The sequence below is a fragment of the Gopherus evgoodei genome, chromosome 8 (assembly GCF_007399415.2).
Source record: "Gopherus evgoodei ecotype Sinaloan lineage chromosome 8, rGopEvg1_v1.p, whole genome shotgun sequence".
Classification (NCBI taxonomy): Eukaryota; Metazoa; Chordata; order Testudines; family Testudinidae; genus Gopherus; species Gopherus evgoodei.
The window spans coordinates 64,166,147-64,238,235 of NC_044329.1; the positions used below are offsets into that span (position 1 = coordinate 64,166,147).

General features: G+C 40.7%; 1 protein-coding gene across 1 annotated transcript; it reads left to right on the forward strand.

The window, feature by feature from the left end:
* The first annotated feature begins 40,638 nt into the window (after positions 1–40,638).
* Positions 40,639–56,696, forward strand: RGS21 (regulator of G protein signaling 21). Its single transcript, XM_030573913.1, has 4 exons — positions 40,639–40,651; positions 40,758–40,838; positions 47,864–48,030; positions 56,493–56,696. The coding sequence occupies exons 1-4, from the start codon at positions 40,639–40,641 to the stop codon at positions 56,694–56,696; spliced, it is 465 nt and encodes a 154-aa protein (XP_030429773.1).
* Positions 56,697–72,089: the final 15,393 nt, after the last annotated feature.

Genomic DNA, 72,089 nt, shown 5'->3' on the forward strand with positions numbered 1-72,089 from the left:
GGAGACTGTAAATATCAATTAATGATATTCTGGGCAGGGATTTAAACACCAGTTAAAGAAGCTGATCCCATTCCCACCAAAATGGAGGCATTAGTCCCAAATTCTCCTGCTTGCTTTCACCAGCTATGATTGGCACAATGGAGCTCCTCCGGCACTCAGACTCTTGGTAAGTGAAACCAGCTGTATATTATCCAGAAAGACAATGCATTTTTCCCAGTTGGTATGAATTTGCGCTCATACAAGCAGGCAGTCCATTATTAATGCAATCTGTTATCTGAGGAAATATAAAATTCTCTGCAGGCCAAAAGAGTTGATCATTTCTGAGAGGAAACATCTCCAATTCCCCAAGTTGCCCACCACTTAGAGTAACCCGTTAGTCTAGGTTTCATGCATACTAAGAGTTGAAGAATGCTTTCTTAGAATCCACCATACTTTTGTCACCGACTGCAAGCACTCTCTGTGCTGCAGTCACTGAAAAACTCTGAGCTGAACAACAGCCAACAACATTAACCTACTCCTCATATAACAGATCATCTGTAAAGCAATGTGACCTATAAAGACAGGGTGATGAAGGAGGATATGTAGGAACCACTGCATCAATGTCTAAGGACAAATGATCTTCTGACTCTCTGACTAGACCATTAGTACAGTGCTTCAATGGCCATACTGTATTTTCTTTCAGAATTCTATAACCCAACAGGGGCCATCAGTCTTCTCAGAAAGATCTCAGCTGAAAGGCCATAAGCAAATAGATTCCTCCTCACTATTGTCATAAATATTCTTCATCTATGCAAATTTACTTTTCATTCACAGGTACTGTATTCAAAGGTTGTTCATGGAGAGTGAATAATTAATAGATTCCTCTTCCAAATGCTTTGGCTCACTTTAATGGTTGGCTAAAAGTGCTTTATTATAAAATTGACAAAACATATTGACTCATTCCAACACACATACTTTCCACTTAAGAATATGCTCTGTTTCTTACAAGCCACTTAAGGCAACTCTACTGTGCAATCAATATGTTACTACAATGAGGATTTAATCTGATGCCAGTTTGAGTAACTTGGGCAGATCAAGGACATTCATTATATGGCTCTACATTTGTTCCTGTTTCATAGAACAAAAGAGTAAACAACCATATAAAGTTAACTTCATTGAGACTATTTTAGTCCCTGAACTCCTGAACTCAGGGATTACTCCCAGGTGGCACCAAGAAGTGTTAGCCCCCATGCATAGGAGCCAAGGAAAAGTGGTGATGTTAGCTGGCCCCCTCTCCACAATGGAAAATAGAACTGTCTGGACATGCAGCGTGGGCAATGCTGCACTCTCTTATGGAATAAAGCAGCAAAAACATACACCCCTCTTCTCTTTGGAGGGACTGTATTTTGAGACGCAATCCTCCTGAGCCAAAGAGCTTCCTCCAGCACTCACTTACACCTGCCAATGCTTTTCTGGCATAAACTAGCCTTTACCATGTAAACAGTGCTCCAGTGGTAGTATATCTTCTTTGGTTTGAGACACTTCAGTCTGGATCCTCAACTTGTTTACATTGTCATAGCTCAGCTGAAGACAATGGAGCTTGGACAATTCAAACCAGCTGAAGACACGGAATTTTATATTTAAGAAATAAATGACATATAATAATTTCACTTTTACAATATGAGACCTTACATGATTTATTTTGAAGTCTTGTTTGAACATATTTATCGTAAGTACTCTCAGTGTGCAGAAGGGAGAGAGATAGACACATATTTTGGTGCTCCTGGAAAGTCCCTGATTGACAGATGTGAGAGTAGTGAAGTTTTCTATTTATGTGCAGGACAGGTCCGCACAGGCAGTGCCCTGCCCCATGCCTCAGCCTCTGAACTAAAATAAATTACTTTTTTATAGCCATTCTGTCCTTGGCTTTGCTTCTAAAACTGCCAACAAGAGTGCAAGTTGTGCTGGTGGGTTTTGTGATATAAATGCCTGTTAACCAGACTGACCCTATCTGACTCTTTTTACATAGTTTGCTCAACATCCATCAAAAGGTAGCAATTTTCAATCATTACTAACCTAGGCAGAATTCAGACAGGCAACCTAAGATGAAAGGCTCTTCCCCCCAACCTCGCATACAAATCCCCTGAGAGGTCCAGTTTTCTTATCATAAGGTTTTTTGCCAGACTGCATAAACATAAATACTAATTATGAATTGCTTGCAGTGCTCTACAAGGTATGTCCATGTTGCAAAGATGAAAAAGAACTTTACCCCCCAAAAAATACACATGCTGAAGTGTCCATGTTATAATGGAATGTGTATATGATAAATATCCCAAGGGCTTTATTTTATAAGTAATCCCTAAATCCATGGGGCATGTGCATTTTAAAACAAAATTACATCTTTAAAGCATGGAATCATCAATATATTTCTGATCCAGTCAGTAAAATTGCACATGCATCCTGTAACAGGTGAAGAATGAGATCAATTCAGTGTACATTTTAGGTTCTTCAGCTAAGTTTTAACCCTATTAAAACTGTAATATTGCACAAGATCGTATCATCATCTAGGAACCAACCTTTCCTACCCTTTTCTAAATAAAAGTCTTCACAGAAAGTGAAACTGTTATGCTCAAATGCAGATTGAAATTAGGTCATTGAACTAAGGTGATTGACTAATACCTGTTAGATGCTCTATTGATTTTCCTGATAAAGACGATCCTGGCAAGATCTAGAACAAGTAAATCGTTTACATATTCCTATTCCCAACCTGTGCTGTATGAAAAATTATCTGCAGGATACATTTAATGTAAAAGTTAACTGTAAGCATATATACATTTGGATATGTAAGCATATATACATGGTTAAGAGTTAATTATAAGCATATATACATGGTAGAAGTTACAAGCTTTCTATAATAACAATGAGCAAGAAGATCTTGAGGACTCTACTCCATGATTACTCAGTCCTCACCTGGGTGTACTCCTATTGACATCAGTGGAATTTGCCGACATAAGGAATGAGTGAAAACAAAAGGCCATTTATGATTTCCATGCTCACCCTAATTTGCACCTGAGCAAGTAACAAGAAGTCCCACTGAATTCAGTGGGTTGATGTCAGCAGAAATTCTGGCCTCACATGGTGGAGATGCTACCTACTTCTTCCTTAAAACAAACACAGGCAGAAACTAATCTTTGTAACAGGAAAAATGTCATTACATTGTTAAAAAATCCTTCATAAAGAGGTGAAATAGGAACTTTTGTTTTCTCTTTCTTTCTTCTATACCAATTCATGAGACACTAGTTTACTGTTTTTGTTATACGTGCATAACATGTCATTTATTTGCTTAGATAGCTCTTATTGATCAGCTTTTCTTAAAAAAAATCCATTTAACTCATCCAAGTAACCATAATAAATTTTCCTGGACATTTAAAGCAGTTTATAACAAACATATTAAAGGAAACTGGTCAGTTAAAATACTAAATTATGTGTCCTGTCTAATTATTGACCTTTAGAACTCATTTAGAAGAGATCATTTAGAATTCTGTATTCTTAAAAAAAGAAAAAACTTGCTTCACATTACCTCTTTCTATCTGATTTATAAAATGTTAATTAAGAGCCTAGAGAAACCACAGCAGGAGAGAGAACAACTGCTGAGTATCTTTTCCATCTAGGGTATGCTCAGAATAATGTGAATTAGGGCACTAGATACTGACGCTAATAAATTAAACACAACATGTTGTGTCTACTTTTTTGACTTGTGGTTTCATTTCAAAGACAAGTTACTTTCCCAAATGCGCATACAAAACCTGGTCCTGAGACACTAGCTGTTGAAAACTGTTTTCTTCTCCATTATTCAGTCCTTTCCCTCTCATGTAGGACTGGGATATTCTTATAACAATAGTTTACTTCTTTGTTGATTGCATATTTCTGAATATTCATTAACCTTATTTTAATAATTCATAAAAACCTGCCATTAGCATCAATTTTCATACTTATTCTGTTAGATTTAGCTGTAAATTAGGCCTCCTGATGTTGTTTGCTTTTGTATCTCTTATTAGTTTTCCAGAACATTTCTGTTTTGAAATGGTGATGAAAGACACTTCTCTAGGAAACAGCTACATACACTTACAGTTGGGATTTTCATAGGGCTATAACTACTCCATCATGCTGCAAGAGTGGGTGTCCCTAAGTAATAACATAAAAGTGAAGAAAGAAAATTTCTATACAGTCATCAAAATCAGGGCTGATATGAAGGGGAGCTAGAGGGAAATCCAATTCCCCTTGTTACATGTAATTAATTCATATAAATATCTGCTGTAAAAGTAACAGAGAAGAATAGTTACACTGCTAAAGTATTTTTAATTCAAACCATGATCTAAATGCAGCATCTTAAGCTGACTCATTGGAAAGACAGGTTCTGAAAACTTATATAAAATGTAGAGACCCTAGAAGTAACTTTCTCCCTTCCAAAAGCTTATCACAGTCATATTAATGAACAGAAGTCAGGCAGTTTAGAACTGTGGTATGCAGGTGGTCAGGTAAATAGGAGCACAGGATTCTGGATATTGGCTCAGGCTATTTCTCTATTAGTTTGTTATATTCCCAACTTCTCACTACCCCCGGCATATCCAGATATTTGATGCTTCTGGGGAAGATGACAAAAATCTGCATTTATAGCCCCAGAATGTTGTATGCTGCTGTACATACTGGAGGGAAAAAATTGTTTAGTCCTGACCCCTATGACGTCAACAACCTTATGCTTTGAAACGTGAGTTTTCATTACCCAGTTATTTTCTTTTCCACAGATTTGGGAAATGTTTTTCATTTGCAACCCTCCTCCACTATTTTGCATCTGAATTACATGTGATTCTACATTTTTCATGTGTACCTTATTTTTTGCCCATTGAGTATTGAACTCTTTTACAGAGAATATACTGTATTACTGGATTTGTTTCTCTGATGATAGCTAGCAGCAACATATTGAAATGTTATAAAAGGTGTAAAGCTGTTACTTTCCCACATCAGCTGAGATTTTTCTCTCAAAAGAGTTTCCCCAATTTTGAGTATCTAGGGCCATACTGTCTTCTCTACCGTATATGAAACATTTTAAGCCTTTCTTCCAGCCCTGTGAAAGGACCTCCATAAGGATTTCACAGAGGAGGAGGAGGCAGGGACAGCCGCTCTCCATGGCACATCCTACCACCAAACCATAAACACTTCAATGTGAAGGTTAATAATGTCCCTATCAGAATAATTCACCAGTACAACCTCTCTGCCCTGTGAATCCAATTGTTCGGAATAAATGACTGGTGGGAAAGCGCCTGGCCATACAACTGTGTAAGATTTGTATTCCCAAAGGATCAGATGGGGATGGAAGAATTTGGCATTAACTCAAGATAGAGAGACTTCTGCACAGATAGCTCAGGTTCCCACTTCTCCTCTGAGATCAGTGTAGACCTCAGGGGTGGCGTCAACAGGTCTTGGGGCAACAAAGCACACCCTTCAGTGGAAGAATGAAAAGAGAACTGAACACATGCAAACATACTGAGTTTCTTGCTCCTGTTGTGAAGGTAGATGGGACCTTTAATATTTCTGAATTCTTTAATCATGACAGCAAAGCTCTTAGAGCTTACAGAGCTGATAGATTTTGAACTAGCATAAATTACTTTGGTCCTGGTGGCTTCAGTACATTTATAAGTTTTAAGTCAGGTTGTTTTCTGAAGTACTCTTTCAGTAAGAGATCTAAAATAGAAAAGCTATTGTAGGTATCTTGATAATGTTAATTATAATCTCTCACTTACTATCATATTCAATGACATAAGATTCCACAAAAATCTTCGGAAAAGCTAATATGAGAACATTCTATTTGATTTCATATTTTAATGGATGGTGTGTCAAAATTATCTTTTATTTTAAGAGGTCACATTTTGATTACATGAATCACTTTAATGACACAACTAAATATGTCAAATGCCTCCTGCTCCACTTAGCTGAAGTAGGACCAAGGCCAAATATCTTAAGAAGAAGAGAGCTGAGCAACTAATTCACAACTAACAGCTTATTCGGCACATTTAGACTCTTTTCTTCATCATCTTTGTCATAAACAGATAGTTAAGGGTTAATGTCTCTTTTACCTGTAAAGGGTTAAGAAGCTCAGTAAACCTGGCTGACACCTGACCAGAGGACCAATAGGGGGACAAGATACTTTCAGATCTTGGTGGAGGGAAGTTTTTGTTTGTGCTCTTTGTGGTGGTGTTGTTCGCTCTCGGGACTGAGAAGGATGGGACATCGATCCAGGCTCCCCAAATCTTTCTGAATCAGTCTCTCATGTTTCAAACTTGTAAGTAATTAGCCAGGCAAGGCGTGTTAGTTTTATGTTTGTTTTCTCGACTTGTAAATGTTTCTTTTTGCTGGAAGGATTTTACCTCTGTTTGCTGTAACTTTGAACCTAAGGCAAGGGGGGTCCCTCTGGTCTATAGGAATCTGATTACCCCGTAAAGCATTTTCCATCCTGATTGTATAGAGAATTTTTACCTTTTCTTTAATTAAAAGCTTTCTTTTTAAGAACCTGATTGATTTCTCCTTGTTTTAAGATCCAAGGGGTTTGGATCTGTGTTCACCAGGGAATTGGTGAAGTCCTTCAAGGCAACCCATGGAGGGGACGAAGTTTTGGGGGAACAGAGAGTGCCCCAGACACTGGAATTCTGGGTGATGGCAGTATACCAGAACTAAGCTAGTAATTAGGCTTAGAAGTGTCCATGCGGGTCCCCACATATGTACCCTAAAGTTCAGAGTGGGGAAAGAAACCTTGACAATCTTGAAGAACATTTGGAATTTGATTTGTGTTACAAAATTGTGATTGGTAGAATAAGTCATATGATACTGTTTCTGTTTCCTGATTGTGGGTGACATCATGTCACTGATACACACACTAACTACTACTTTCACTCCACACAAGAGTGTGCTGAGACTTCTCACTGAGGAACTTTGTAGTGGAGAGGGGAGGAAGGCATGTAGGCATCTCCAGGTGAAGCCTTCAAGAAGGGAACAGTGTATTGAGGTTCTCCCAAGTTAGGAAAATGTGGACAAACAATGAGTAAAGGATCCATACTGAGCTGAGTTTATGTAGCTCCAGATACAATTATTATCTTGTAAAACAGGACAGACACTTAAGTGATAACCTAATAGAGAATTAACAAATACCGTGCCGTACAGTAATTAGATAATAAAATTTCAATAAACATCTTAATAATCATCTGGGATTTAAATACTATCAGCCACATTGTCAACCTTTTACTCCCCCTTTAAGTGCTTACTTACATAAGTAAACTATTGACTTAACCCACATATGAAAGGAGATTACAATCTGGCCCTTTATGAACACTCGGCCAAATCTTTTATAAATGAAAGAAGGTACGTGTTTGTAAAGTACAAAATAATTCATAAATTCTTCTTGTAAAACTGTAAGTGATTTTTGTTATGGTGAAATGTGCTGGACTGACAGCAGTGGACAGTGAAGTCTACGGAATCAAAAAGCATCTTTAGCATGGATAGTACAAGCTTTTCCAAAATCACCTTGCCAATACACTACTCCCCTTCTCTGGGCAGTACATTCTCTAAGCACCATCAGGTCTTGGTCACTCTGTCTCTCTCTGGTGAGGCTGCTACCAATGGTTGCAAACCATGGGATGTACAGTGGTGACCACTGTAATGCCCACACATTTACTCAAATTTAACCTCCAACTAATAGATACATGTATCTGCTTATGTGGCTAGAACCCCTTAGCTCAATATGTTTAATAATGTATCTATATTGTATCCATTCAAGGATGAAATTCTCTATTTGTGAAGGCCCATGCAGGGCCCCACATACTCCTTAAGCCTCACTTAACTCCTTAATGCAGCATATAAAGGGCAGTAGGGTCACTCATCACTGATGTGACTTCACACTAATTAAGCAACATACGTAAATATTTTTGTATTGACACTATAATTTTAGTGTTAGAATAATAAAAGCATAATATACTTTCTGGTACAGTAGCATAGAATATCTGAAGTACATTGTTTCATCAATGGCACTGAAAATGAACATCAGAACATTGTTTTATCAATTGTATTGAATATATTATTTGTCAGGTATATGATGTGTCTGGATAAAGGATTAATTGAGAAATAGAGTGGAGTGGTGGGACAAGCTGATGTACAAATGAAAGGCAAAATTAAAACTGATGGACTCCTTTGGCCATGCAGCAGATTCACATACTACACTGCTGAAGAAAGAGCGGGGGGAGGTTTGCACATGGTCAACATCTTCCTTTCTACAACACTAAAGAGATTAGTTAGGAAGTATTTAATTCGGGAAAAGCATATATCTTCTAAACTTTCCAGAATTTTTGGTCAGTGAGACTCTTTTGGACCACAATAGTCATAAATTACTGCCAGTACTTTAATAAAATGATATTGTTACAAATGCTTCTCAAGGTGACATTTGAGGGGAGGGGAATATTTCTCTGGAGCAGCAGGCGGCTTTTCTAGGAGCTATTTAACAAGATGAGCATTTGCTGCCGCAGTTTTGATTAGGTAGCCTGTCACTGACACCTATTGGCAAAATTCAAAGTCAGGAATTTTGTGTCAGGTTAAAATGAGTTAAAATAGAGCCCAACTTTTAGGCCCAGATCCTCAGATGATGTATATCAGCATAGCTCCATTTAATTAATTTACATCTGGTGAGCATCTGTCCCTCAGTCTCTTTATAAATATAAGTTATGGTCCTGCCAGTATTTACATACTTAATGAGACTTGTTACATGAGTCAAGCTCTAAATATGCATAATGTTGGGGTAACCTCAGAAACCTCTTCCACACAGTTCCCCAATAAGTCTGTTTGACTCCAGTCTTGTCACTCAGGTTCCCTTATTTGGCATACAACAAAGTTATGCTGAGTTGATCACATTGCATTCACTACACATTGCATCATGTGTTTTGGGATTGGCTTAGTTACTTTGCAGGCCAGTTTTGTTCAATATCTTCATTAATGATCTGGAGGATGGTGTGGACTGCACCCTCGGCAAGTTTTCAGATGACTCTAAACTGGGAGGAGTGATAGATACACTGGAGGGTAGGAATAGCATACAGAGGGACCTAGAAAAATTAGAGGATTGGGCCAAAAGAAATCTGATGAGGTTCAACAAGGACAAGTGCCGAGTCCTGAATTTAGGATGGAAGAATCCCATCCACTGCTACAGACTAGGGACCAAGTGGCTAGGCAGCAGTTCTGCAGGAAAGGACCTAGGGGTTACAGTGGACAAGAAGCTGGATATGAGTCAACAGTGTGCCCTTGTTGCCAAGAAAGCTAATGGCATTTTGGGCTATATAAGTAGGAGCACTGCCAGCAGATTGAGGGACATGATCATTCCCCTCTATTTGGCATTGGTGAGACCTCATCTGGAGTACTGTGTCCAGTTTTGGGCCCCACACTACAATAAAGATGTGGAAAAATTGGAAAGAGTCCAGCAGGGGGCAACAAAAATGATTAAGGGACAGGAACACTTGATTTATGAGGAGAGGCTGAGGGAACTGGGATTATTTAGTCTGCAGAAGAGAAGAATGAGGGGAGATTTGATAGCTGCTTTCAACTACCTAACTACCTGAAAGGGGTTTCCAAAGAGGATGGATCTAGACTTTTCTCAGTGGTAGGAGGGAGGTTTAGGTTGGATATTAGGAAAAACTTTTTCACTAGGAGGATGGTGAAGCACTGGAATAGGTTACCTAGGGAGGTGGTGGAATCTCCTTCCTTTGAGGTTTTGAAGGTCAGGCTTGACAAAGCCCTGAATGGGATGATTTAGTTGAGGATTGGTCCTTCTTTGAGCGGGGGTTTGAATTAGATGACCTCCTGAGGTCCCTTCAAACCCTGATATTCTGTGATTCTATGCACACAGACACACACACAATTTTCAGGCTTTGGACTCAACACTAAGCCTGAAAAACTATTTGTTCTGATTAAAATCTTTGTACATGGGCAGCTAAATTATTTTATTAACCAACAGCACAGAATGCTTGAAGATTAATGAAATCTCATCCTGTGATAACCCAAGAACAAGATAGATCTCCATCTCCCATTAATAACGAAGGACTCTGATCATTTGAAATTTCCCAAAATCTTTACTGTGTACTGCCCATATATGCCCTTTCTTCAAATGCTCATGGCTGGATCACCTCACACCCACATGGTAAATTCCACAGGGGGAGCTCAGTGGAAGAAAACTGTGTGGATGCTTTTACAAATTCTTCCTACTGGATAAGAGTGGAATATAGGACACTCCCTGGAGACTATGCCATGGAAAATGCTCACAGACCCTTCAGATTCCTGAGGATGAGTGGGAAGACAGGGCCATGTATGCAGAGACTGTGTACCACAAAGAGCAACTCCCTTTTGCCAACTTAATGGGGATTCCCTGCTGTGAAGGGGGCTCCAAATAACAGGTAACACAACCCCAGGCTGTAATAACTTTAGTCTGTGAGCAGTGCTGTGTTCAGTTTTTCAGGGGGATGGAGGGTGGACCAGACTCTCTCCCCACCAACTCTTCACTGACTCCTCTTCCTGCACTGATATTCAGATCACTACAGATCACCACAGCTCCCGTGGGATAGAAGAAGGGTAGATCAATAACATATAGGTAGCTGATTCCACACAAGAAGGAAATGATGGGGACACAGAATGTCCCTCTATTGCATGGATGTGGGGGTGGGAGGAATAGTCCCCCAAAATAAGAAGGGTAGCAAGTCTGCAGAAGCTGTGCTGTAGGAGCATGTAGAGAAGCAAGTGGCCATGTTCCTACTCCCCCATGTCTTTGAATACCACTTTCCCTCCCTCAACAAAACCAACAGGGGAGTTTCAGAGGGAGTTTCCAGGGGGAGGTTGCAGGGGAGACTAAGACAGAGGAACAGACAAGCTAGTTAAGGGATAGGGTGGTGGTCTGGTGCCTGCTGGGAGGTTGTGTTGTGTTGTGTTCCATTGACTAGCAGGCTTTAGGTGGGAAGGCTATGACTGATACAGAGGTAGCAGTGAAAGACACAATGAGGATGACCGGATGTGGAAGCTGCAGCATGTACATGATCCTGGAAGGGGTGCCTGAAAAGAGTTTTGTCTGCATGAAGTGCTGCCTGATAGAGCTGATGGAAGAAAAGATCCGAGGACTGGAGATGCAGGTGGAAAGTCTGGTTGAGTTTAGGAGGGGGTTTGAGCAGATGATGGAGCACAGACAAGAGGGGGCTGAAGGGATAAGCTCAGACATGCAGATGGAAGCAGGACCAAAGAATTCAGAGGAGAGACTGCTGGGTGAGGAAAGTGGATGGTAGAAGCATGTGACTAAGAGAACCAGGCAGAGGAAAAGACGGGCCAGTGAAGGAGAAATAGAACTCAGGAACAGGTTTGCAGAGTTGGAAAATGAAGAAGGGGCATAGCAGGTGGCCGCTGAAGGAGAAAGGGCAAGGAAAAGGAGAAAAGCTGATAGTCCTACAAGAGGAGGGGAGGATTCAATGGAGGCAACACCAAATATGAGCCCCAGGAGGATTGCAAGGGTGAATAGGAATCGAGAGGACTTGCAGCCAGTGGGTGCAGGGGATAGACCAGAGAATCACACTGTCACCAGGAAAAGGCAGGTCTACGTGATTGGAGACTCCTTACTGAGAAGAATAGACAGGCCTATAACTAGAGCTGATCCAGAGAACAGAAGGGTGTGCTGTCTGCCGGTGCTAAGATACAGGATATGGACCTGAGGCTGAAAAGGATCCTAGCAGGAGCAGGAAAGAATCCGTTGATTGTCCTTCATGTGGGAACGAATGATACGGCTAGATACTCTCTGGAATGTATCAAAGGAGACTATGCCAGACTGAGGAAGACACTTAAGGAAATCGAGGCTCAGGTGATCTTCAGTGGGATTCTGCCAGTTCCTAGAGAAGGGCAACAAAGGTGTAACAAGATTATGACGATCAACAGATGGCTCAGGTAGTGGTGCTATAAGGAGGGCTTTGGGATGTACGGCCATTGGGAAGCATTTACAGACAGAAGACTGTTCTCTTGGGATGGACTTCACCTGAGTAAGGAGGGAAATAGACTTCTAGGATGGAGGTTGGCACAATTGATTGAGAGCTTTAAACTAGGAATTTGGGGGGGATGGTTGGGAGACATCCAGAAGATCTCCACGCTGGAATTTAACCTTGAAAGGGAAGTAAACAAAGTAAGAGGGGATACAGCCATGGAAGAATTGGCATAAGGAGGAAGGGTAGTGTAGATAGCAGAAAAACAGGTGATGCTGGTGGTAGAATGTCTGTGCCTAACAGGGTAAAGAATGTCAGTGAAGCCAAACGACAAATATTAAGATGTCTGTACACTAATGTGAGGAGCCTAGGGAACAAAATGGAGGAACTAGAGCTACTGGTGCAGGAAGTGAAACCGGATATTGTAGGGATAACAGAAACATGGTGGAATAGTGGTCATGACCGGAGTACAGGTATTGAAGGCTATGTGCTGTTTAGGAACGACAGAAATAAAGGCAAAGGTGGTGGAGTAGCATTGTACATCAATGAGGAGGTTAACTGTAAAGAAATAAGAAGTGATGGAATGGACAAGACAGAGTCTGTCTGGGCAAAAATCACACTGGGAAAGAAAGCTACTAGAGCCTGCCCTGAGATAGTGCTTGGGGTGTGCTACAGGCCGCCGGGATCTGATTTGGATATGGACAGAGATGTCTTTAATGTTTTTAATGAAGTAAACACTAATGGGAAATGTGTGATCATGGGAGACTTTAACTTCCCAGATATAGACTGGAGGACAAGTGCTAGCAAGAATAATAGGGCTCAGATTTTTCTGGATGTGATAGATGGATTTCTTCACCAAGTAGTTGAAGAACCAACAAGAGGGGATGCCATTTTAGATTTGGTTTTGGTGAGTACTGAGGACCTCATAGAAGAAATGATTGTAGGGGACAACCTTGGTTCGAGTGATCATGAGCTAATTCAGTTCAAACTAGATGGAAGGATAAATAAAAATAGATCTAGGACTAGGGTTTTTTATTTCAAAAGGGCTAACTTTAAAGAATTAAGGAAATTAGTTAGGGAAGTGGATTGGATTGAAGAACTTGTGGATCTAAATGCGGAGGACGCCTGGAATTACTTTAACTCGCAGCTGCAGAAACTATCAGAAGCCTGCATCCCAAGAAAGGTGGAAAAAAACATAGGCAGGAGTTGTAGACCAAGCTGGATGAGCAAGAATCTCAGAGAGGTGATTAAGAAAAAGCAGAAAGCCTACAAGGAGTGGAAGAAGGGTGGGATTAGCAAGGAAAGCTACCTTAGTGACATCAGAACATGTAGGGATAAAGTGAGAAAGGCTAAAAGCCAAGTAGAGTTGGACCTTGCAAAGGGTATTAAAACCAATAGTAAAAGGTTCTATAGCCATATAAATAAGAAGAAAACAAAGAAAGAAGAAGTGGGACTGCTAAACACTGAGGATGGAAAGGAGGTTAAGGATAACCTAGGCATGGCCAATATCTAAATAAGTACTTTGCCTCAGTCTTTAATAAGGCTAATGAGGAGCTTAGGGGTAATGGAAGGATGACAAATGGGAATGAGGATATGGAGGTGGATATTACCACATCTGAGGTAGAAGCCAAACAGTTTAATGGGACAAAATCAAAGGGCCCAGACAATCTTCATCCAAGAATATTAAAGGAACTGGCGCATGAAATTGCAAGCCCATTAGCGAGAATTTTTAATGAATTGGTAAACTCGGGGGTTGTACCATACGACTGGAGAATTGTTAACATAGTTCCTATCTTTAAGAAAGGGAGAAAGAGTGATCCGAGTAATTATAGGCCTGTTCGTTTGACATCTGTAGTATGTAAGGTCTTGGAAAAAATTTTGAAGGAGAAAGTAGTTAAGGACATTGAGGTCAATGGTAATTGGGACAAATTACAACATGGCTTTACTAAAGGTAGATCGTGCCAAACCAACCTGATCTCCTTCTTTGAGAAGGTGACAGATTATTTAGACAAAGGAAATGCAGTAGACCTAATTTACCTCGATTTCAGTAAGGCATTTGACACGGTTCCACATGCGGAATTATTAGTCAAATTGGAAAAGATGGGGATCAATATGAAAATTGAAAGGTGGATAAGGAACTGGTTAAAGGGGAGACTCCAATGGGTCGTACCGAAGGGTGAACTGTCAGGCTGGAAGGAGGTTACTAGTGGAGTTCCTCAAGGATCGGTTTTGCAGCCAATCTTATTTAACCTTTTTATTACTGACCTTGGCACAAAAAGCGGGAATGTGCTAATAAAGTTTGTGGATGACACAAAGCTGGGGGGTATTGCTAACATGGAGAAGGACCGGAATATCATACAGGAAGATCTGGATGACCTTGTAAACTGGAGTAATAGTAATAGGATGAAATTTATAAGTGAAAAATGCAAGGTCATGCACTTAGGGATTAGTAATAAGAATTTTAGATATACATTGGGGACACATCAGTTGGAAGCAACAGAGGAGGAGAAGGACCTTGGGGTATTGGTTGATCACAGGATGACTATGAGCCGCCAATGTGATATGGCCGTTAAAAAAGCTAATGCCGTTTTAGGATGCATCAGGCGATGTATTTCCAGCAAAGATAAGGAGGTGTTATATAAGGCACTGGTGAGACCCCACCTGGAATACTGTGTGCAGTTCTGGTCTCCCATGTTTAAGAAGGATGAATTCATACTGGAACAGGTTCAGAGACGGGCTACTAAGTTGATCCGAGGAATGGAAAACCTGTCATATGAAAGGAGACTCAAAGAGCTTGGCTTGTTTAGTCTAGCCAAAAGAAGGCTGAGGGGAGATATGCTTGCTCTTTATAAATATATCAGAGGGATTAATATTAGGGAGGGAGAGGAATTATTTAAGCTTAGTACCAATGCAGACACAAGAGCAAATGGGTATAAACTGGATACTAGGAAGTTTAGACTTGAAATTAGATGAAGGATTCTAACCATTAGAGGAGTGAAGTTCTGGAACAGCCTTCCAAGGGGAGTAGTGGGGGCAAAAGACATATCTGGCTTTAAGACTAAGCTTGATAAGTTTATGGAAGGGATGGTATGATGGGATAGTTTAATTTTGGCAATTGATCTTTGATCATCAGCAGATAAGTATGCCCAGTGGTCGGTGATGGGATGCTGAATGGGATGGGATCTGAGTTACTGCAGAGAATTCTTTCCTGAGTGCTGGCTGGTGAGTCCTGCCCACATGCTCAGGGTTTAGCTGATCGCCATATTTGGGGTTGGGAAGGAATTTTCCTCCGGGGCAGATTGGCAGAGGCCCTGGAGGTTTTTTGCCTTCCTCTGCAGCGTGGGGCATGGGTCACTTGCTGGTGGATTCTCTGCAGCTTGAGGACTTCAAACCACAATTTGAAGACTTCAATAACTCAGACATAGGTTAGGGGTTTGTTATTAGAAGTGGATGGGTAGGGTTCTGTGGCCTGCTTTGTGCAGGGGGTCTGACTAGATGATCACATTGGTCCCTTCTGACCCTGGAGTCTATGAGTCTATCTCTATGGGAGAGGCAAGAAAGGTCATGAGGAGCTATGGAAAAATCCATGCTAAGTAGCAGTTTCCTTCTCTCAGCAGGTAAAGTCTATGCAAAACTAACGCTGCCTGAGGCACTTTGCACTTCATGGTTGAGACTTCTTAGAATCACAAAGCTCTTCCATTAACTCATTTCCCTCTTCATGGTTTTACACAGTAAAGGAGCTCATTGGCCTACAGCTTATATTTCTGGAGTTTTCATTTTCTTTCATTTGAGTACTAAATAGGTACTTCCATTGTATACAAAAATATAAGAGAAAAGGAATCCTCGACAGGCTAAGATTGTGCCTTTAAAACAGTTATGCTATAGATCAATTTGGACCAATGTGTCTGCTAAAAGCTGATGTAAAAAAAAAATCTGAAATCTCCCGGGCCCTCTCTCCTCCTCACCTCTCCATCAAGGTTTGTACCTTCATTATTCTCCCTGTGGCTTACAACTCAAGAATCATTTTCCTCGTATCACTCAGCCTCCAATCCCAGGCTCTCCCCACATCTCCTTCCTTTCTATCCTTCCCAACTGCTAATAGTCTGGTCCATACCTTGATTGACACTTGCCTTAGCTAGTTATCTTCTCTTTTAGATTCTTTGCTTCTCATATCACCAAACTATCCAAATGCCTTAGCTAAAATAAAGAAATCACTCATCTCATGATGGTCTGTCTTGACTTCACTCTGAAAAAAGGTGTGTTCTTAATTCAAGTTAACTAACATGAGACAAAATTCTAGGGAAGATAGCAGGTTGTAGTTTTCACTTGAGTGAGCAGGTCAACATTGGAACACACCAAAGACAAAGCCTTTGTAAGAACCCTCTCTCACCACACACACACTCTGCATAGACTACTTGGTTCTGGGCCCACAAGAGAAGTCAGGAGTTATATACTCACTGTTCCTTAGCTCTGGAGCACATGGACAGGGAGGGGCAGGGCATGGGTGAAATCTTGGCTTTGCTCTCCCATGTATTAGCTACTACAGCCTGGTCTGTATAGACCATCTGCGGTACTACTCCTGGGGCAAGAGAGAAGCAGGGAAGGAATTATGGCTCAGCAAGGTTTCTAGGGCACAAAGCTTCCCACAGCTATACCTGGGTTGATGTAGTTTTCATCTTGCTCGGCATTGTCCCTAAATGCATATTCTGGCCCTAAATATTTGTATTGTGTGGAAGTTCCTGTGCAAATTGCATATATTGTTAAATGACATCCTATATAAATAACAGTGTATATATCCTAGGCATGAGCTGTGCTAGCTTTTTGATAGTTAAACTCAATGAGAATTCTTAATGACATATTTTCCTGGGAAGTTTTTCAATTTTTTTTTTAAATGTGTTCAAAGAAAAGTAATTATTTATTTTATTTACACAGAGAGAGAATGCTGCTTTTTTTATTTATTTTACTTGAAACCAGAGTTCTTTTCATTTGGCTTTCAAAACATTTTACCTGAAGGACATGCATTACTTGAGTCCAAAATAAGAGCTCATTTTCCTATGCAAAACTACTTCATGACATACTGAAGACAGGCAAATTATGCCTATAAGAAAAAAATAGTTTTCTAAGTTGACCTTGCTCTTCTCAATCTGTGCAATGTAACTGCAATGTGGAGATTTGCATAGTGTTTTGACAAAAATGTATTTGAATGCCACATGGCAGGTGGCTCCACATTGCTAAGATGCTGTGTCCTGAGTATCTAGTGCTGCTTTACTTTTCAATGGCATAACAAAGGCAGTGAAACTCTCATGGCTCACTTGATCAGTCTAGGCAAACAGAACATTTCCTTTCATGTGAATCATAGACAAAAACAAAAATCTAAACAACCCTGGGTATGGAATAGATTCAGTTCTGGTTAAAAGTTAAACTTGAACTAGACGTTTATAAGAAGGCAAAGTTGACCTAGGCAAGAAGAGCACATTTGGACCCAAACCAAAAATACAAAGTATACAACAGCCTTATAACCAGGTAAAGAATCAAAGCAAAGAGTAGAGAAGTGCAGATCCTTCTCCAACATCTCATCTAGGTGAGTACAGAAGTATTTTTAGACATGCAATATAAATGCACTTGACTTAAAATGAAGATTTTTTTAAAGTAGTTGAATATTATACAGTAGTTAAGTGGAGCAAGTTTAGAAAATCTAAATATTTCATAAAACATAAGCCACCATGTTTTCAGAAAATAATGAATTATCAGTTGATACACTAATATCACTGTTTCTTTCCTAAAATTTTAGCTTGGGTTTTCCAAGGACTTGAGACTCAAAGCAAAGAGAATCTCAAGCACACCTAGCAATGCTATAGAAATTCTTCTAAGTCTTATTTCTCATGGATGAACGTTTTAAAATATGATTGACTTGGCATATTATAGAGGGGCCTCACCTGCAAACTACTGCACAGAACAGGGGTATTCAGAGCTGGGATTTTAATCCAATATCTCTACTATTATATATTCATATTTATTTACCGTCTTTCTCATCTGACAGGCTTCGGGGGCGGGGGGAAGGGGATGTTAAATCATGATTGATCAAGCTATTAGCAAAGATAGTCAGGGACACAACCAAATGTTCGAGTATCCCTAAAAATCTGACTGCCAGAAGCTGGAACTGGATGACAGGGAATGGATCACTCAATAATCGCCTTGTTCTGTTCATTTCCTGTGAATCATCTAGCACTGGCCACTGTTGGAAGACAGGCTACCGGGATGGATGAACAATTAGCCAGACACTGAATGGCCATTATTATGTTCTTATGAACTATTGCTTCATAAATTTAACTTTATGAAGATTCTGTATATTATAAACAGTCATTATTCTCGCACTATTCTACTAACAACAACAGTTGGGTTCTTTTTCATAAAGAATTTCAGTAAATTCCTTTTCTGAAAAGTATTCGTTAAACTCTGAATGGCGCAAATACATGATAAAGATTGTTAATGTTACTCTTTTAGGTTTTTGGATTCTAAATGTAAATACATTTCATATTACTGGTTGCTTTTTCATAGGAGAAATTGATTAGAATTAACTTTGTCACTGTACACATAAGAGTTCTACTATAATAATGTAGCCATATTATCTACTATGATATTTGTGACACATTAACTGATGCTCCATAGAGGAATCACAGGATCACCAAGAAACTGAATATATTCCACATTTCTGTTTAGCCTGAAATGCAATCTGATTTCTGCTCGTGAGTGTATTTCTAAAGCATAATCAGATACTGTACTACATTTTATAAATAATGGGAACTTCTGATGGCTGTTTGGCTGCCTATGTGAATTGAGACTAGGATCCCAGTCCCAGTGATGCTGGAACTGGGAATGCTGCTGCGCCCCCTGGGTTGAAGTAGTAATAACAAACACTACTCCTGGGGGAATTCTGCGCCACTGCACATACACAGAATCTATGGCCCCCAGAGATTTCTTTGTTTCCTCACAGAAAAATGACTGACAGGGAAGCAAAGGGAAGCCACAAAAGCAGTCATGCAACCCTCCCCATCAGTATGTTTCGGGTGCCCAGGGCAGCCAGCAGAGAGGTAAATCACTGTGAGGCACAAGTGGGACTGAGGAAGATCTGGCTGGTGGCTCCTGCCCTGTGCTGGGCTCAGTTGCTAGTCCCAGCTGGGCTGGGGAGGATGGGACTTTCTCTTCGCCTGCCTGGCAACCAGGGCTGTGATAGACCCACCCCAGATTTCTCCCCCAGCAGTAGGAAGCTCTGCAAACTCCCCCGCCCCTAGCGCTTCCTGCACCCATTGCTCTTCAGCTGCCAACCCTTGTGCATCCAGACCCCCTTATACCCAGATCCTCCAACTGAGCCTCACCTACCCCATACCCAGAACCCCTCCAACAAGCCTCACTCCCCCTGAACCTGGACCACCCCAATGAGTCACCCACACCCAGATCCCCAGCCTACTGACCCCCAACCAGCCACACCTGGATCCCAACCTCACTGAGCCCCACTGCCCCAGCATCTGGATCCCCTTTTGAGCCCCCCACACTCAGACGCCTACTACTGAGCCCCAACCACCTTATCCTGGACCCCCCTTCAGAGTCCCATTACTGTTGCACCCAGAACCCCACAACAAGCCCCTGGGCATCTAGATTCCCCCCACACCCAGAACCGTCTCAACCCTCACCTGGATCGCCCCCACATTAAGCCCCTCCACACTTGAATCCTGCCTGGTTGAGCTTCCCTGCCCACACCTGGTGATTCTGGCACGGAACGCGGGCCTTTTTCTGGGGCAGGTCCAGTCCTTGCGCTGTGTCAGGATTTGGTGCAGCCTCACCGCTGCGTCTATGTCCTGTGGGGGATAGGGAGCTGCACAGTGATCTTCCACCTCTGTGCAGCCAGTTCCCTATGCTCCCCAATGCCATGCTGGAGCCTCCACATTTGTTTGACAAATACAATTTTCAGAATTTTGCAGAATTTTAATTCTTTGGCACAGGATGTCCTCAGGAGTAAAACACCAAATATATGGTTTTCATCAGCAGCACCTCCACTATAAAAATTGTTCCAGCACCTCTGCCCAGTCCAGTTCCTGATGGATTCGCACCTACCGCCCTAAACTGCCACCACAAATGGTACTGTTGCAGGGTCAAGGACTAATGGGCTATGGATTCTGAACTATCCTCTTCACACCACAATCAGGGCTGAGACACTTAGCACACTGGTAGATAAAATGGGGGAGGCTTTCACTGTGCTGCCCCTGCTATATCTGTGGGGCGAATAAGTAAAGTACTTTACTCTCTAGAACAGTCAGTCAGGCACCACTCACCAGCACTAAATACACTATAAAATGTAACAGTAATCTGATTATATATCAGATTACTGTTACATTTTATAGTGTATTTAATGTTGTCAAATAACTAGTTGTACACTATACAAAGTGTTCATGGTTATTAGAATCTCACCATGGCAGCTATGACGATTTGCTGTGCAATTAATTTCATTCACAGTGGAATAGCCTTAGTGATGCTTGAAAGGTTTAAAAACTATGGAAATTCATGTGATGAGAAACAAATTTAACATTTCTAAAAGCTTTTAATTCCAAAATATCTGAAAAAACCGTTGTAGGCATCTTGAATTATAAAGCCAGTATTTTAAATTGGGATAGGTGATGTGGTGCATTTAAATCTTGCTACAATCCCAATAATCATTAAGACTGAACTTGAAAATTTACATAATTTTAAAGACTATAAGTAATGCTCATCTCTCTACCATTATGGCTGTAAGATCTCTTTAGAAAAAAAAGACAGTTACAGTGTTTGTGTCCATTTTCTTTTAATTCTTTCAATTAAGCGTATGTTCACATTTCTTTTTTTTTTTTTAAAATAGATGCAATTCCTGCAAATTCTTCCTCACACGAATAGCTTCTTTGAAGTCAACAGAAATACTCTCATGAGCTAAAACTATTCATATAAGCAACCATTTGCAAGATTAAGCCTGGCATAGTCTGTTTGAAAATTAAGCTCTCAGTTGTGCCTGCACTGGGATTGGGAAGAAGCACATTCATGATTGCCAAATGTACTGTGCCTTTCAAAGGCACAATACTTCTAGAAGCCTGCGGGGTAGCAAGGGGAAGGATACCTCTTGCTAAAATTGAACCACAGATAAAATCAGCCCTTTACCAATGCAGCCACCCAGTGTGACCTAACTCAGAGGCCTGCCCACTCTGGCCACTCAGAACTTAGGCTGTATATCTGCACCCTTCAATGCACATTTTGGATCATAATAAATATCAAATGCCCTAAATCTAAAAGATCACTATTCATGCCAAAAGGTTTTCATTTCCCTTTATTTGAATTTCCATGTGTTTCCCACTCTCAAATGATAATTCATAAAGAATGTTCAATCTGTTATATTGTTCTTTGAGATCAAATAATAATATGTCTAGATTTTGTAATAAAATATGAGATTTTGTTCACTGTCCAGCTATTGAAACCAGGTATAATACATTGCACATCCTCAAAAACACCAAATTAATTAATTTATGGTGTTAAGATAGATGAATAATAAACTCATAATGATTTGACACAGTGGCTGAAATTAGATCCAAATGCATGGAGAGGTGGATGAAGCAAGACCACAACTGGACTGTAATATATGCAAATACATAGGAATTTCACTAGTTTTTGCTTATTTCCACATAGGTTCTGTAAGACAAAATCTTGAAAAATCAGTGCTTCCCATCAAACCAAAAAGTTTTAGTTTCTTTTTGATTATATTCCTTTTTTTCACCTTGTGCCATCAACAACATAATGACTTTTTAAATTAAAAACCCCTTCATTATCCAAAATTTCTTCAAGTCCCAGAAATTGTGTCATCACAATTGCTACACAGAGCAAAAATGTAAAACAGATATTTTCAATAATAAAACTACTAATCAATGGTTTGTAGAGTGACTATTGATTTTTGGTGCCTTTGTTTTTGGTGTTCAAATTGAGAGACCAAAAACAACCCTAAATTTTCATGATGTGTACAGTCTCTACCTTCTGGAAATCAGGGCCCTTTAAGATGCTGGAGCTGGGTACCCAAAAACTAAATGATCCAAGATAATTCATATTTTGGAAAATATTAGCCAGGGAGTTTGATTTGTTAGAGTTTACAGGATAAAAGAGTTATTATTTTTATGCATTTGGACAACTGCCTATGTATGCATGAAAATATTTTAGTCCTCACTGTGTCACAGATTCCACACAAAACAATTATTTCACTGAAAGCGCACACTGGAAGGATGTTATTTGTTAGTCACTATTTGCAATGTTCCTGTTCAGACATCTGACCAGGAAGCACAAATATCATCATGCATTTTAGAGTAACCAACCACATAAGACTAAGCAAAGAGTTTCAGTGTGAGCAACTAAAAAAAAAAAAAAAAAAAAAAAAATGGAGATACACCTATCTCCTAGAACTGGAAGGGACATTAAGTCCAGCCCCCTGCCTTCACTAGCAGGGACAAGGACTGATTTTACACCAGATCCCTAAGTGGCCCCCTCAAGGATTAAACTCACAACCCTAGGTTTAGCAGGCCAATGCTCAAACCACTGAGCTATCCTTCCCCCTAAACTGGTAGATGATCTGCAATCTGAACATTATTGATCCAAATTATTCAGCAATTTAGTTTATAAATTTGAGGAAAATCAGGATCAGTTCACAAATGCATCTAAACACACAAATCCAGAATTTTTAACAGATGTTATTTATAAATAATAATAGGCTGGCATGCTCTAATAACAACCACTAGAACATTTCTGTCCCTTTCCTTTAGTCATATATCTACAATAAAGGTAAGAAAATAATGAAATGGGAAAACAACATAAAAATAAAAGACTTACTGTAATAGATCTAACCATTGTTCAACTTGTGTGACATCCTGCATACAGCAATAATCAATGCCTTATGCTTTATGGAAAGGCAAATGCAAAATAGGCCCTAAGTGAGCTGGTTTCTCACATTTCAAAAGGGTCCTTGAAGCTTGTGACTTTATGGGGAGACTGGGTGACTAAAGTTATGCACTTAAATCCACACTATGAACAAAGTTTCCGAGCACAGCTCACGCTCCGAGACATGGTGTGATCTCAGCATCTTTGGTAAAAACAGGCCAACTTTCATCTAAATACAATGGATCACATCCTCAGCTGATGCAAATCATCTTAGTTTGATTGAAGACAATAGAGCTACATCAATTTATTCTAGCTGTGGATCTGGCCTAATGTTTTAGTTCTTGATTTGCAAAGTGAGTCCATCTTCTGCTCCCCACTCCCATCCCCTGACTAGATACACATGGACAAGACCACATACTCCAAGTACACATTAATAAGTATTGGCAGATTTAAAGCTTACTTTGAATCCTGCAAGCCTGATTAAAGACAGCAGTGCTGCAAGCTTTTTCATGCAAGCACAGAGAAACCTGTTCACCAAACCTTAAGTCTCTGGGGAACAAGCTACAGGAGCTACTCTGGTTCAATCAATTTTACTTAAGATGACCTAATTTGGTGGAATGTGAATGCCCACTCACATTATTGGCCTAATTTTACTTCTTAAAGTATATGTGATAATTAACAATGAGACAGCCTAGATTCAGTTAGAACATATAACAATGCATATATAACATTGACGTGGCACACAATTAAAGGAAATGACCATTGTTTTTAAAAATGGTGAAATATGCCCATTTACTATCATCAGTAATAGCAGTAGCATCATAGTGCCAAGGAACGCCTGTCATGGATCAGGACCCCATTGTGGTAGATGCTTTACAAACACAGAAAATGACAATTCTTGTCCCCAAAAAAATCTAGTCATATATGTTTCTGTTATCTAGCTGTACTATTCAAAATTAAGTGTATAAAAGGGGTCAGAAAACACTATTATATTAGGAATTATATAGCTTGCTCAGATAAATAGCTGTTCTCTAGGTGAAATTCACCCACATTGGTCCTTTGTACCATTAAAGACCTCAAAATAGGGCTTACGTGGAATTTATATGGTACACAGGACATTTGCAGGTCTTTTGAACTTGGATGAACATAAGAATGGTCATACTGGGTCAGACCTCTTTTCCAAGCTGAAAAGTCCCAGTCTTATTAATCTCTTCTCATATGGAAGCTGTTCTATACCCCTAATCATTTTTGTTACCCTTTTCTGAACCTTTTCCAATATATCTCTTTTGAGATGAGGCAACCACATCTGCATGCAGTATTCATGGTGTGGGCATACTGTGGATTTATATAAAGGCAATATGATATTTTGTCTTATTATCTATTCCTTTCTTAATGATTTCCAACAAACTGCTGCTGCACATTGAATGGATGATTTCAGAGAACAGTCCACAATGACTCCAGGATCTCTTTCTTGAGTGGTAACAGCTAATGTATAGTTAGGATTATGTTTTCCAATGTGCATTACTTTGCATTTATCAACATTAAATTCCATCTACCATTTTGTTGCTCAGTCACCCAGTTTTGTGAGATCATTTTATATCTCTTCACAGTCTGCAGTTAAGTCTTTATGGGACTTAACTATCTTGAGTAGTTTTGTATCATCTGCAAATTTTGCCATGTAGCGATACAGACCTCACCCCTGGGGCACCTCCTGCTGGTTGTCCTTGGGAATTAGCTCTTCCAGCATCCAGAGCACCCTCTACAGGCCAGTGATCCACCCTACCACTGGCCCATGTCCCTCCCAGGACTCAGTGCCCCTTTTATCTGGGGTGCTGCCCCTCTGGCAGTAGCCCCTCACAGCCTCAGGGTCTCCCCCTCCCAGGGGAACCCCGCCCACTATCCCCACTTCACCTCAGTGTTAGGCTACTGCCAGTCCCTGTCTAGCCCCCACTCACTGGGGCAGACTGCAGTGTAAGCCACTCATCATAGGCAAAGAGGGTTTGGACCAGCTGCCTCTGCCTACCCATGGGCTGCCCCTTGCAACTCAGTAGCTAATAGGCCTTACCAGGCCTGCAGCCTGGGGCTTTCCTAGGCCGGAGCTCCCCAGCTCCCTTGGCCTTTCCCCAGCCCTGCTCCAATTTAGGTTCCCTGTTTGGCACCTTTCAGCCAGGCCCTTCGCTCTCTACAGGCAGAGGGAGACTGTGTGTGGGACTCTGGTTCCCAGCCTTTTATAGGGGTCAACTGGGCCTGATTGGGGCATGGCCACAGCTGAGCCTACTTTCCTCCAATCAGCCCAGGCTTCTTGCCCCAGCCACAGCCCTCTCCTGGGCTGTTTCAAGCCCCACCACGTGCCACCTCACCCTTATACCAGCTCCTCACAAATATTCTGTTATGTTTCTGGCTGCACTTTCCCCCTCACCTCCTTCTCTATGCACTCCCTATTCGTGGCCCCACAAAGTCACGGGACCTCCTGGTCAACTTCCTCTTGGCCCTGGCTAAAACAGCTATCTATAAAACCAGGGAGAGGAGGTTGGCCGATGGAGACTTCTGTGACTGTGGGGCCTGTTTCCGATCATCTGTCTGTTCATGTATCTGGGCAGAGTTCTTCTGGGCAGCATCCACTGGCTCCCTTGATGCCTTTGAGGAGCAGTGGGTGCTGTCTGGGGTTCTCTGCTCGGTGTCCCCGTTAGGTTCCCTTCTTTTGACCCTTTGACTGCACTCCTGTCCCTGTTATTTCATTAGTTGTCCCCCAAAATCAGTTGGGTTTCAGATCCTGTAGATCCTCCACTTAGACTGGGGGAAGGGATCCTTTAGCATTGGGCGGGCTTCCTCCCACCACTTCCCAGAACCCAATAGGGACATGCCACCTCACTGTTTACCCTTTATCCAGATCGTTTATGAATATGTTAAATAAGACTGGGCACAGTACAGATCCCTGGGAGACACCACTATTTACCTCTCTTCATTCTGAAAATTGACCATTTATTCCTACCTTTTGCTTCCTATCTTTTAACCAGTTACCAGTCCATGAGAGAACCTTACCTCATATGCCATGACTGCTTATTTTGCTTAAGAACCTTTGGTGAGGGGCCTTGTCAAAGACTTTCTGAAAATCTAAATACACTATATCCACTTGATCTCCTTTGTCCGCAGGCTTGTTGACCCCCTCAAAGAATTCTAATAGATTGGTGAGGCAGGATTTCCCTTTACAAAAAACATGTTGTCTATTTCCCAACAAATTATGTTCATCTATGTGTCTGACAATTTTGTTCTTTACGATAGTTTCAACCAATTTGCCCGGTACTGAAATGAGGCTTACTGCCCTGCAGTTGACAGGGTCACCTCTGGAGCCCTTTTTAAAAATTGGTGTCACATTAGCTATCCTCCAGTCATTTGGAACAGAAGCTGATTTAAATGATAGGTTGCAGATGACAGTTAGTAGTCCTGTAATTTCACATTTGAGTTCCTTCAGAACTCTCAGGTGAATATCATCATGTCCTGAAGACTTATTACTGTTTAGTTTATCAATTTGTTCCAAAACCTCCTCTAATGATACCTCAATCTGGGACAGTTCCTCAGATCTGTAACCCAAAAAGAAGGGCTCAGGTTTGGGAATCTCCCTACATCATCAACAGTGAAGACCAATGCAAAGAATTCATTTTATTTCTCCGCAATGGCCTTATCGTCTTTGAGTGCTCCTTTAGTATCTCGATCACCCAGTGTCCCCACTAGTTGTTTAGCAGGCTTTCTGTTTCTGACATACTTAAAAAAATTTTTGCTATCACTTTTGGAAACTTTGGCTAGCTGTTCTTCAAATTTTTTTTGGTCTTTCTAATTATATTTTTACACCTCATTTGCCAGAGTTTATGCTCTTTTCTATTTTTCTCATTAGGATTTATCTTCCACTTTTTAAAGGATGTCTTTTTGCCTCTCACTACTTCTTTTACTTTTGAATTTCACCTCATCTGACTTACCCATTAGCCATTTTTACTATGCCAAGAGGATTATTTTTATTGATATAAATTCCCTGATTAGTGAAGTCATGACACCATTTTCTTTTTCAAAAAAATAAAATAATAATCTATTTGGAAGACTTCCTAGATTAAGTATACCTGCCATTGCATTTGGACCACTGAATATCACTATTCATTAACATATGGCTCTGCATCAAACTTTTTCAGTTCACTGCTAGTGAGAAGGCATTATTCAGGTGACATGCCATGCTACATGTAAATGCATTGAGAAAGTAATTATTTAATGCTTGAGCAGTTCTGTCATCCTGTATGACTCCATTTCACATCTCATTTTGTATAATATTCTAGCTTCTTCCTTTTTTCTCTTGCATTTAAAGACCAAGAAAACTTCTGCAGTTGTATTCAACATCTTTTGCTTTATTTCAAAGATATGGAGGGAAATTTTCAAAGGCACAAAACACATGTAGGTGCACAACTCTCATTAAACATCAGTGGAAGACAGATGCCAAACTCCTCTTTGTGCTTTTGAAAATCTCCCCCATGGTGTATATGTATTGCAAACATGTATGCGCCTGAGATTGTTCACACACATTTAGCACTTCAAAAGCGCACTCTGCCCTCCCTGAATTTAATAGCTTGATATCTAAACCATGACAAGCTAACCATTTAACATCTTTTCATGAAAAACATATTGATTGTTGAAAAGCTAATTGGTCAAAAATAAATACATGTACAGCTTTGCAGAGTTTCCTGTTTGCAACCAGGAAAAGGCCGCCCAGGGATCACAAATCAGAACATTAGAAAACCTAAAGTGGTCAACAAATGACAAAATCAATTGGAAGAGTTGTTACTGCCTGATTCAATGGAGTACTCTGACTTGATGACTTCCAGTCTTCTTTATAATGTTAAAAACAGTGAGCTATTCCAGCAGTAATTGACAAATTAAGAAAAAGTCATTCTCACTGTCAGAAAATTAGATTTGTGACTATTTACAGGTACCTAGCCAGAAACTGTATCCATAAATGCTGTTAAGGGTTACTACCATATTTTTTCTTCCTCTCTCACCGGAGCCTCAACCTGGAACTAGAGTCCCCCAGGATTTAAAGTAAATGCAAATTTTAAGCCCTCCAATTGGCAATAGCTAAAGCTATTAGTACTGTCAGCATATTCCTTGTACTTTAAATAAAAAAGAAAGAAAAGCTTTTGGTCCTCTGCGACTGGACATTGTAGCCATGGGTTAATTACTGCCATATGGGGTGCCATTGATATGGGGGGGGGAGATTAAACAGAATAAGCACTACAAAATGAGATATCAGATCTTTTGTTCTGATTTGTTTTGCCCCTTCTAGAAAAAGAAATATGTATTTTTCACAGAGCACTGTAGGTTAGAAATATGCAAGTAATGTCAGGGAATGGACTATTTCGACTTAAAATCAAACTCTCTTCTCAGAGAAAGGTTCTTTTAGATTTTGTTTCACACATTATTTTTTTACTTAGCAGTACTTTGTTTTATATCTGCCACTTCACAACATTTTTGTTGTGATGCTACTACTTCTGCCAGCTAACATAAAAAGGAAGCTTTAAATCAATACAAGCAATTTTACAAAGTGTACTTTTCTTTCAAAAAGCCTTCTGTTCCAGTCCATAATCTAGTGTGTGCTCTTTTTGATGATCCTGCAAAGAGTATGCCTGCTAGGTTTCCTTTCAGATTGTTACAATTCCAAAGCTACATTTCTGCCTTTACACAAATTAATTCTGTCCTTTTCCTACAGAGTAGGGCTGAAGCTACTGTAATGAAAATTTATTTACAATGTAAAACAGTAATCAGATAATAAATAAAACATTAATTGTGACATGATTCTGAAACCCCGACAGTCACACTAAGCTTACTTACTTATTCACACAATTAGTCCCACTGAACTCAATAGAGTTCAGACACACATCTGATAAAGGATCAAACTCCAAGGTCCTGCATGGCAACTCAAGCTGTGTGATTAGTCCCACTCAAAGTTAACACGGTTGTTTGCCTACAGAAGTATTCTATAATGTGAATAAGTACTTTTTCCCATTTCGGTGCTCTGTTAATGAAATTTTTAGCAATTGTATCTTTAGGAAAGAAACAAAGCATACTTAGTATAAAGACAGAGAAAAATAAACACAAAGGAAAATAGTAATGCTTAGATGTAACAGAGATCATCATCATTTAGTTATCCACTATATGAATAAAATCATCCCATGCAGCAGTCCAGTACAAAGCTGTACACCATTTCATTACCCATTTACACACTAGTTGAGAATTTAGGTGATACTCAGGCCTTATGTTAGCCATGTTGCCAGGGATGAACTTATCTATTAAGACTATATGAATCAAACCCTGAACCATGAAAATACTTGTCACCAATATAATAATTACATGACTGGGATCGCTCCATTAACATCATCATTATTGTGAAGATGTGCCGAAGATGTCCCTTGTGCTGACATACCTTTGTGACAAAGGAAGTGCTGCTCTGCAGAAGAATAACTGAGATATGATGGGCTTAAAATGAAATCCCCTTTTACAACAGGGAAACATTATGGGAAGCTGGGGAAATGTGCTCATTTTATATTTTTTTCTTAATAATTTCCAAGGCACCATCTACGCATGCTGTAAATACAATAATAATTTATTGAGCACCCCCAGTGTGGTTGGGTCTGAACAAACAAAAAGGAAAATACAGTCCCTCCCTAAAGAGATTACAGTCCGTATCAAACTCTACACTTTGTGATACACCTGATAAAGGTCCAGACTTGGGTCCCTGTCCTTCACATGAGAGCAAGGGATGAGAAGAGAGGAGATCTCAAGTGACAGTGTCATTTTTCTCCTATAAAACAGTTCATGTTAAGCCAATTATCACTTAGATTAAATCAACTTATCGCTAACAAAAATGTCATTCTAATAGATAATGAAATGCTCCAGACTGTAGAAATTCACCGGCTGGGCAACACTTCCCTTCTTAGAAACTATTGGGAAGAGTTCTTTTCTTTGATCCTTTTCTCCCAAGCACTGTTACTCCTACATTTACTGTTTATCTTTGTTTAGCTGGATAGCTCTAGCTTCTGTGTCAATTTCCCTTTGAGAATACCTTCAACGTATTTATTGTATTGGTTTTAATTTTTTTCAAAGATTAACAATTCTCATTAATTTGGCTATGTAATGTTGCAGCTGTCTGCTTAATTATGGATCCTTTATTTCATTTTTCAAAGATGATTTAAACAACAATCATTATGGACTTACACATTTTTGCAGATGAAGTGATTGTTTATTTTATTAAATGTTATTTTAAAAATGTTGGTCGTAATAATGCACTTTGCCTTTCGATTTATTTTCCAGTAACTTAACATTTATAGGGGGTACCCCAAGTTTTGTGTAAGATCAGTAAGAGTTCCTGTAAAGGTCTCTATCATGTTCTATTAGCATTTATTGTAGTTACTGAGCAAAGAGAGAATTACGAAACAGTGCTATACTGTGAGCAGAAATCACTAGGCCAAAATCAGTTTCTCTACTTCAGTTGAGTCTCATGGATGTAAATGAGGACAGAACCTGGGTTGAAATGATTTTTTTAATCACAGTGCTATGCTTCTGGTATGAACTTTTCTGCCCAACAATGACATAAAAAGTACATTGAACAAAATATACACCAGGGGTAGGCAACCTAGGGCATGCGTGCCAAAGGCGGCATGCAAGCTGATTTTCAGTGGCACTTACACTGCCTCGGTCCTGGCCACCGGTCCAGGGGGCTCTGCATTTTAATTTAATTTTAAATGAAGCTTTTTATACATTTTAAAAACCTTATTTACTTTACACACAACAATAGTTTAGTTATATATTATAGACTTATAGAAAGAAACCTTCTAAAAATGTTAAAATGTATTACTGGCACGCGAAACCTTAAATGAAAGTGAATAAACGAAGACTCGGCACACCACTTCTGAAAGGTTGCCGACCCCTGGTATAGACCTTTCTATTGTCTGTTTGACCGGATGAAAGCTTTTGAGATAGTTAGCTGGCCTTGTATTGGGAAGGACTTGGGTTCTGAGAACATTTGGATGCCTGAATAAAATAGCCACCATTATCCAACAGCTGCATAATGGCAGCACTGGAGAAGACTGTACAGAGGGATTATTCTCCAGTTCTTTTGACAATCTGAATGGTGTTAAAGAGGAGTGCTCATCTCATCACTATTCAGACTTTTTATTAGTGTCAATAGAATTATCTTATGTGCTCTACATGCAGAGAATTATCATATTTGAATGCACAAACAAAAGGAGACAGAACTCTTACTAGAAGGCTAGATCTTGATTCACTTGTATGATAAGACTGTCCAGCTTAAGTGGCCAGTGCATAAGGGAAGACTTAGGTGGCACAGAGCTGACATAATAGCTCCCACACCACTTCCCAATCCTGGCCACCAGCACAGGATTCATGAACAAGGAAAAGGAGACATGGTCATGAAATCCCAGTGAGCCATTGATGCTATTGCCATATCAATAGCCAATGAATTTTATAGCAGCCCTTAGGCTGTTCTAATTTATGTTGGGGTCTGTCCCAGGGCTCAGACGGCTCCAAGATCAGGAAGGAAAATCATCATGCAGAACCTCCCTTTCCTCTCCCCCACCCCGCTATCACACAACCCAGCAGATTCCTGACAAGCACCCCTCAGAGAGACCAGACAATTGGAGAGCTGGTGTGTGTGGAGGACTGTGCATTTGTACCTCACTCTGAAGAAGGCCTGGTCATAGTGAAAACTCATTCTATTTCCTCTGCAAACTTAGGTTTGAGTACTAGCATTTCAAACACTGCCATATATCAGCCTGCACCTAAATATACAATGAGCAAACATTAGGATTAATGGCCTAGTGCTAAATGAAGAGACAACATTTACTTGCAGTTCACTGGAACTGTTCTTCCCTGTAATGTGTTCAATAGATGGCTTTTGTAAGTTATGCATATATAAAGCTAGCTCTACATTTGGTCATGTGCATATTGTGTATGGAAGAAACAGGACATTTATGCTGGCACAAAAATCTTACCCTATCACACTGTGCAGAAATGTGGATGTGCTGCCAATTTAACTTAAAATGTTCAGCAGCTTCCATGAGAGACAAATTGGCCTCCACAGAATGGAGAGCAACTTAGAGCTTGCCTACATGGCCCCGCAGTGCAGACTATAGGGAGATCAGCTGCAGCACAAGCTAAAGCATTGCACTGTGATTTCCCCATCTTGACCATGCTAGCGAGAAGTCAATGTTACCTAATCTACATTAATGTAGTCCTGCATGAAACAGGACTACAGTAATGTGAACTAGGTTCCCTTTTATTTTCCACTAGCAGGGCCTACATAGGGCAGTCACAGTGCAATCCTTTAGCGCGTGCATGCTGCAGATTGCATGCCTCTATTCTGCACTGTGAGGCCATGCAGCCCTTAGACGGTTAAAGTCCTAGAAATTCATAAAAATTATATAATAAAGCAAATCTATGAAAAACATAAAACTAACACAGGAATTGCTTTGAAGGTATTCTCAAAGGGAAAGTGCACTTGTGTAGCATTGACACAGGATGTTGAGAAACAAGCGCTACTATCTAACTAAACCAAGATGAACAGTAAATGGAATAAAAAAATTGGGGGAGGGACGGAGGAGGAAACCATAAGTGTGATGATTGTGAAAGTAAGTATCAATGACAATTGAAATAGTCACATCAAATATATTGGGCCAGTTATACACAGTTTTAGTACCAGTACAACTATATCGATTAGGAGTGAGATTTTTCCCCCAACATAGCTATACTAGTACATCCCCTAGTAAGGATGCAGTTATAGCAATATAAATGTGCTTATACCACTATAGTTCATTCCCTTTCCCATACAGAAATGAGCTATACCAGTGGTGGGCAAACTGCGGCCCACAGGCCACATGTGTCCCATCAAGGTAATCTGATTGCAGGCCGCAAGACATTTTGCTGATGTTGACCATCCACAGGCCTAGCCCCCCGCAATTCCCAGTGGCTGCGATTTGCCGTTCCTGGTCAATAGGAGCTGCTGGAAGGGGTCAGGGCCACTGTTATGCCTGTTCCACACCCAGCTGGGTTAGCCTGTTCCTCAAAAAGTACTATGCAGGAAGTAGCCATTGTGCTCAGTGGAAGTCAGATACTATGATAGTGTTCTCCTCATACCTTGTACACCTGCACAGGAGTCAGACAAGAAGTGGCTCTGTGTAAATTAATTACAGGGTTTGCCAGCCAAGAAGCTGCATAACCTAATGTTTGTTCCTCTGTTCCCCCCATCTCTTTGCCGGATACAGTGTCCTGTCTTGTCACACTCAAACAGTGAGCTGTTTGGACACAGCACATGTCCTTATTCTCTATGCACATTTCTATCTCATCATTTTTAAGCCAGTATCATGCTTTTGACACCTAACTCATGATTTTTAAATGCTTAGGATTGACAATACTGATAACTGTAATCAAAATTTGGTCCCTCATTTCTCAGAAGTCCTTGAAGAAAACAACACTGTGCTTGTGACTATGGAATAACTATGGAGAAACTCCTGCACAAGCTTTAGAATATTCTAATACTAACTTTCTGAATTGCTATCCCTGCATTGTTCACACTCAAGAACAGACCTTCAAGGCGAGATTCCAAAATACTTATGTGTTTGTTTGGTTTCAGTACAGCATTTTTTAAAAAATATTTATTACAAGTAAGCTTACTGTTTGAACTACACATATAGAATTTAGAAAGCAAAAGAAAATCCTTGTTTATCCATATAATTTGAATATTTTCCTTACAATTTTTGTTGTTTTCCCTAAATACAGACTAACTCTCTTTTTCTTTATATATGTATAATAACACAAAGACATATTGAAATGATTATTTTTCTATTACACCAATAGCCTGTGGAAACCAAGCTACTTTTTTCAAACAAATGAAATACTTCAGAATACTCTTTAAGCTCACTAACGACCCACTACTTATATGATCTTGGACTGATAAAATCGCAAAGAATTTCTAGACAAGGTTGACTTTTTAGATTTTATAATTATTTTTAGATAAGATTTTGTTGGTGTGTGATACATTCACATTCAGCTAGCATTGCCATCAAAGTGACAAGAATCTACATTTTCTTATCAACAAAAATATCTAATATCTTTGTGCTGAGGATCTTGTTAAGTATTGCTGTAGTACTTAATACAAATTCAATTAGCTAAAGTAATTTTTTAAATTTTGAGATCTTAAATTTTCTTTAATAAACAGGCTTTAAGAACTAATAACATTTTCAAAATATTGAAATAATTCTAAGGGGAATATTGAATCAAACTTCTCAAAATACTAAACTAATCTCTGCCAGGGTAAGTTATTTAAGGCCATCCTACAGTTACCCTTTAGAAGCCAATGTAATAAAACTTGTCTCAATTGATTTTCCAGGATACTAGCAAATATTGGTTGCCTAGCAGAATCTGTCTTTGAATAAGGGTCAACCAAAATTGTACTGGAAACTGAATAATATTACTTTGAAGTGGTCCCTAATGCAGGGAGTTACTTATTTAAGACAGTCCTTAGTGCAGGTCTCACTTGATTAAACATTGCCCAAAACAATATTAATTCATACAGCTCATATACCCAAGAAAACCTATCACTGAGCATTCAGCTGGGCAGAATGTAGGGGACAACACAGCGGGAGAGCATGAGGAGAGGAGAGGAGAGAAGGAAAGCAGTCTGCAGGCCAACATGTTCAGAGGAGTGGGGGAGAGATAGATGCGAAAAAGGACAGAAGCGTACAGGAGGAGAAGGAGGAGAATCAGGCTGTATGAAGCAAGTGCTAGGAAGCTTGGGGATAAAGAGCGGAGGGAAAGGAGAGAGAACACAAAAATCAGAAGGAGACAGTGCAATTAGTTTTCCCTGAAAGAAAATACACTTACAACATTGAGCATGATTGAAAATACATCAAGAGTTTATATCAAAAAGATGTATTCTGAAAGAATTGCTGTAGCTGCCACTGGGATGTTGCGTGGTCACATTACTAGTAGTAGAAGTAGTAATAATAGGACTAAATATTTATATTATTATTATAGTATGCAAAGGCCTAGGGCCCCATTGTTCAAGATGCTGTACAAACACATAAAAGGAACAATCCTGTCTTGGAAGACTTACAGTTGAAAAATACAGATAGAAGGAGGACAGGAGTTGTAGATACAACATAAAAGTAAATGAATTCAAAAAAGAATTGCACAGCTTTGTTACTTGTATGCAGCGTAGGGTTTGTTTGTTTTTGTTTTGTTTATTGGGGATAGAATTAGGTAGGCAGGAAGTAGGAAAAGGAAAGAGGAGCAAGAGGAACAGGCACTGTTCGCCGCCTTTCTCTCCATGATCCGCAGGCTGGTAACAACATGGGATCAAGACCAGGAAGTGGCCCACAAGATGATGTCTCCCTGAAGATGTTGCTCAGAGTATAAAGAAAGTTTGAGAGATGTTTCCATCTAAACCATGTTTAATTAAATAGCTATTCCTTGCACTGGAGGGAGATTAAATTAGGCTGGCTATGATCAAAAACAAGCCATGTTTGTGAAACAGAAATAATTCGAAAGAAAGTGGTAAAAACAGAATGTCAATTTGCAACCCGCTGTTTGGTTATTTGCATACTAATTGTAATGTTCCTGCTGTCACATTACCTTCAGCTTGAAGATCAGTCAAAAAGAAAAATTCTGCATTACCTGTGACAGTCAGATAGTGGAACGAAAAATGCCACTGAAGAGAGTTGTTGTTTATGGCTATTTTTATCTGAGAAGATGTATGGAATCGGACAGTTGAAGTCTGATTAGCCTGGACAGTTTTTATTTCCTTCGTTGATTATAATTAATATGCTGATTTTGGTCCTTGGGGCAAATTCTGCTCACGATACTCATGAGAGTAATCGGACTGAAGTCAGTAAGATCACTCTGAGTGAAGCAAACAGCACCACTCTCATGAGGAAAGTACGCAGGATTAGGTCCATTCTTTCTGATTTGCCCTGGTCTGTCATTCTGCTTTCCCAGGAGATTTGAAAGCAGTTAAATATTCACTGAACTTCCCACATATTTGTTATATATTTGATAAAAGTTGTTACATTTACTGGTCCAGTTTCTCTGCTGGCATAACTCCACCAAAGGAAGCAGAGAGCTGACAGGCTCACAGATTGTCAGACAACTAACAATGTCACAATTTCATATAATATATTCTATGGTTTTGATTTGTGTTTTAATATATATTGATTATATTTAGATTCAATTTATATATCTGCAATTTTATTAATTTTGTGTCTATAATTTTGCAGTTATGATGCAAGTAAATTGACAGCTACTTCAAAATAATGCTTGCAATGTTATAGTATTAATGAACTAACCTTATAGAAATTCGTCTGAAAACAATGGCACGCACTTGATAACACATTAATGCTCCCATGTTGCATTTTGATAAATATACAATTAATGAATACTATTATTGTCTATAATATACTTTCATAACTCTATGTGGAATATAACTCGCAAACTCCCCTGTGCAGCTCAGTAATAGCTGTGACAACCTGGCTCTCAGTGAATATTTAAGAATATCAAATATATTTATAGTAATCATGACTGAGCCAAAAATTTTAAAAAGCCCCTTAATATATTATTCAAAATGAAGAGTTTGACCAGTTTTAGCCATTACCAATTGTTTAGTCTCTGGAAACGCATCTTTTTAAGTCAGTATATATAGGAGCATAAGTCCCTGCTAGGGTCAATGACTGGCATAAAGAACATTCCTTAGATGATTTCAGGAACAGATTCGTCAGTCAGATAAGAGCATCATAAACTTCACATTAAAGGTTACTATACAATTCTCTGACAGATGTCCAGTCAACCCTGAAAGAATCTTCCCTTGAATGTCTACTCCACAGAAAGAAGCGGCATAGAATTCTTGATTGGGTGTTATGAAGCTATGGAGGACAGAGATTCCTCCCCATTAAGAATTACAAATAGCCTCCATACCTGATAGACACAGGAGGCTGGCAGTGCTTTGGTGAGACAACAATCACCACGTCTAATTTTAGTTGGACTGAGCTCCTGTCCTCATTATAGGCCATAGCTTCATGGTCTAAGCATGAGATAGGAAATGACTAGACTTGCATATTTGGAACCTAGCAGGGTCAATTTAGACCCTTCATTGCTCTGAGTAAAATGAGTGATTTCCTTACCTAATTTACTCTGTGAGAGTCTTTTGGATGAGGACATTGTTACCAACAATCTCCTCCAACTCACATCTTCTCCATGGTCTTTTGATTTCCCAAAAGATCAAAAATCATGAGTCAGATGGCCAAAAAATCTTGAGATTTTTTTCTAAAGATTATATTGTTTAGATTTTTTAAATGTTTTTAACATACCTTCCCTCCTCCCAGTCCATACTCAGTGTATGTGTGACAGATAGCGTTGCCTGTTATCCCAGATATATCAGGTACAGTGAATTTGGCCCCTGCTGCATGAGCTTGCCACATCTGCCCATCCCCTGCTCAATAATTACTTCTGCCCCCAACCTCCAAGCCAATCCTGTCATCCTGGCCCCTCCCCACATCAATTCACCCCCACTCCTCCTGGGGTTTCTCTCTCTCTCTCTCTCTCTCTCACACACACACACACAGACTTGCGAGTTAAAGCAGGGTCCCTTCCACCCATTTCAGGCATCAACACAGGATGAGTGTGGGGTGGACTCACTCTGAAATTCTTTCCCCAGGCCTCCCACTGCACTGAGGGCAGGACCCATCCCCACTTTAGACACTTGAAGCGTTGGGAGATATGAGCTTCCCAGGGTTGGGGGAGGTGCAGGGGTGCTGTGTCATCCCTGTTGGTCCCAGGAGGGAGTGGGGATTAGACAACAGAGCTACCTGGAGCTACTGGGTTCTTTAGCTTCCTGCTTCACCCTCCACTCTGCAAGAATGACTTTGGGGAGGGGGGAAAGAAAGGAGGTCTTCCCATAGCAGCTCTGACTGGTTGCTAAGCCCAAGGAGATGGGCAAATGGGACATGTACTGAATGAGATGGGGGTTTTCAGAGAGTTAGCAACTTTTGAAATCACACAGGTTAACTGTGCACTGAAGATACACTCCTAGAGTTTGCCCACACAAATCTGTGGAATAAAACACCTCTGACTGAGCCTAAGAAGGGTATAGCTTCAAGGAACTCATCACCCTTCAGCACCTTTCCTTAGAGGTGAGGAGGTTCTCTTTTATCCCGTGGACATGAGAGTGAAGTTACCCATACAACAATAATATTAACCAAATTTGTAAATATTTTTTACAGAAAAGGAGAGAAAATGGAATTAAAACAAGCTGTTTGCTTAACATACCTTGATTTACCCTTCTGATAAGCTAAACCAAATATGGCCATCTCAGTTTAGCTACAGAGGTAAAATAAATATTTTATATGACTAAAGAGCAAGTTCTTGCTCTGACACCTCCTTGTCAGTGAGATCCTGCTGTTGTGTCCAGAGGGAAGTGACTGACACCCCACCTCACTCAGCCATCTTATTAAACCCTGCATCTCGGTCAACTTGTATGTCCAACAAGCCCTCCTTGATCCAGAGCAGCTACCTCGGCTTTGCAGACCAGTAACCTACACAAACAAGAGAGTTTGGACACTCTGATTTCTCTAGGAGCCACTGAGGATACTAAAATCTTTTAACAATGCCAAATAGTTGCTTTTGAAAGGCTTAGGAAACTAGCTTATATAGTATACTTTGCACACCAGATTGCACATGTCTGCCCTAGCCAGTTCTGCATTGTCCTTTCAAATAGGCAGATTGGCATTTTGCTCAGTACAACACACCTCTCCCACTATTTTTTGGTTATGAACTATGAATTAGAGAATGAGGCCTAGATCCTCTCTCACAATCGCTAAAAAGGGAGCCTTTACAAATGTCATGGAAGTTCTAGTAAGAGTTTTCTCTGTTACATGTAACCAAACTCCCCCTCATGCCAATGTGCTGTATGCTGGTGGTTTGTCTTCATCCTAGAGGTCATCTACTCCATGAGTTCACCAAGATTTTTACCTTGAACTTATTAACTCAGAACACTTCACACTTGGAAAGGCTCATACTGATACTCCCTGACTGTTTGTTGGTCATCGTTTATCTAGGCTGATCCCTTGGGCAAGCCACAAACATTTGCCATTCACAATCAATTAATTAATAGAAAAATACTCTGATGTCTACACTTAAAATGCTACAGAGGCACAGCTGTAGGGGTTCACTGTAGACACTCACTACAGGGTTCTCCCACTGCTGTAGTTAATCCACTTCTCCGAGAGGCAATAGCTAGGTTGATGGAAGAATTCTTCTGTTTACCTAGTGCTGTCTACCCAGGGAATGGGGAGAGCAGAGCTATGTCTCTCAGTCATGTGTATTTTCACACCCCTCAGAGATGTAGCTATGTCGATATAAGTTTTTAGTGTAGATCAGGCCTAATTTACACATATCCTCATCTTCACTACACATAGCATGGCCTTCACTAGGGGGAAAATGGTATATTTAAAACACGTTAAAATGCTATTTTAGACAAGGCAAATTGTAGTTTGAACATGTTCGCTGATTAAAGAAACCCATAAGGACAACTAAAGTGTTAAATCTACAACTTGCCTTGTCTATGCTAGGATTATAACATTTTAGTTAACAATAAACCTTTTTTTTCCTAATGTAGACATGGCCTTAGTGTAGATGTGGCCGTATATTTGAATGGCACAGTCATTCCACTCTGTATATCAATATGTAAAGCACATCTTGATGAAATGCTAAAATATAAGTGATAGGTGACTTAAAAATTATCTAAACTAGACAGATTGTGCTATAAACATTGCTGTCCAGTAAAATCTTCAGAAACTGGATATTTTTAAAAAATGGAGCCAGCCTAATAAACAGAACATATAAACAAACAGTCACTTGACTGCTCTGCATTGGATACCCCCTAGGGTGGAAGACTTACATAATATGAGGTTTTACTCATTAGAGAGACAATGGATAACAGTTCAGATGTTCTGCAAAACTGTTTTAGACCATATGCACCAAGTCTGGAAGGAAGGAAGGAAAAAAGGAAGGAGCACTTAAAATTATGAACTAGTTTGGAAAAAATCTTATTCTGCCCTGACAGGTCCTAGATTTAGATACATCAGCCCAGAACTGAAAATTTCTTGAGTAACTGTATTCTTGTGCTTTCTTGGGAGGGGGAGCCTCCAATGACAGTGGGAAACAAAAAAGATAGATTATTAGAGCTTTAACAAATACTTAATCAAAACCTTGTTAAGAAGCAAAACTGACTGGATCCAGATTTTTATACTAGTAGGAAACTGAGAAATAGCCCATTTATCACACCATTGCTAGTGTGATAACCTTTTAGATAATTTAGTCATTGCAAGCAAAAAGTGTCATATAAATTAATGGTTAATCCATTCAAAGTTGAAAAGAAATCCAGCACTCCACTACAGAACAGCGACTAATATCTCTCCTGCACCTTTATTATAGTTCAGACAATTGCAAACATTATTACTACTGTCTCCTAGATTAATAATCAAGTTGCCAATGTCAAATTACATTCTATTTTGCAGTGCTCTATGGTTATCTGTATGCTAAAACCAGTCAAACTTCCTTTCAACCTTTTACTGTTTGATATATGGTGCAGTGCTGTAAGTTACTCATCTTGCTTTGTTAATGAGGTGATGATGACATGGTCCAAGCAACAGAAAAACTAACAGACTGCATAGGCAAAAGATCACAATGCTATTTTCAAAGGTAGATGTTGTTTCCACAGGTCAACCCCTAGGGAAACAATGGCATGGTCTGAGTCGGTGGACACGCTACTAGCAAATAAAGGTAAGAAGTACCTGTAACTGTAAAAACATATCTACTGACTCTGTTTACCTGAGGTCACTGAGAGCTTTGGCACCAACTTCAGTGGGACTAGATTCAAGCCCAAAGATACCAAGTAGTACTTGTGGCACCTTAGAGACTAACATATTTATTTGGGCATAAGCTTTTATGGGTTTAAACCTACTTCATCAGATGCATGCAGTGGAAAATACAGTAGGAAAATATATATACCCAGAGAACATGAAAAAATGGGGGTTGCCATACCAACTCCAACAAAACTAATCAATTAAGGCGGGCTATTATTAGCAGGAAAAAAAAACTTGTACTGAATCAGGATGGCCCATTTCAAACAATTGACAAGAACGTCTGACAGCAGGGGAAAAAACAGCATGGGGAAAAAGTTTTTAGTTTGTGTAATGACACATCCACTCCCAGTCTTTATTCAAGCCTGATTTAATGGTGTCCAGTTTGCAAATTAATTCCAGTTCTGCAGTTTCTCGTTAGAGTCTGTTTTGAAGGTTTTTTGTTGCAGAATTGCCACTTTCAGGTCTGTAATTGAGTGCCCAGGGAGGATGAAATGTTCTCCGACTGGTTTTTTAATGTTATAATTCTTGACATCTGATTTGTGTCCATTTATTCTTTTCCATAGAGACTGTACAGTTTGGCCAATGTACATGGCAGAGGGACATTGTTGGCACATGATGGCATATATCACATTGGTAGATGTGCAAGTGAACAAGACCCTGATGGTGTGGCTGATATGATTAGGTCCTATGATGGTGTACCCTGAATAGATATGTGGACAGAGTTGGCAATGGGCTTTGTTGCAAGGATAGGTTCCTGGGTTAGTGTTTTTGTTGTGTGGTATGTGGTTGTTGGGGAGTATTTGTTTCAGGTTGGGGGACTGTGTGTAAGCGAGGACTGGCCTGTCTCCCAAGATCTGAGAGAGTCAGGGATCATCCTGCAGGATAGGTTGTAGATCCTTGATGATGCTCTGGAAAGGTTTTAATTGCGGGCTGAAGGTGACGGCTAGTGGCATTCTGTTACTTTCTTTGTTGGGCCTATCCTGTAGTAGGTGACTTCTGGATATTCTTCTGGCTCTGTCAATCTGTTTCTTCACTTCAGCAGTTGGGTACTGTAGTTTTAAGAATGATTGATAGAGTTCCTGTAGGTCACGACTGCACAACATGCGGCCTGGGGGCCACATGCGGCCCGTGTGGGCTCACTGTATGGCCCACAGGGGGTGAGTAGGCAAGCGGCGGGTGAGCGAGGGGGACTGAAGAGGCAGGCGGGGAGTGGTGGAGGGTGAGGAGGCGAGCCAGTGGGGTGGGGGACTGAGTAGGCGAGCGAGAGGGCAGTGGCAGTGAATGGGCGGGCGGGCTGTGGCGGGATCTGAGTAGGCGAGCCAGGAGGGTGGGGGGCTGAAGAGGCGAGTGGGTGGGCAGTGTTGGGGGCTGAGGAGGTGAGCGGGAGGGTGGGGGGCTCAGGAGAGGAGTGAAGAGTCAGTGGCTGACCTGTTCTACTGATCTGGTCTGGCTCCTATCCCCTCTCCAAGGGTTGCAGCTGTCTGGAGGTGCTGCCTTCCACGCCTTCCTCAGTCACACCTCATTCATTAAACAGGGCAATTGATTACTAAGTTGGGGGGAAATCTTATTCTACTTTTAGCAAAAAGACATTTTTCTTTTACCTTAATTATACTACCTTAGAGGCCCACTATAACATATTACCAAGGTTTAATACTGCTGTTTCAGTGGGGCAGCACTGGGGAAGGAGGGTTGGTTTCCGTGGGGTGGGTGGTGCTCAGGGGGGAGTATTTCGGGGGGCTAGGCGATGCTGGGATGTTTGTATTGTGTTTTGAGGGGGCTTGGCGGCGCTGGAGGGGGTAGGCGGGGTCGAGGGGGTTCAGCCCTCAGCTGTTTTCTTTGGAGTAATATGGCCCTTGCCGCTTTACGAGTTGTGCAGGCCTGCTGTAGGTGTTTGTCTCTGTCTGAAGGATTGGAGCAAATGCGATTGTATCGTAGAGCTTGGCTGTAGACAATGGATCATCTGGTGTGGTCTGGATGAAAGATGGAGGCATGTAGGTAAGTATAGCAGTCAGTAAGTTTCTGGTATAGGGTGGTGTTTATGTGACCATCGCTTATTAAGACTGTAGTGTCCAGGAAGAGAATCTCTTGTGTGGACTGGTCCAGGCTGAGGTTGATGGTGGGATGGAAATTGTTGAAATCCTGATGGAATTCCTCAAGGGCTTCTTTTCCATGGTTCCAGATAATGAAGATGTCATCAGTGTAGGGCAAGTAGAGTAGGGGTGTTAGGGGATGAGAGTTGAGGAAGCATTGTTCTAAGTCAGCCATAAAAATGTTGGCATATTGTGGGGCCATGCGAGTACTCATAGCAGTGGACGGTAGAATTTGGCCAACTCTTTCTAGAGTGTCCTCCACTTGGATTCGTTTTCCTATCCAAGGAAGTGGGAGTTTTCTGAAATTACTGTCTCACACCTGAGTACAGAAGAGTTTCTCTACATTTACAGGATTAGAATAATGCAATAGATAAGTAGTCTGTTCCTGTCCATTCACGTGTGCACAAAATATTTTAAACAATGGCACCTTGAAGATTTGGGACTAAATTCTCTGGAGATATAATTGGTGATTATATTAACTGCAGGGCTCTGATCCAGGAAACAGTTATTCACATACATTGTCTACAGGCAAACAAAGGCTACTCACATGAGTAAGAATTTACAGAGTCAGGAGTTAAGTTGGTCAGAAATATGGTGCAAGTGCAGTGGTTAAAGTAGATTCAGATTGGGTGGGGAGCCATGATGCAGCACTCCAGCACTGTACCATTGAGAGGAGAGGAGAGGAGAAGAGAGGAGTTCTTCCTCTGATTTTAGCAGAAGAGGGAGCTATGCTACTCTCATTCACCTCCCTTACACACACACACACACACACACACACACACACACACACACACACACAGACTCCCTGTGTAAGTTTTAAAGTAGCCTAATTTCTGCCAGCTTGGAACTTTGCTATTATGCAAAATAAATATGTCTCCATTCAGATGCCCAGAAGTTAAAAGAAGAGTTGGGAAAGGAGGTGAAGCTGGTCATAAAGAGATGGGTCAAGGGGAAAGTTCCACTAAACTGTGTAGTCAGCGGTGCATGTGGCCAAAAAGTGACTAGCATTAAGGCACCAGATAAAGCAACCTTCCCCACCACTCACACATTAACTTATATCTTCACCGTAGGTATAATTAGATGATCACATATTATTTCTCACATAATATGAGGTAATATCACATCATTTTTTGCTCTCTACAAACTTAGCTATTCCTGTGGAATTCTTGGTTTTGCAGTTTGTTAAGGCCTTTCTGACAATGAAAATATTGTAGAGAACAGCATGTTTTCATCATAGGGCCTGATTCTCATTCACACAGTGTGACAGTTCTACGGGTACCCAGTTCTGAGAGTCACCTTGTTACTCTCCTGCTTCCAAAGAGAGGGAGACTTGCTTGTGCTTAACTGGGTATTGACTCCCTGACACCACCAGCCTACTAGCTATCCAAAATCTTCTCTGGGCTATGCCAGCCATCACTCTGCCTTGCAGGACAACAATAGGTGCACTCCAGTCCCCAAGTCCTTTTGAAGCATTCCTATGTAGTGTACAGTCCCTTATCCATTGAACCGAAATACCAGGTCTTCTGTCCCCAAGGGAAGAGTGTACAGACCAGCTGCTCTGTTGATTTCACATCCCCCATTAACTTTGTATGTTAATATGTAACCATTGTGTTAGCTGACACTGCTTAACATGCTGGCACAGAGACAGGTCAATAAACATCTTTTGTGTGACAGAAAGCCTGTTTGTCAACTCTGCCTTGACACAGACTTTAAAACACATTTTCATTATACATATATAACTCCTTACATAGTACCTGTACATACATTTCACAATATTAACTACCAGTGTGACCCTGGCTTTCATTTAAGAGTTTACATGATAGTCTTTGCTGAAGCAGAATGTACATACCAGGATCAAGATAGTCTTGTAACCCCCTTGCTAGATGGCACAAAGCAGTTTATAGGTCACAGGATCCTTTACATAGCCAAGCAGTTTATAGGTCACAGGATCCTTTACATAGCCAAAATTATGTAAATTTAAGGACTTTTGTAGAACTGAGATTTAAGCTGTTAAACTGTTAATGTGATATATTCTGTTTTTCCTAAGGTCTTTTTTGTAATACAATGCTTAATATGCAGTAAGCAGCTATATTCTATTCATTTTCTTTTCAACCAGCCTTCCTCAGGTGCCACTGAAAGAACAAGGCAGTTATATCACAAAGACAACGTAGGCCCTGATCTTGCAAACATATGAGCTTCAATTTATACACTTCAGTAAGACTACTCACATGCTCAGAGTTAACCATATAAGTATAACAGGACTGGAGCTTTCCAAGATAATTTAGGTTGCCTAAATAGACCAACTAATTTTTCCTGTTACTGTTATTTCTAAACTGTGCTCCTAAAGTAGCCATGCGTGCACAGAGAATCTTCTCTTAACTGCTCACTTTACAAGCTAAGTGGAAGAAATCTGTGCATGCTCAGTGCATTGATATGCACTGGTAACTCCAACCAAACCAATTATCTTTGGAACATGCAAAAGCACTTTTCCTCTGACAGGGCTATTTCCACATCAACTTTAAACCCCAAGCCATTGTGACTGTTGAGCCATTCAAAAATTGCTTGCAAGTTGTTGTTTTTTAAACAAGAAAGGATGTTTTCCACTCTCCTTGCCCATCCTCCATTGCAGTTGAACTGATTTTACTTAAATCTCCCTTCCAACCATACCCCTCCTCCCTCTCCAGTTCATCTTCATGCAGAGATAGAACAAAAACAAAACATTCAGCCAAAAAGGTGAAAATGTAGGGAAGTTATCAGTGACTGAAAGAAAGAGGATAGGCTGGAAACAGTTAACTGTAGGGGTTGCACCGTCACTCCTGCTACATTTCACCCATAGGTTGAGCTATGTTGTTCCTGGGTTGTGTGGTTTCTCATGGGGCTCTTTTGTTTGGTGGCTTCTTTGTATGGCAGGTGGAACAGAGTTTTTTTGTTTGTTTGTTTGTTTTTTGCATTAATTCCTCAGGATTTAACTGAATGCCTGTCTCAAGTGGCACATGCTGTGTAAGCGGCAGCTTTCCAATTTGCCTCTGCAATTCAGATCATACACCATTCCTAATTTATCAGTCATTGTTTCTGGCCATCCTCTCCCTTGGCCCAGGACACACACCTGATTTAGTCCAGATAATGAGAAGTGCTATGTGCTATCTACAGAGTAAGAGACAGCTCTTGCCCTTTTTATACTTCCCTGGCCCTTCCCCTGGTTGTAACATAGCAAAGGGTTTTATTTTGCTCTCATTGAAGTTAATTGTAAAAGTCACACTGACCTCAGTGGGAGCAGGATCAGTCTAGAGTTCTGTAACAAGGAAACTACTGGTAGACAAAATTCCCATCATCATTCCCATTTCAATGCCAATTTCAATACAAATCCTGTACAGCTTTCAAGAACATAATGAATTTCTCTGCATTTAAAGTACAGTTGCCAGATGGAGTTTTCAATTGAAAGGCATAAAGTCTTAAAACTTGAATTTAAATTGCATTCTTAAATATTCCCTTTTCATTTACATGGGCTTTAAATAAAATTATAGTTTCACTCTCCCAAAATAAGCTTTAAATTTCCACAGACTGTCTCAGGATCAGTCTGAAATGGATTTCCTGAATGGGAGAAAATTGTTTTAAAATGACAATGTGGAGAACAGGATTATTACTTCTTATCTGTATTACCTACTAGTACCTGGAGACATCAACCAAGATTAAAACTCCATGGCAGTTGGCACTGTAGAAACACACAGAAAGAGAAACTCCCAACCCTGGAGCTCTTATTATCTAAATAGACAAGATTAACTGAATTTCCTGGACAGGGCCGCCCAGAGGATTCAGAGGGCCTGGGGTCTTCGGCAGCAGGGGGCCCCAGCTTCGGCAGTAATTCGGCGACAGGGGTCCTTCCACTCCGGGATCCGACGCCGAAGTGCCCCAAAGACCCGCCGTGGGGGACCCCCACTGCCGAATTACCACAAAAGATTCGGCACTTCAGCGGCGGGTCCTGCTTCAGCGGTAATTTGGCAGCGGGGGGGATCCTTCCGCCCCGGAGTGGAAGAACCCCCCCGCCGCTGAAGTCCCGGAGTGGAAGAAGCTCTGGGGGCCCCCAAAAAACTCTCGTGGGGGTCCCTGTGGGGCCCAGGGCAAATTGCCCCACTTGTCCCCGTCTCTGGGCAGCCTCGTTCCTGGATATCCCCTATCTACTATTGGGGAATTGAGGCAAAGAGAGATTAAGTGAGTTCACAAGGCCACACTGGAATTCTGTGGCAGAGTCAAGAACTGAACAGGCATCTCCCAGGTCCCAACATAGTACTTAAATACCAAAACATTTTCTGATGGTGTATAATTTTCATATGAACTACAGTGATACTGTAAATAGTGGAAAGTTGAGATTTTTCATGAATTAGTTAGTCTTTCTAATACGAGTAAATATCTTCCCATTAAAATTACTTTTCACATGTCAAATTTTGCAATTCTGAACAGGAAAAAACTCTTATTGATGACTTTGAATATTTGAAGGGAAGCATGGGGGAAACTAATAGAAACCAACTATCTTTCTTCAATGGGAGTTTGTCCGAGAGATCAATCCCCAAATGTTAACATTTGGTTATGCTGACAAAGCAAAATCCTGTGGTCCTTTCTCAGACAAGACTCCCATTCAATTCAAAGTTCCAAAATCAACCCTCTGTTATACTCGTACAATTCCATTGAAATGAAAGAGGTTTTGTTTGAGTCTAACAAAAGGCTGAATTTGTTCTAAGGGTTTGTAGACTGAATAAGAACAGAAGGACTGAGATTTTGGACCCTAACATGATTTACCCTCTCGACTGCTACATAGGTTATATATGTCTTCTAATTTATTTTTCTATTTCTGCAGACGGCTTGGCTGCCTTTAGAACATTCCTGAAGTCTGAGTTCAGTGAGGAGAACATTGACTTCTGGATGGCCTGTGAGGACTTCAAGAAAACTAAGTCTTCTGCTAAAATTGCCTCAAAAGCCCAAAAGATTTATTCAGAATTTATCCGGGCTGATGCTCCAAGGGAGGTAAAACAGTCATTTTTACTTTCTTCAGATAGTTTCCCAGGATAGTCCTCAAGTTGCAAAGCTCAGATCCAGAATGTCATGATATTCAAGATCACAGTGTATCTACAACAGGAAGCATTTATGAAAGACAAGTAACTACAACTACAGAAAGCCAAACAGGCTTCCAAGCAGCTTGAGTTCCAGCTTTGCTTTTCTCATTTACTAGGGAATACACCCTTTTTTAGAACTCTGAAAAGCACACAGAGACACCTAGTGTCTGAATATACACTTCAAGTAAACATTACACAGGGTTTGGGTTCAGTGCTACCTCTTAATGTATGCATTCTCATTTTGATGCATGGAGAGGTATGCATTATTGCCAACTTTCAATTTTATCATGGCTTTAGCAATTTTGGGCTTTTTTCACCTGTCTCATGAGGGTTACCGTTCGTCATGTTGCAATTTTTCCCTTACTCAGAATGACTATCACTTCCCATTACTCTCAAGGGGGTTGAAAAGAGTATGATGGCTATTTCACTGCAGTCTATTTGTTTGTGGCAGGGAGGCTCACTTTAATAAATATGGCTGCCACCTCCCACAGTCAAAATGGTCCCCTAGATGGTCCTCTAGACCGGGCTCTCGACAAGACAGTTAGGAAACAGACTCTGAGGAGCATCGGAGACCCTGTAAAAGGTGCATGTGCAGAATGTGGGAGGAGCAGGACACTGGCAGACGGGGTAGGGAGAAGCAGACTTCCTGTGCAATTCTAATGGAGGGTAAAGGGAGGCTGAAGAAGGTGGAGTGATAGTGATGGGGTAGGAGAGAGATTAGATGGCAGCTTCCTCACATTGGGGTGGAGAAGGATAAGAGGAGCCCCCTCAGAGTAATCAGGGGAAGGACATATTTTTGCATGTGTATCTGAGGCTGAATTTTGACCCTTAAAAGCTCTCACACACTTTGAGGGCAGGTGGCATCCCTCTAAGCTTCAAAACCCATAAGGCACATAAAAACCCTCACACATTTATTAGTTTATGCATCTCATGATTATTAAGCCAATCTCATGATTTTTGAATGGTTGGGGTTGGCAATAGTGGCTATGCATTTACTTTTCTTGGCTTTTCATTGACTATATGCTTCTTTATGATACGATAAATTATATTCCCTCCAAGTGTGCTACTGGCTACTATTTGTTCATTTCCTTTAACACAGATTTTTTGATGTGATAAATATTGAAACATTCCCTTTGAAATACTCCTTCACAATGTTCAATTTGATCATGAAAGAAAATGTTTTGTGTGAATGAAGAAATATGTGAATTAATTACCTTATGATGTGTGCTCCCTCAGTGGTCTTTGCACTGATCCCTCTACTTTTGAAAGTAACAGTGTTTTAAATGTCCCGATGTCTTATGACTGATCAAAGTTCTTTTACATTAATTATTATTATTATTATTACTACAAACAAAATTACAGAAATTATGGGCCAAATCCTATAATATTTGTCTTGCTGAAGTCAATGGGAATTGCAGGTATTCAATGCCTCTGGATTTGAAGCATGAAAAACATGAGGGAAATTATCTGTCTGAAATTGCAGATGTTAGCAAAAAGGATATTATTATAATTAAATGCTGGTAACACCAAGTAAATGTAACTAAATGGCAGGGACTCTAGTTTAGTACTTATCTGCTCATGAATCTCCCTTTTTAAAAATTATTTTATGATATGTTGTTTCTTCTGCACGAGGTAAAGTAACACTCAGACTTTATTTTTTTTAGCAAAACAAAACATTTAAATGTCCTTTAGGACTGCAGTATATATAAGGCCCTTCATTTTTATTTTTTACCAATTTTCCTTGAAAAATTCCTGGGTTTAAAAAAAATTATTTGACTTTTACTAATTTTCACCCAAATTTTGGACATGCCAGAAGTCCCTGGACCGAACTCCTCACTCTGGAAGGAGAGATGGTGGCTTGGTCCCTCCATGCAGAGTACCTGCCAGATGGCACAGTGTGCCACTGCAGAGGGCAGATATTCTGGTCAGTGGCAGCTGCTCTGCAGTGAGTAAGCAAAATGAGCAGGGAGCTGGGTCCTGGCAGCAAAGACCACCTGACCTGACCTTTGCAGCAACAGGTCCACAAGGAACAGAAGGCTTCCTTAACTGCTGCATTGTGGTGAGTAACAGACACCTCTTCTCTGATGCCCCCTGTGAGTGCTGGGCACCCCTTCAGCACCCTCTCTCATCTATTTGCTGCCCGTTGTGAGTACCAGGTACCCCTCTCCCCTCTGAGGCATCCCTCTCCACTCACCCACTATCCCCAGGCAGCCCACAACCTTACGCCCCCTATGAATACAGAGTACCTCTTCCTCCTCCAGGCACCCCACAGTCCCTGCCCACTGTCTCTCCTGAGTACCTAGAACACTGTCCCTCTCCCGACACTCCCCTACCACCTGCCTGCTGCCTCCCATGAATACAGGGCACCTACTCCCACTGAGTAGCCCCTGCTTGCTGCCCCCCTTAAGTACCAGGTGTAACAGAATGCTAAACTGTATTATACTGTTCACTAGGAGGTGCCATGTGTAACATACCTTCATTAAGCTCACAACAGCCATCCTTCTTAGCAGTGCAATAGAGCATCTTATAGTGGACACATCTCTGGTGTGTCTCTCTAAGAAGGAAACTCTGTAGCCAGTCCATATCTGTTACAAGAGTCTGACATTCTAGTAGCAGCCCTGCAGTCAACTCAATACAAGAAGCATATCGCACTGTGTCAGAAGTAAAGATAGTCTAACTGGTGCCAGAGGAGTGTACAAATAGAAGAAAAATAGCAACAAATGTTGCAAACAGAAAGAATGAATCAACAAATATTGCAGGATCAATTTAATCAACAAGCCACTCTTCAGTGCCCCTGAGAACTTTCGTTTTCAAGACCTTTAGAATGGACAGACTGGAACCAGTATTTTGCAAGATTTTGAACTGCTACAAAACTCCACCAGGAAACTGAAAATATTCAGGTATCTTCATTAATTTATGCTATGGGGAAGCAGGCAACGCATATCTTTAAATCTTTTGCCTTTACTGAAGATTGTCACAAAGAGTATTATGAAAGGGTTCTGTATGTGTTTGATTTCATACTTTATACCTCAGAGAAATGTGGCTTATGAAAGAGCATGTTTTCACCAGAGAATTCAAGAATGAGGAGAAAATGTTGACTCTTTTATAAGAGTTCTGCATGCATTGGCTGAAAACTCTGATTTTGGAACTGCAAAACATGAAAATATCAAGACAGTCTAATCACTGAGCCTAGAGATAAAAGCATTTCACAGAAACAACAAATAAATACAAAATTTAAATCTACAAGCTGCTACCCCACTAGCAAAGCAGTCTGAGCTAGTCAAACAACGGAAGAAGAGGCAGGACTGACTTTAAAAACCTGAAACAAGCTTAGAAACTGTAAACAGACATATCATGAGAACCAAAAATCATTAATATAGAAGCCTTGAGACTATGAGGGAGTCCCAGGCTACAAAGAATTTCAGACTAAATGCAGAGGATTTGGAAAAATTCATAGCTTAAGACATGTGTCACGCTAAATATGAAATACGTAATAAATGCACAAAATATGGACATTTTGCAACTGTTTGCCATCCCAAGGCAGTCAGAGAGTTAACTACTATTTCAGACAATCAAGAGTCATTTTTTGTGGGATCTATCACATCTGGTGACACAGCCTGCCTGGAGAGTGAAACTGAATATTCCTGGGAAGACTATTAACTTTAAAATGACTAAGTATCAAATGTGACAATCGTCTCAAAAGGGACTTACAATCACCTATAATCTCTCCCAGAGCTAAAATTACTTGATATCTCCTTGACTAGCTCTGGAGGTAATCTGAACTGCATGTGCCAGTTCACCAGAGAAAAAATTTACAAAGACAAAAGTTTTGCATTCAGAATTTATGTGATCAAAAGATCAAAGACCAATAATCTTCTGAGAGATATTATGGCAGTCATGATGAGTCTAGTGAGAAAGGTGTGAGAACTCAAAATATTTGGAGATATTGGGCTTTTGAAAGGAGATCCAGTACAAATAATCTTAAAAGACAATGCTGAATAATGTTATGTATATACACCTTGCAGGATTCCTATCCCATTGTTTCATAAAGTGAAAACTAAGTTAAAGAGAATGGAGAATATAGGCATTATTGAGAAAATCTGAACCAACACCATGATGTGCTCCAGTAATCCTGGTTATAAAGAAAAATGGAAAAATACAAATCTGTATGGATCTTAAAGATTTAAATGAAACAGCTGTGAGAGAAAAACTGATTCTCCCACAATGGATGACTTTCTCCCCAAAACAAAGAAGCTACAGTATTCTCTAAACAGATGTCTCAAACAGATGCTGGCTACTTCCTTTAGCCAAAAGACTTTTAAACTGGCAATATTCATCATACCCTTTGGGAGATTTTGCTTTTGAAGATTAGCTCTTGGGATTACCAGTGCACCTGAAATTTTCCAAAGAAAGGTGGCAGAACTGTTAAGAAACATAAATGAAGTTGTAGTTTTCATGGATGATATTTTATTATATGGATCCTTTGATTGAAGAACACAACAAAACCCTCAGTGAAGTTCTAAGCTTAATCAGTCAGTCTGTACTGAAGCTAAACAAAGAAAAAATCATTTTCCAAATGTCTCAAATTGAGTTTTTAGGACAGACGATGAACCAAGATGGAATCAGTACTAGCTCTGAGAAAGTAAAAGCTATTTGAGAATTGAATGCACCAACAAATGTACCTGAATGGAGACGTGTACTGAGGATGGTAAATTACTTTGGTCGATACCTACAAGACCTTTCTATAGTGACAAAACCATTGAATTAACTGTTAAAATCCAACACATCTTTGCTATGGGGGTCAAATCAAGAAATTGCCTTTAGAAAGGTAAAAGAAATTATCTCAACAGCTCCAGTACTCAAGTACTGTGATCAAGTATCAGACATGCATCCAACAAAGTGGCTATTTACCCACGAAAGCTCATGCTCCAATACATCTGTTAGTCTATAAGGTGCCACAGGACTCTTTGCTGCAAGTACTGTGATGTGACTAAACCCACAATGGTCACTCCAAATGCTAGCAGCTATGGGGCAGATGGTGTATCATTGCAACAAGTGGAAGCCAGTTGCATTTTGATCTCACACACTCATAGAAGCAGAAAAACTATATGCACAGGTTGAAAAGGAGTGCCTGGCAAGCACAGGATATTTTACAAATATCTGTGTGAACTGGATTCTTATATACTGATAACAGACTATAAGCCACTTGTAACTGTCATCAATGGAAAAGACTGGGATCAAGCACTGCTGTGATGCCAGCATCTATCAATAATGTTGATGTGATTTAACTCAGTTGCTATATGTGTTCCTGGCAAAAATCAGGTAGTAACAGACACACTGTTCCAGAGACCAGCATCACACCCATAATCTTGAAGACGATGTAAGGGCATACATGGATGCTATAGATACATACAGACCAGTATCAGAAACGAGACTACACCAGCTACAAAAAAACACCGTGGCAGACATGCAGCTTCAAGAAGTTACGTTAGCTACTTGGGCCAGCTGGCCCTAAAGGGCATGAATGAAGTGACAGGAGGCTAGTTTGAGTAAATGGACAATTAAGCAAGCCAGATGGACTAATGATTAAAGGTGATTGCACTGTAATTCCAAACAAAATGAAAGGTGAAATCCTAAACCTCATCCATGAACAACATCAAGGATTAACCAAATGCCATGAACAGGTGAGCCAGTCAGTGTGGTGACTGGGCATCAGCAAAGGTGTAAAGATTAAAGCTTCTGCATATGAAAGTTGCAGAACTAATAGACCAAAATAACACAAAGAAGCTTTAATAAAACCTCCTCTACCCCAGACAGATCTGGGAAGAGACTAGCTGCAGATTTGTGTGATTTCAGAGGACTTCATTACCTGTAGCAGACTATTTTTCCAAGTATATAAAAATAATGTATTTAAAAAACATAACATATCACAGTGTTATTGAGAAACTGAAGTGCATTTTTGCTCATTTCAATATTCCAGAACATCTAGTGATAGACAATGGACAGCAATTCATATAGCAGAATTTAAATCATTCTCAATGAAATATGATTTTGATTGTATTACTAGCAACTAGCAAGTGAATGGAGAGGCTGAAACAGCTGTACAGACAACCAAGAAAATCCTGCAGCAGGAAGATCCATTCCTTGCTCTTCTGAGCTATAGATCAACACCGATAGCAGCTATTGGATATAGTCCAGCACAACTCCTGATGGGAAGACAACTCAGAACTAGTGTTCCAATTTTGGAAAAGAGTCTATCTCCAAAGTAGCTGGACAGAAAGAGAGAAGTCAAATTAGATAAAAATGCAAAAAAGAGCTTCCAAAAGATTTCATAACAGATGTCTCTCAGAGAACTACCAGATCTAGAACAGTGTTTGTGTCAAACTGGATGGAGAAAATAAAGGATAGAAAATTCCAGCTGTCACAAAGAAAGAGAATTAATCACCCAGATCATATATGACTGAGACAGACAGTAGAGAGTTCAACAGAAACTGTCAGCATCTACAATTTGTTCCTCATTAAAAAATAATCAACAGAGCAAGCAAATTCTACAGATGACAGACACAGAACAAGAAGATGACAACTCAAAGTTTCCAAACCAACCATATCCAGTCATTGAAATGAATGGACAGACAGGTGACCAAGTTAATATATGTTTAAGCTGTGTAATTAGAAAATCAGTATGATTCACAGATACTTAACAAACTGATCTACTGAACTCAAGATAGCGTGATTTTGTAAAATGGTAGAAATATAAAACTTAAAGAGGAGATCTAATAGAATGTTAGATTGTGTTGTACTAGATGGCACTGTGTGTAACATACATTAAGACTTAAGCTCACAATAGCCATTACTGACAATGCAATAAAGAATTTTACAGTGAACATATCTCTGGTGTATCTCTCTAAGAAGGAAGTGCTGTAGCCAGTCCATATCTGGTACAGAATCTGACCTGTTACTAGCAGCCCTGCAAACTACAAGTAGTGCATGACACCAGGCACCATTCCTCCCAACTTCCTGCCCACAATGAGTTTTGGCCCCCATGATAGCCCCTCTGAGTAGCTGGGCCTTTCAGCACAGCCCTGGCTAGATAATACTTTCCAGATAGGAGTCCTAGAACACAGAGGCAATGCCCTTCCCCCACTGGACAGAGGCCCTGACACTCTCCTGACTCCCAGCCCCTGTGTCCCACTTCTGTAACAGGAGAGATGATTATTTGGGGATGGGGGTTCTGGTCAAGTAATATTGCTTGTCTATTCTCTCCAGTGACTGTCAGGTCATAGTGACCCATTCTGAGTGCTGGAGGAGAGTAAGTCACCAACAATAAACCGTTTTGAAAATAAAAATTCTATTCCTGTAATGGAAATTAGAAATAATAGTTTCATAAATATTTGAAGAAAAATACCTGCCTGATGATAAAAGTATCAATAATCTTCACACTGATAAATCCAAAGAATTCACAAAATTATGATAAAACACATGCTTCCATAAACAGAAGAACAGTTTATCAGTCCACATTCAGAAGCACATTCAGCTATTGTGTTAGTTCAACTACAGTTTGGTTCCTGGCCTATCAAGCATTCAGCAGATAATAAAGCCAACCTATTTCATCAGCCCAATTTTACATTTCTGTGGGTGTAATGGTGCAATAACTATGGACTAGACAGTGACTTGCACTACGAGCCCACACAGAATGAGCACCCCCTCAAACACCATACAACTCTGAGCCAACCATTTGGATATTGGTCCAGGTGCACAGTAGTAAATGTTGCTGAACCCTTCCCAGAGTCAGTCCTGTGTGATCATCCTGCACTCATGGACCATAGCTTTATTATTATTAATAATTAGCCAATTAAAAGAACAAGTAGGTAGTCTATTTTCACCTCAAAAGACACTTATTACTTCCCCTATGATTAATAAGTTACACATCTGCAATTCATCAGGAGAACAGAATTCCCTTTAGTTAATAGTTAACATTCAAATAGCCCTACAATGGCTGGACAATTAAGGTATCTCGGTTGATTGAGTTGTATGTGTTATAGAACATATTTTGCAAAGGGCAGGTCTCTGAAAGGAAATGCAAATGCTTTCCTTTTTCTATTATAAAGAGCTAGAATTTCCTGCCTTGATCTATACTTAGATAATCAAAAGCATTTTTTATCTTCTTTCTGTGATACTCTCTCTTTAAGCCCAGGGAGCCAAAATAAACTAATATTCAATGTGCTGGAAAATAAAGGCATTAACTACGTGATAGTTTGCATCAGACAGCATATTCTGAGAAAAAATTCAAATAATATTTGCATCCTGCACGAATACAAACTTCAACTCTCCAGTAAAATTTTAACTAATTTTATTACACCTTACTTTCCCCAGATTAATATTGACTTCACTACCAGAGACCACATCTCTCAGAATATCTCGGAACCAACCCTGAAATGTTTTGATGATGCTCAGAGACTGATCTACAGTCTCATGGCCAAGGACTCTTTCCCTAGGTTTCTAAGGTCAGAAGTTTATAAGGAACTGGTAAATAAGCAACAGAATGGAAACCAGAAAAGATGGCTCCCATTTTTGTGAATAAGGTAAATATCAAAGACACAAGGATTATGAATCTACTCTATACCTTCCATTGCAACTAAGTATAGAATAATATATTGTTAAAGTGGTTATACACGCTACTTCTAAGAATTCCCATTTCCTTCTGAAATACAAAATACACTATACTAAAATGTATAACAATATTACTAAGAGATATTTGGGAATTTTTCGATGAAATGTATTGCATCAAAAATGCTCATTCATCAAACAAACTTTTCATGGGAAAGTTTCTCAACAATTTTTTTTAAAAGGTATAAAATTGTCAAAATGAAAAGTCCTGTTTTCCGGTTTGAAATGACTTTTCATTTTGAATTTTACACTAAAAATAGCTTAGTAGGACACAAATAGAAAAATGGTTGAAATCAAAACAAACCAAATATTTTTGGTCAGTTTTGACTGACTAAAACCAAAATTTGGGGGGATATTTGGATCAGGAAAATTTTCAATATTTTGACTTTTCATCTCAACTTGGAGACAGGAAGATATTTTGACATTTCAATTTTTTTTTGCAGGATTGAAAAATGTTTCTTGGCCAGCTCTAATTTATTATTTTACTCCAGAAAGTTAAAAAATCTAGTAAAATATGTAAGTTCATTAAACCCTCTCAATTCACCAACATTCTATATGAGGTAGCACCCAGATCTGAAGTGGACTACTTGCACAACACTGGGAGCAACCTGCATAGAAATTGACTGAGGAAGGAGGTACAGATGGAACTGTATAAACACAGCCAACATATTATATATAATTAAGAGCTTGTGTAAATCACAATTTCATGTACTGCACAGAAATTGTAAAATTAGCTCAATACTGCAACTTTTTCAAGGCGCAAGCAAGCATCCCTGCTTCCACCTCTCTGATGAGGCCACAGGGGCTCATGGGGTGGCTAGCAGAGTAGTTCCAGAAGGAAGATGGGCATGGGACAGTCCAGACTTATCCCAGGAGTAGGGCGTGCATGGGCCAATCCTATCCTGGTGTGCTCCATGCTCAGCTCCAGTCCAGGCCCCCACTGCTGCTTTCTGTCCAGCTGGCAGGAAGAAGGGGGTGGTGCTGACAATGCAGTGACTAGGAACCCCAGCCCATCCCGCAGGCCCAGGGGCAGACACCAGAGAGCTGGCTGGCAAGGAGCTGAGACCAGGATCCACCCCCACTGCTGTAGCCAGCACAATAGCCAGACCTGCTGCTGTTTGAAACAGGAGCAAGTGTGTGAGGGGGACCCTGCCCTACTGGGGGATGGATACTGGGCTCAGCTCCTTGATAGCTGGTGGGCCTGTGGGGACTGCTGTGAGGCAGGGCAAACTGGGCTTCTGAATCACCAAGTTGTCAGCACCATCCTCTCTTCCCACCCGCTGGATGGGAAGCAGAAATGGTGGCTTAGGCTGGAGCTAAGCATGGAGTGAGTTGGGCCCAAATTCCTGTCCTGGAACAGATGGGTCAGAGTCACATGGTTCATCTGCACACTGAGTTGCCTCTCACTGCTCATCCAGGTGGTGTTTGTCACCCTGGCCATTGGTGTCTCACACCCCCGCCATCCTCCTTCCTTCCTTCCTGGGACAAGACTGGCCACCACCTCCCCACCCACTCCAGGATGGGACTAGACTCATAACTGCCCAAGAGCAGCTGTGGCCTTCCTGCTGTTGGGAAAACAGAAGCATCCATACATTCACCCACATGATCCTCAATGCTAAAACAAGGTCACGCACCACTGGAGGAAAGGAAGGCAGTGACATTACAATTATGAGCAATGCTATAAAGGCTGAACCCTGAGCTCAACCCAAATAGAAAGGCTGGAAGCTGGCAGGTGCTTAAGTAGCAGAAAAGCTGCAGAGAGGATGCAGAACCATTCTGCAGTAGCTACTGCACTCAACTAGCCTTCATGACCCTCTATACAACCCCTATCTCCCCACCCTCCCCCGAATGGTGTGCACCCTTTGTGTGGCCTCAATCCCTGCCCTTTTGGTACAGAGGTCATCAGTTCTGCTACAGGGACACCTTCTATGATGTATTCCTAAATTAGCATTAACTCTATCATCCCAGTAAAACAATGGTCAGAACTGTTTTAGAGTCCTGAGTTTTAGAGTAAGAGTACGCATCTGACACTGTTATACCAATGAGAATATTGTTAAAATAGGGACTATCAGTGGAATATTGGGTGGTTATTTCAGCTCTTATGTTCTCTTCCCACAAAAATGAAACAGTCAAAAAGCACCACAGCTTTTGAATTACAGAGCTTCCCACCTCCATTAGGAGAATTTGTCTACCATCATCACACTGCGAGAACCCATAGAAATGCAGACAGCTGAAGCTAGTGATTCCACAATAAATCATTACCTCAGCCCCAAAGATAAACATTAAGTGCACAGTGATATGTCATAACATATACCAAATAACTTAATGGTCAATCTTGAAAGTACATGAAGTATGTGCACTACAAATTATGTTTGAACCAGAATATTCTCTGCATTTTGATGGTATGAAAAACAACAATTAACCATCCTGTAATGATTATTACTTCGGCATCATCAATCCAGCTGGGATTTCTGTCACACATTATTGCTGTTTATAGTACAGATTTGAAAAACTACACATCAAAACTTGAATAATATATGAGCAAACATACCTGAATATTTCCAAGCAGAGCAGATGGTGAAAAAGTGCTTAAACAAAACATAGAGAAGGTTGCATTAATTTTGTGCAGGAGTATATACTGTAACGGATTTTATTTCCTGTTTTTTTTTTCCCCAAGAGGTAAAAATGAGATTGAATGCATTCACAGCAAACATGCTCACTTATGGTTTAGCAAGTCTGTTGTTTAGCACCTGTATATTTAATGTCCTACACTGTATCTAGATTAAAATCATCTGCATCTGCCTACCAGGAACAGTCCTCTTACTATTCCCATTTTTTCTTCCAGTAATGATTGTTTAATTAAAAGTGCTTGTACTTTTTACATTTAAAAAAAGAGGCAATTTCAATCATTTATATACTTTACAAATAAGAATATTTTGACGTTGTTGAATTAATGTCACCAAATCCTTTATGAATTCTTTTCTCTCATCTTTTTATTGTTTTTGTACATTTAGAAAATAAGTTTATAAATGGTGGATAATATATATTGTAAATGATAATGAGTTATGGATAATATTTAATAAATTGCTCTCTAACAACTTTGTATTAAGAACAAATGAAAGTTTAATTATATACTTGTCTAATGTTCTCTATTTATTTCATTTACATTTTTAACTGAAATATCTCACTACTTTATTAATTGTTTGGGAAAAAAGGAAATAATTGTGTGTGCAGTTTCTATTAATTATTAATTTCTCTTTTCCTTTCCAACCATTTCATGTGTTTTGTGCACCTATAATAATGCACTCAAAAGTCACTCTGCCAATTTTCACTAATTCTTGTGATAATGTGGAGAATGCAGACAAGGGAAAAAGTATACATTCTATTTTATCATGAAAATGAGGTTTTAAAATGTAACAATTTAAATAGGGATTTGTTACTATATGAACATATATGGGCTGGAGTCGCCAGTGTATAATTTCATTCTCATGGTGAAAGGAGTAGGAGGAAGTATGTGAGGGCAGGTTTAGAGGTAATACACAGTAGAGGCAAGGCCATAGAAGGGAAAGCTTAATTACACCTGATCCCATACTGACATAAAACCCATTATGGCCTGATTAGGGGTAGTGGATGTTGGAGCAGAACAACAAGGAACCTAACATCCATTGGGGCCAAACAACCAGGGAACACGCTTTTAAGTGCGAGTATGGTCACGCCATATACTCCACCACCCCGTGGGAATTAGCTTGCACAGCTGGGGCACTGTTTACACTGGCGCTTTGCAGCGCTGTAACTTGCTGCACTCGGAGGGGTGTTTTTCACACCCCTGAGCAAGAAAGTTACAGTGCTGTAAAGTGCCAGTGTAGCCAAGGCCTCAGAGCTAGTCCCTAACAGCCACCACTGCCCACTACATCCTAGCACAGCCTAGGTGTAATGGAGAATGTGGACAATACAGGTTCATAGGAGCATGGAGACAAGGTAGGTGAGACAACATCTTGTACTGGACCAACTTTTGTTGATGGAAAGTACAAGTTTGCAAGTTACAAGTTCTTCAGATCTGCGCAGGAAGCAGAGCACAGACAGATTTAAGAAATTGTCAAAAATGCCTGATCCTCCTGCTATGCACCTTTAGGTCATTATTTAACAAGGCATCTAAGCACCTGCTTAACCTTAGGCATCTGAGTAGCCCCATTAACTTTAAAAGTTTGTGGAGCAGGGATTGTTTGGATAACAACAAACAGCTTCAAAAGGAAGAAGTTAGCCAGAATCTGGGTACATGTTTGCTCAGGTTTGCCTGGTAATCAGTTAATCCATATTTTCCTCTTTGTAGTTTGAAATATTTGAGACATGGGGTACGTCTACACTACAGGATTATTCTGATTTTACATAAATCGGTTTTGTAAAACAGATTGTATAAAGTCGAGTGCACGTGGCCACACTAAGCACATTAATTCGGCAGTGTGCGTCCATGTACCGAGGCTAGCGTCGATTTCCGGAGCGTTGCATTGTGGGTAGCTATCTTGTAGCTATCCCATAGTTCCCGCAGTCTTCCCTGCCCCTTGGAATTCTGGGTTGAGATCTCAGTGCCTGATGGGGCAAAAAACATTGTTGCGGGTGGTTCTGGGTACAGCTTCACCCCTCCCTCCATGAAAGCAGCAGACAACCATTTCGCACCTTTTTTCCTGGGTGAACTGTGCAAATGCCATAGCACAGCAAGCATGGATCCTGATCAGATCAAGATCGCAATCGTGGACGTTGTGAACACCTTGCGCATTCGTGTGTAGTCTATGCTGAACTAGGACCTGCAAAGCCAGGCGAGGAAGAGGCGGCTACGGCAGCGTGGCAACGAGAGTGATGAGGACATGGACACAGAATTCTCTCAGACCGCAGGGCCCTGCGCTTTGGAGATCCTGCTGGTAATGGGGCAGGTTCTAGCCATTGAAAGCCAATTTTGGGCCCTGGAAACAAGCACAGACTGGTGGGACCACATAGTTTTGCAGGTTTGGGACGATTCCCAGTGGCTGCGAAACTTTCACATGCGTAAGGGCACTTTCATGGAACTTTGTGACTTGCTTTCCCCTCCCCTGAAATGCCAGAATACCAAGATGAGAGCAGCCCTCACAGTTGAGAAGTGAGTGGTGATAGCTCTCTGGAAGCTTGCAATGCTAGACAGCTACTGGTCAGTCGGGAATCAATTTGGAGTGGGAAAAATCTACTGTGGGGGCTGCTGTGGTGCAAGTAGCCAAAGCATCATTAAGCTGCTGCTACGAAAGGTAGTGACTTTGGGAAATGTGCAGGTCATAGTGGATGGCTTTGCTGCAATGAGATTCCCTAACTGTAGTGGGGCAATAGATGGAACCCATATCCCTATCTTGGCACCGGAGCACCAGGGCACCCAGTACATAAACCCCAAGGGGTGCTTTTCAGTGGTGCTGCAAGCACTGGTGGATCACAAGGGACATTTCACCAACATCCACGTGGGATGGCCAGGAAGGGTTCATAATGGTCGCATCTTCAGGAATACTACTCTGTTTAAACGGCTGCAGCAAGGGAATTACTTCCCAGACCAGAAAATAACCACTGGGGACATTGAAATGCCTGTAGTTATCCTGGGGGACCCAGCCTACCCCAGGATGCCATGGCTCATAAAGCCATACACAGGCAGCCTGGACAGTAGTCAGGAGTTGTTCAACTACAGGCTGAGCAAGTGCAGAATGGTGGTAGAATGTGCATGTGGCCGTTTAAAGGCACGCTGGCGCACATTACTGACTCGGTCAGACCTCAGCCAAACCAATGTCCCCATTGTTATTGCTGCTTGCTGTGTGCTCCACAATCTCTGTGAGAGTAAGGCGGAGACCTTTATGGCGAGGTGAGAGGCTGAGGCAAAATCACCTGGCCACTGATTACGCGCAGCCAGACACCAGGGCTATTAGAAGAGCACACCAGGAAGCAGTGTGCATCAGAGAAGCTTTGAAAACGAGTTTCATCACAGGCCAGGGTACAGTCTGACTGCTGTGTTTGTTTCCTCTTGATGCACCCCCCCCCCGCTAGATTGACTCATTCCCTGTAAGCAACCCACTCTCCCTTTGATTACAGCTTGTTTAAGGAAATAAAGTCACTATCATTTAAACATCATGTATTCTTTATTAATTCATTATAAAAAAAGGGAGAGAACTGACAAAGTAGGCTGGGTGTGGTTTGGGAGGAGGATAGGAGGGAAGGAAAAGGCCACTAAAAAAATTTCAGAGTAATGACAACCTTTTGGTTGGGCTGTCCACGGGGGTGGAGTGGGCAGGTGCACGGAGCCTCCTCCCACGCATTCTTACATGTCCAGGTGAAGAGGGTATGGAACATGGTGAGGGGTGAGGGTAGTTACACAGGGGCTGCAGCGGCACTCTGTGACTCTGCTGCTGTTCCTGAAGTTCCACCAGACGTCGGAGGATGTCAGTTCGATCATGCAGCAGCCCCAGCGTTGCATCCCGCCACCGCTGATCTTCCTGCCGCCACCTCTCATCTCAAGCATCCCTCTTGTCCGCATGTTCGTCCCTCCTGTCCTCACATTCACTGGCATCTTTCCTGTAATTTGATACCACATCCTTCCACTCATTCAGATGAGCTCTTTCATTGCGGGTCACTTCCATGATTTTTGAGAACATTTCATCTCACGTCTTTTTTTTCTGCCGCCTTATCTGAGATAGCCTTCGGGATGGCGTAGGGAGGCTTGAAAAATTTGCAGCTGCATGAGGGAGGGAAAAAAAGGGAGAGAAGTATTTTAAAAGATACATTTTACAGAACAATGCTTATACTCTTTCACAGTGAGCAACACTATTCACCTTACATAGCACATGTGATTTCACTACAAGGTCGCATTTTGCATCTTAATATTGAGTGCCTGCGGCTCTGGTGTTACAGATCTCACAGACGCAGGTCCGGGCAGCAGAATTCAGCTTGCATGCGGCCATGGTAAGCCGCTGTCTTTCGGTTTCCGCAGCCTTCATATACACAGTACCCTCCTTTCCGAAATACCAAGCAAATCCCGTTCAGTGCTGCTTCTTTCCTGTTAACATGCAGCAGCAGAAACCACACACCCCCATCCAATTCTCTGGGATGATCGCTTTACCCCTCCCCCCACCGCGTTGCAGGTATCATGGAAGATCACTGCTAAACACCTCTCTTCCCCCCTCACCATCACCGTGTGGCTGGTAGCAGGGAAGATCCCTGCTAGCCAAACGTGAAAAAGCTCAGCACCATTTCCCCCCCCCGTCCCCTCCCCCTGCTTGGTTACCTGCAAGGAAGGATTTCTTTCAAGCAACAGGCAAACAGCCCAGTAGGAATGGCCATCTCTGACCCCTTAATTAAATTCTAGAATTTCAACCAGATTGCCATGAACGATATCACTCTCCTGAGGACAACACAGCAAGATAAAGAACGGATGTTGCTTGAGTGCCAGCAATCACCGGGACCATACGCAGCTAGGCTTTGTCATGCAATGATACCAAATTACTTGCTACATGCATGGCGTGGTCAAGTGTCCTACCATGGAGGACGGAATAAGGCTGCCCTGGCCAGAAACCTTCTGCAAAGGCTTTTGGAGTACCTCCAGGAGAGCTTCATGGAGATGTCCCTGGAGGATTTCTGCTCCATCCCCAGACCTGTTAACAGACTTTTCCAACAACTGTACTGGCCGTGAATGCATCCCAAATCCTCAGGACAAATTAATCATTAAAAACGCTTGTTTTTAAACCATGTTTTATATTTACAAAGGTACACTCACCAGAGGTCGCTTCCATGGCTTCATTGTCTGGGCTAGTGGCTTGGGAGGATAATTCCTTCTGGGTGAGAAAAAGCTCCTGGCTGTTGGGGAGAACTGAGTGCTGTGTGCTCTCTGCAAGCTCATCCTCCTCATCTTCCCTGTTCGCAGAATCCTCAGCCATGGCTGAGATTACCACCCCCACCTCGGAATCCACACACGGGGTGGAGAACTGGTGGCGGACCCCCCTAGAATTGCACGCAGCTCAGCGTAGAAGTGGCATGTTTTCAGCCCTGCCCCAGACCTTCCGTTTGCTTCTTTGGTTTTCTGGTAGGCTTGTCTGAGCTCCCTAACTTTCACACGGCACTGCACTGAGTCCCTGATGTGGCCTTTCTCCATCATGGCCTTGGAAATTTTTTCAAATGTTTTTTCATTTCGTCTTTTGGAATGGAGTTCTATTAGTATGGTATCCTCTCCCCATATAGTGACCAGATCCAGTACCTCCCGTGCGGTCCATGCTGGAGCTCTTTTTCTATTCTCAGGAGACTGCATTGTTACATGTGCTGATGAGCTCTGCGTGGTCACCTGTGCTGGTGAGCTCTCCACGCTGGCCAAACAGGAAATGAAATTCAAAAGTTCATGGGGCTTTTCCTGTCTACCTGGCCAATGCATCTGAGTTCAGATTGCTGTTCAGAGCAGTCACAGTGGTGTACTGTGGGATACTGCCCGGAGGCCAATACCGTCGATTTGCAGCCACACTAACTCTAATCCGACATGGCAATACCGATATCAGCGCTACTCCTCTTGTCGGGGAGGAGTACAGAAACCGGTTTTAAGAGCCCTTTATATCGATATAAAGGGCCTCAGTGTGTGGATGGGTGCAGGGTTAAATCAGTTTAACTCTACTAAAATTGATTTAAAGGCGTAGTGTAGACCAGGCCACAGAGACAAATCCTGTAGGCCATCTTCAGACAAGTAATCCAACTGTCATCAACAGGGCTACTTGTGTTGTTAAGACCAGCTGGATTTGTCTCACAATGTTTTTATCCACAATATTTGAAAACACATTAAGCCACACAGGGATATGCATAGGGTGTTTGTGCAATCCTGAGGTGACTTCAGACTTACACATACTGATGCAATTTATTACTATTATTGTCTGGCTAACTCACTTTTTTCTGAAAATAAGTTCTAATTTCAGGAGTGTTGAAGAGATATGCCAAGTGCTCTTCCACTAAGAAAAACTAGGGTACAGTTTTAAATACCATTTCTTTTGAACATATTTGATGTAACATGATTTTTAATGCTTGTTTATTTTATTTGAGGTTACACAAACTATTTGAACCCCTACTTCTTTCCCCCACCGCACACCATGTCCTCTGGTGCACCATCAGCAAGTCTGTGGCCCAAAGAGCCATTTTCTATTTATAAAACTAAATTAGGAATCCCATTTAGTTTTAACAATAGGAAGAGTCACTTAAGTAGCCTGAAAGCCACATTGAGCTACCCAAACAATAGCCTGGGTAGGGGTAGAAAGTACAATTTAAAACTGACTTCCCTGCTGTTCTTCCCTCCACCCTATTGCCCCCATCTGTTTTCCTCTTTTGCCTTATCCCCACTTCTTTCACAGTGAAGTTTAACTGAAAAGCAACCCGGCCACTGATGTTGGAGTTCAAGGAGGAAGTGGTGGTTTCTCTTTGAAGTCCCATAGCTAGTGCTCCTTCTGCAATGACACTCCAAAAGGAAACTGTAGCTTCCCCCTGTAGCTCAACACTGATGCTGAACAGTCTCCAAGGCATTCTCTACACCAGGGATTTGCCCTGATAGCAGCCATTGGGTGTCAGCAATCAGAGCTGCTATTTGCTCTAGTGGGGCTTATCCATTGGGTAGTTACATGATTTTTCTGTTCTGGCTCTGATCCTGAAACTCATTACTCAGAAGGTAGAACTACCATGGGCTTGAGTAGGAGTTTTATCTAAGTATAGGATTGCAGGATCAACTCCCCATTCTTATCAGAAAGAGTGGGAAATTGAGAGATTTTGCTGTATGCTGTCAGGGGTTTCAAGACAGAAACAGAAGACAATAGAAAGATGTACAAGACTGGGGGTTAAAATGTGGCACAAACATAATAGGATTGAGATTGAATTATAATTGCTACAATATAGTGAGAACTTTTTCAGTGGAAGTCCACAACCAACACACATACCATGATCAACAGTATAAGTATCATCAAAGGACTAGATCATTCTTAGACCTTCATTTTAAACTATTAAATTTACACAAGAAAGAATCAGTAATGGCTCTAACTACATTCAAATACATTCATAATATTTTACCTGAAATATAGAACTATTAAAATTTGAATGGTGATTACTGAACTCACATGTAATATAATACTAATTTGTCTATAATCCCTTAATTAAAAATATATTCCACTAACAGCCTGTGTTATGAATTTGGTGCTGAACAGGCCTTGCAACAATTTTACAAATTAATCTTTTTCAAGTCCATCATATGGGGTGGAAATCTGCACGTTTAAATAAATGAATCATTACAAATTCATATGTAACCAATAATAACTGGGTCTCACAATTAATTAATTGTAAAAACAAACACTCAAAGCAATATCTGGCTATATAATATGCAATTAAACACAAGTGTCTAACACAAATTAAAGCGCTTCCAAGTTCTGAAAATTCTCATATGTATATAACTTATGCATCATTAAAGATAGGAATCCTAGAGGCAAGGGAATGCCTGGCAGAATATTATCAGACCTTAATCCTAATTTATGAGGAAAGTGTTTGAAAATAGCTAAGCATGAAATTTGCATTAATTTACAGACATTATTTTGCTGTCAACAGATAAAACTTTAGGAGTATAGTTCTACCATCCTATTCAGGCAGAACACCCATTGACTTCAAAATGTTCCTAAAACATTTTTTATGTTGTTTTATGTGCCATTTGCAAAGCAAATCATTTTTATAATAATCAGTACATCGCTACTTACACAGACCATTTTCAGATAAGAGGCAAAATTAAAGGGAGTTTTATTTAATTAAGGACTGCATAATTCAGTGTGGCAAAGTACCTGCCTCTCCTCTGCTAGCTCAATCCTTCTTAGCCTTGGAGACACAGGCTTGGGCAAAGCAAAACCCCTTCACAGTCACGCAGGGTCTGGCTGACCCCTTCTCAGTCAGGCCCTTGTTCTGTTTTTCCTCTCCTTCTGGGGAGAGTGCAATCTGCCTTGCAAGAAAAGTTTCAGAGTTCAGCTGCCCCTACTCACCAACTGAACTGAACTGAACTGACCTGACCTGACCTGACCGCACCGCACCGCACCGCCCCGCACCGCCCCGCACCGCCTCTGCTTCCCTCCCAAGGAGGATTTAAAAAGGTCTCCAGCCATTGGGGCCAGCTGAAACTAATTAGCTCCCTGGTAACCCCTGTTCCAGCTGAACCTTATTCCTCCATGGTTAAGCCTTCTGGGACTAATTACTACCCCTCTCCTGGTAGCTAAGTGTTCTGAGTTTGCCACATAGGCCAAAGTCGAATATATTGCTACATTTCTGCCCTGGATATAGTGGGACACGTAATGAAAGAATAAACTAAAACTGAAAGAAATGCATATATATTCCCAGATATTCTTTAAGATATAAAACTGCAGCTTTACACTTTTACAACTTCAGCTCATCAACAAAAATCATAAAAAACACAAATAAGTTCCTTGCTCACTAAGGTATGATAAATAAATTGGCATAGGAAAAGTCTGTAGAGGAAGGGACAGACACTGGATTGCAACTCAGGAGATTTGGGCTGATAATCCATGGCTTTGCCATAGATTTCGTGTGATTTTGGATGGTTGTTTAATCTCTCTATGCCTTATTTCCTTATCTATAAAATGGAGTGATTACCTCCTTACTTCACAGAGGTTCTATTAACAGAGATTCACTCATATTTGTGAGGCCCCCAAATACTACCATGAAGGTCTTATAGACAGGTTGCAGAAGATTACCCAGCTATGGTATCCTTGTTCCACTATTCAGATTAAACATCCTCATTGTCAAGGACAATGAAGGTTTGAATACTCTTTGGGGAAGGATCAAATCTACCTACACGTTTGTACAATATCTAGTCCAAAGGATCATCCACATTTCAGAAACACAGCAACAGCTACTGCACCCCAATCCATGTCCATTTTCTATTGCAGAAATAAGGATATTTTTCTCCATGTTCATCATGATGCTAAAAATCCTATTTGCATACACACACAGAGAGCTTTGGGAGAGTCTCGTAAAATCTTGTTTCAAAATGTGCCAGCATCAGAGCAAAAAACTCCAGAACACTGAACAATATGCACCCTGCTTCTTTGCTTCACCTAGTCCTAGATATTTTCCACTAGTGGCACTTCCTGAAACCTTCAATTCAATATTGTGACTGATTCAGGGAACATTCTCTCAGGAATCAGATGCCTGCAGCCACTTCAGTTTCTCAAACTCTCTCTCTCAAAGGAGCTCTTACTGTCCAAATAAGACTAACGGGAAGATTGGTGGGATTGAAGCTATCAAAGGAATGTTTTCCTTCTTTAATCCCAAGCAGACAACTACTGGAATTTCTGGATACCTACGGGTTTAAACTTGCTTAACAAGCCACATCATGTAATACATTTTCTTCCTTGTCCATCCAGACATACAGCGGCTTATATTCTCTGCTGAATATATTTGTTGCCATTTTAATTAATGCAGATTTTCAATTAGTATTTCCCTGTTCATTTCAGTATGATCCTTACATAAGCTAATGATTTGCTGATTTGGTTAGAGAAAACATTTTGAGTGAAACTAACCAATGAAAAGGTCTGTAAAAGATCTAAGAATAACTCACATTAATGTGAACAATACTGATATGGGTGTCAAAGGAACCAAATAAGCCAAATAATCAGGTGTGAACAAATAGGATAAATCCCAATAAGGACAACACACATAGTTCATTATGACTCAATTATACTCCATGTCTCTCGATATGCTCTGTCTAACACACTTCTACAGGAACCTCCAAATTGTAAGTATGTTTTGTGTACATTAGTAGACCTCATCCAATGCCTGCTGAAGTCATTGAAAAGCTGACATTAACTTAAACAAGCCCTAGATCAGGCTTTAGGTGCATCAGTATAGTCTAATGTCTATCAGAACAATTAAATAAAATTACTATTATATATATAATTTGCCTGCCTGAATTTTTAAAATTAATTACTTCCTATGACTCCTAGTCTACAGGACACTATTTCTCTGACCTGGAAAAAAAGCCCTTCTTTACATTGCTCAAGTTTAGTCATTTGCATTTAAAATGAATAATGCTGAATTTTTCCTCCCACTCCAGGCCTGTTTGCATTTAGGTTTGCATGCAAGTTATATTTAGTTCTGTGAATAGTTTCCACATTTTGCATGACAGTGCTAGAAACAAGGAAGCTACATTTGTTATAAAATGAAAAAAATCCTCAGAGAAATGATTTTTGCTGAAGCACTGATTATTGCTTTTAGCGACACCAATATCTTCATCCCCTTCTAGAAACACAGGATCATAAAGAGGCTACAACAGCTACTTTCTATTAAATGATTTCAAACAATTGGACCAAGTGTTATGCACAGCGTTGCCAATTCCAGTAATTTGACCATGAATCTCATGAGACTTGGTGTTTTTATTAAAACCTGAGCGTCCGGAAGCAATAGACTACATTAAAAAAAAACCAAAAAAAAGTTAGATTTTCAAGTGTCTTGCCCCGATAGCTGGAAAGAAAGACCTGAAAATATTTTCTCCCAAATATGGAATTTCCACCTAAAATTACACTTGTTTGAACTGTAATACAGGCAACATTTAACCATGGTCCACCGCCAAACTTAAATTCTATTATCCTAGAACCATTCAGAGAGGGGTAGAAAAGGGAACTTTATGTCACTAGAGTGGAGAAATTTCCAACCGCCTCATTGGGAAAACAGGATTTGCTTTTAATCCTAGAATGCTTTGAAATACTGGACATTAAAATCACAGATTTATTCACGGAACATCATGGGTCAAATTTTTAGAGGGTGATAATATATTACCATATTCCTTTCCAAAGCCAAAAACTGCAAACTTGCTACCAAACTGGCCTACCTTTTCCAACAGAGGGTTATGAAAAATAGTAATAACAAAACTTAATTTTTTAGAAAAAAAATTCTGTAAAAGATATGCTATATTAGGATTATATGATGGTATAGGCACACCATAAAAGTTGTGAGGATAATTTCAGATGACCTACCTAACTCATATATGGTTTCACCAGTCAAGAGTAATGCGAGCATCCCAAACAAATATTAATTAAACCTTCACAGCACCCAAACTACCATTCCATACATGTGCAGACTGTTTTCATAGATCATCTCCATAGTAACTGTCCAGAAAGACAGATATGGACACAACTGGAATTCAAGAGAAAAACTAACATATTCAAAATAACTTTGTTTGCTCCACATTTTATGAACTAGTAGATATCACCTGAATGTAATAGTCAGTCAAGATCAACAATTCAATACTTAAAAATACATCAAGTCTATTAAAAACAAACAAGACAAGTAAAAGTTTAGTTAGCTGCAAATATGACTTTTTAAATGGGTCTCTGACATTGCTTCTTTTCTGCTTGTTTTAAGTTTTACCATTAAACAGGGGGGAGTGTCACTCATCCCCCATCCAAGATATTTATGAAACTTGAGGGGGATAGCTGTGGAGAGCAGAGTATCTGCCCATTGGCAGCGATTTCCTATTCACTGGCCTTTCTGCCTGTCTGTTGCACCCAGAGGTGGCCTGTGTCCCTGGATGAAGGGAGTGGAGCTAACTCTGCAGCTTCTGGTTGGGGGAGGGGAATGTGCAATGGAGCCTAGAAGCTGTGGAAGGGGATGGGGTAAGCTGCAGAGGCTATTGACCCTCCTCCATCAGCTGCCCAGCACAGTGTTGGGACAGGCTCGCTGACAGGCTGGCAGGCAGGAATGGGAAAGAGTGGGGAGCAGCAGCAGCAGAGGTGGGGAACAGTCGAGGCAGGAGGGCAGAGGCAGCACCCCCGGCAAAGGCCTCACAGATTCAGAGAGAACCCTGGATTCCCACTGTCACTGCACCCCCATTCCCAGAAAGACTCTTAAGCTCACTGACTGTCACTTCACCCAGCCACAAAGTTCCCCATCCCCAATGACTGTCACTTTACCCGCATCCCCAGAGAGGCCCCAAGCCCCACCAAATCTCACTTCACTTCCCAGCCTCCAATCCCAGAGACTCCCAGCCTAACTGAATCTCCCTGAACCCCCAGCCCTGTATCTCCAGATTAATCCTCTAAATCCCAGCGATCCCCCAAACTGCAATGAATCTCACCCTACACCCAGACCCTTAACTCTAGAGATTCCAAACCCCAGTGAAACTCACTGAACCACAGTGCCCAGAAAGACCTGCAACCCCACTGAATGTCCCTATATTCCCAAACACTCCCTAAAGACCCAACAGCCCACTGAAACTCATTGCAGCCCCAAGCCACT

Excerpts from the sequence above, each read along its gene's own strand:
- RGS21 (XM_030573913.1), top strand. Across the intron at positions 40,839-47,863 it reads CACGCTACTAGCAAATAAAG|ACGGCTTGGCTGCCTTTAGA; the intron begins GTAAGAAGTACC and ends CTATTTCTGCAG. Across the intron at positions 48,031-56,492 it reads GGGCTGATGCTCCAAGGGAG|ATTAATATTGACTTCACTAC; the intron begins GTAAAACAGTCA and ends TACTTTCCCCAG.